Genomic DNA, 60,948 nt, shown 5'->3' with positions numbered 1-60,948 from the left:
CTGCCTCAACACACCCAGCCCTACTTCTCTATCTGCAATCTTCTGATTTTGTTAAAGCTTGCTGAGAGTTCCACCTTCTGTGCATCTCCTTTCAGTCCCTCTCCTCCATGGGCAACCTGGGCATGAGACGCATCACTCTGTTCAAACTCAGCAAGTTGCTGAGTATTACTGATGCTTTCTTCATATCACAGACCTGTTTTCTTTCAAGTTTGCCTGCTGCAGGAACTCATCTTTCCCTTCATTTTTTTTTTTTTTGAGGTATAGATTGAACAGGATGAAATTCATAAATCTTAAGTTTGAAGCTTAATACACTTTTAAGCATGTAAATCATCACATAGAACAAGCTATGCATAATATAACATTGCTCTGGAAAATTCCCGTGGACACCTTTCAATCAATAACCATCCAACTCTGCCAGAGGTGAGTACTTTGACTTCTATCACCATAGTGACTTATCACATAGTGACATATCACATAATATTTTGACTTCTATCACCATAGGTCAGTTTTCCCTGTTCTTCCAGAATTTTATTTCCTCTTAACACAATTATTTTTCAAGAAACCAAAACAAAAAATAACAAAAACTCCACAACAAAACAACACACAAACATAAATACCTCCAAACACAAGTAGGTTGGTCTTTCTAATCTGGAACATTCTGAATGATTGGGAATGGAAGGGGAGGTTTGAGAGATTCTCCCCCCTCATGTCCTTGGCCTAGGTGTAAACATGGGCATGAAGTCATATGCATGATATGAACAGAACACTCCTCCACATGAATAGTGTTATGGCTCTTTGAAGTCCAAGAACCAAATTTAAAATCATTTTCTTACTGAGTGGATAGTTGATGGCATTAAGCAATACTTTATGGTTTGGATTTAAATGTTCCCAAAGGCCATGTGCTTAATTAATGTTTGGTCACCAGACTGTGGCAATACTGGAAAGTGGTGGAACCTTTAGGAAGTGGGATCAAATGGAAGTTAGGAAGAAGGGAATGTACCCTTTGTTTGGGGCTGCTGTGAAGTGAGCAGTTTGTTTCCACCATGTTCTCCCTGCCATGATGATCTGCTTCACCATAGGCCCAAATACAATGGAGCCAAGAGACCATGGACTGCACCTCTGAAACCATGAGCAAAAATAAAAAATTCTCATTTTATTTTCCCAAGTTATTTTGTAACAGCAACAGAAAGCTAATACAAACAAGGAAATCAATAACAGTTTTTTGGCCTGATATTGGGATTGTGGTTGTGTTATTAAAAGACAGAGTTGGTCTCTTTTAGAGAATATATGCTGGGACTGAACTGTGGAGGGAGTAGATGGAAGTATAGATGAAACAAGATCGGTCACTGTGTTGATAAGTACTGATGGGTGTATCAAGCTCATTAAACTTATTATTCTTTGAATAGGCTGGAAAATCTCCACAATTAAGAAAACTCAAGTTTTCTGTCAATTAAATGTTCACATGAAATAGTACACGGCATAAGTGACTTTTCAAGATCACATTTGAAGGGTAACATTAGCATTCTTGGACTTCTAAGTGAATCGAATCCAAGCAATCATCACAGTGGGTTCCTGCTTTATTCAACTTTTTGTTGCTAAGACCAAAAGAATAACTTGAGGAAAAGTTTCATTTTGTCTTGGTTTCAATCCATGGTCAGTTAATGTGATAGCTCAGACCCCCAAGGTAGACCATCATGTGGAAGGGCAGGATAGAGGAAAGCAGCTAAATTCATGACAGCCAGGAAGTAGAGAACTGCCCACGAGGAATTAAATACAAACCTCAGAGGCACATCCCCAGTGACCTACTTCCTCCAGCTACACCCTACCTGCCTATAGTTAAAACCCATCAGCAAATTCATACACTGATTACACTTCTCATATTCTGATCATTTCTCCTCTGAAATTCTCATACTGTCTCACACATGAGCTTTTGGGGGGACACCTCATATTCAAACCATAACAGCCCCTTGGACTGATGGACTGGGTTAGGGTCCTGTTCTCAGTTGTTCCAGGGCTTCTCCCAACACTTAAGTGCAGTGATTCCCAGAGAGTCCTCTGGATTGTGGCTCCTGGACTCTTCTCACTTTCATGTTTTGGATTCCCTTTTGTCTTTTAAATTCTCAGTACTGTGTTAAACCTAATAGAAGTATTTTTATTAGAGTGAAAGAAAACAAAAACTGTAGCTAAAACTGAATCATGATCTCCCATGACTTGAGTCATGATGGGCTTTTTGCTGTTTCTTGAGCAATCATCCTATGCACTCTGGTGGGTGTGTGCACATTGGGGAGAGGGGAAAATCAAAATTTACCTTGCGAACTACCCACTACCTAGCCTTGGCAAGAGAGAGGGAGACCTTCAATACTTACCAAAACCAGTCATTATAAAAACTGAGCAATATCAGTGTGCCATGTAATAACTTTTCACTAAGTCTTAGTAGTAAAACTCGAGCCTGGGAATCCAGCCTAAGTGGATTCTAAATGTTGTGAGAAGATTCACACCAAACACAAAACAGGAGTTACCTATGAGGAGGGGTCTAGAATAGGGGACACAAGAGACTTGAGCTCCATATATCATGTCTAATTGTTTTAATGGAATGCTTTGTGAACTTCTGGTACAAAAAAAGACTAATTTAAAAATGCTGAAGACTGAAAGGAAATGCATCCAGATAGTATTTCTTCATAGTGGAACAACAGTGATTTTAAGTGTTCCTCTCTCAAGTTTTTATATAGTCCAAACTTTCTCTATTGAGGCTATGGTATAATTATGAAAGCAGAATGAACGAGCTATAAATACATTTAGAAAATAAAATAATTACCTCTTAATTTGTAAAAGTGTTATTAATGAAGACATGGCTAGAGATTATTAACTTGCACCTATCATTAGTAACAGGAGTAACTACCCATATCATCAGAGTAATGTCACTTGTAACTACCAGTACAAAGTATAAACTAAATGGATGAAAAATGCTTGCATGAACAACTGGTCTTTTAAAGGCAATGCACACACACACAATTTAATTTTTTGTACGTAAAAAAATGAAGGGAGATTATGGTTGAAAATTTTAATTTCTTTTAACCTTATGTTCCAAATGAGATTCTTAAATCCTATGTAAACACAGTACAATTTCATATCATGTTCTCGGATTCCTATCAGTCTCCCAATAAATCTCAGCTCTTACACATACCTAAGGAATCAGTTGCCTCATAAACCCATGTGCATTAAGTACTTTCATGCCTATTCCATTGACAGGGTTCTTATGATTTTCAAATCAACGAAGAGCCTTTTTTGCAATATTAATTCCATTTGAGTCCAGTGAAAACACTCAAATAAAGACTGTCAAGTGAGAATCCACTGACAGGCAGTCTTGACTTTTATTTCCCCAAGAGGCACAACTGAGAGGATGTTCTGCTGAGTGGAACCGGCAGTTTTGGTTGAATTCACATGGTAACCATATGCACACCATAGCCGTGGAACAAGCAAGGACCTGAGTGATACATCTTTATTATCTAGAGTGGACACTTCATGAGTAAAAATTTCTGGGGCCCTCTTTCCTGGTTTTATCATCTTGACTTTAAACTTGACATGGGAATGAAGAGCAAATGAAACATTTCTTCAAAAAAGTTGCTGTTCCCTTTCTGGATCATTACACAAGCTCTAACAGGGCAACAGCTGAGAATGAAGTCCACAGTTTATCCAAGAGCAAGCTTGCTGCAAAGTGAGCCACACAAATGGCTTGGGGCTTAAAACAGGCCATCTTTCTAAATGTTTGGCATCTCAGATATTTAATATGTCTTGTTATATGAGACTAGTCTTTTAATAAGTTCCTCCTAACTTTCTTGATAAGATTCCTGAGAAAGTCATTCCAAACCAACTACTTGTAGTTGTTTATTAAGGAATGGGCTATTGCATTGGTTTCCCAGGACTGCCTTAACAAAATGCCACACACTGAGTGGTTTACACATTTATTTACTTACTTAGTTACTTAAGAGTTCTAAGCTTGGAGCTCCAAGAATAAGGTGTCAGGTTGGTTTCTGGAGACCTCTCTCTCTGACCATCTTTTTTGTTTTCAAAGGGTCTTATGCATGTGTGTTCCTATCTCTTATTAAGGACATTGGTAATATTGGCTAATGGAGAACCTACCCAAACGGCCTCATTTTAATTACCTTCTTCACAACTATCTCCAGATACAATCACATTCTGAAATTCCGTGGTTAGTACTATGACATACTAATCTTAGAAACACGATTCAGTTTTAACTACAGTTTTTGTTTTCCTTCACTATGATAAATACTTCTATTAGATTTGACCCAAGTATGGAGAATTTAAAAGCCAAAAGACAGGGCTACAGCATGTGTATATAAAACATAACTGATGTGTAAAAAGAATCTCTTTTCCAACTAGGCATTATACTTGTTGCAGCTTAGGACTTACTGAAAAATATTCAGAGAACTTGGCCTAGAGCAGCAGCTTCAAAAAGAAAATAGTGATGGGCAAACATGGTACCAGGGAAGTCAAATTTAAAAACAAAAGTCAAAATTCATGTCATCACTCAAAGATCATTTTCTTGAACAGCCAACAGATATACCAAAGGATGGCCAAGTTATTATTATTTCTTTATTAAACACTTAGTGCAGGTGTAGTCCCCAGCATCTGAGTCAGCAGGGATTTCTGTTAGGAATGCAGCTATAGCCCTGGGAGCCAATGTTCTAACATGCACCCACCTGAGTCTATAGGTCCCTGCCTGAGAGATGTGTACTGTCTCCTAGGCACCCACTCTTTACCCAGGAGAAAAGTCATGCTTGTTCAAGTTGGAAAGCTAAATGTATTTTTATTTTACACTCAGTGCAATGTGGAACATGCAGAAAAATAGTCTGCACCACATCTAGTATCTATGTCCTCTGGTTTTCATTTGGTACATCACTGAAAACCTGGCAAAATCATTAAGCTTTAAAAAAACCAAAAAGACCCCTATAGGAAATGAACTAACAGTTTAGTCCAAATGACAGATTATTCCTCTTAACTAGTCAAACTGGCATCTGCTGACCGAGGAATGAATGAAATGTAAAACTGAGAGTGATGTTCATTAACAAGGAAGAGTAAGATTTTGCTTTCAAGTATAAAATTTAGCCCTGAATGGCAGAGCACTGAACATGAATATTAACAGCCACCAAGAGTTCAAGGCGAGGAAAAGCAAGGGCACTATGAAATTGCACTTCTTTCTGTAAAATTCAGTCCCAGGATCTGTATGAGCAAGGAAGGGTCCAACACACCATAGAGGTGGCGATATTGCTCCAAGGGCCCTGTTTTTGAAGTTGTTCCAGTGTGCCTCTCCCTGCAATGTCCTTCTGGGACCTCTGCTCTCTATTGCCTTCATTTTAACCTGGTCCTCTGGATGCACGGTAGTTACCTGGGATACTGGGTTGTAATCTTCACAGTTCCAAGAATATTGGCTGAACTCAAGGCGAACACCTCATATAAAATACAGATGTTCTTGTGGCATGAAGGCCATCCTGTAGGCTGCACATTATATATACTGGCTCCTATGGGAGACAAAGCTTCTGTCCTCTTTGGCAAGAGAACAACATCCACAATGCTGCTCTGGCTAGCTCTTTTTCATGTGTGCCCTCATATGTGCAGCAATTGAGCCAGCTATCTCTGCATTCTTCTTGTTTTGTCCAAAATAATCTAGAAACCCACCATCTGGTCCAATCAAGTACATTATTATAGTATGATCCACCTGCAAAGAAAAGGTGGAGGAGATGAGAGAAAAAGATTTCCAAAAATAAACCACTTATTTATCAAACAAATACTACATAACAAGAGAACTTTAATGCTTAAATACTCACTGTAATGCATCTATTATTTATGGGATGGCCTCTTACATATAGCAAATTCACAGCAATGGATGGTCTAAAATCTGTGTTCCAGAAATCTGCACCAGCTATTTCTTATAACATCAGCTAGAACCTGGAGTTTTTTTGTTCAATTCATAATACCTCCACAAATCTCTAAGAGAACTCACCTGGAAAGAAATGGTTGTTGCAGGCTTCAAAAGACCATCATGAAGTGCTTGTGGAATAGCAATGCTGCTTTGGAAATACCTGACATTTTTGAGTTAAGTACCTCAGTTGATCCCTTAACCAGAGTGTAATAGAGATGTCACATGAAATTAAGTGTTGGTAAAAAAATTACTTTCCTTGTAAATTCTTGGGTGTATTCCTTTGTTTTAGGTAGTACTAGTTCTTACTCATTACTGCTCAAATTCTGCTTATCATATTTTATGAGAATTCAGAAAACTATTCACTTAATTATATAATCTACATCCTAACACAATATTTGGTCCTGATATTAGTAATTCAAACAGAAACAGGAAGGCATGTTATTCTCTCCTACATTTTAAAATACTATACTGAACACCACCACCTGAAGCAAATCACCTGGAAGCTCCTTAGGAGCTATAAGTACTATACCAGAAGTCTGCTACAATTCGCCATCTATTTTTCTGACAAAGTTCTTAAAACGTACCTGGGTCTAACTTAAGTTCAGATTAGTCATCAATCTTTTTAGCTGGTTGCTTCCACAAAATCCAATTTTAAAAGAGCATATTTGACAGTATAAGTCCTTGGGATTTATTGCAGGCTTAATTGCTACTTGGCAAGACAGGAATGTGCTCACACATACCAAACTGGAGACACTCCTCCAAATATACCCCCAAACACATTATATGTCTGTGAGGTTATTAATTTTTTATACACACACATTCATAAGGAGATAGCAAATGGAAAGAGCCACTTGCCTATCCCAATAGAAAAGAATGCACGCAGGAGAGCTCAAACAGCTGGTGACTTCATGTGTTATGGAAGAATCTACTGCAGAACCAAGACACTAGGGGCTTGACATTTCTCTACACATTTGACAAAGAAATCAGAATTAAGCCTCTAGTTCTCCCCTCAAATCTATCTGTTGCTTATGCCCCATGTCTTCCTTTTTCTATTCTTTTTTTCTCTAGTTTCTCTTTCCCTTAAAAATCATAATTGCAGTTATGCTGGACTTATTCTGAGTGTTCCCAATATAAATTACTTTCCATTGCATTCTTCTATCCATATCTGTCACACTTGTTGTTGGTGGTCACTTCTCAAAATTTCATCTGAGTTGTGGGCAGGGCAAATTGACATTTGTTGTAAGTTCTAGTAGTTCCTCATACAGAAGAATGAAACTAGAAGTAACTGACACATTCTTTCCCATGTTGTCTCCACTCCTGAGATAGGCATTTTTTTTTTACAAATGATGAATATGCTGGGGAGGGTCAGTTACAGAATGCCAACCCTCATCTTAAATCAAGCATCCTCCTGCTTCCAAAATCCACAATATTTTGTTTTAAATCACGATGCTACTACCTCTAATTCTACTGGAGAACAGCACTCAGCTTTTCTAATGCCAAGTTTTTACTTACTTACTTACACACACACACACACATTTGTTTTTTCAAAAGGTAAATGCATGCACATAAAAAATTCAATAAATTTATACACTTTAAAGTCTTCTTCCTGCTCTAGATCCAGGTCCCTCAGTTCTTCTTGGAGGGAACCACTGCATTCTTTCAGAGAAATTTTTGCATTTATTACTCGTGTATACATCCACTACCATCTATTAACTTTTATACACCAGTAACATACCATTCTTGCTTTCTCGTTTAACAATATTCAGATCATTGTTTTGTATCAGTACATACATAATAGCTTTTAAAATAATGGTCATTTCGTTTTCAGTCCTTTCTCTTTACAAACAATGCTCAGGGCATATCTGTAGATAAATCCCCAAAAGTAGAATCTCTCAGCTAAAAAAAGCTTTAACTTTAGATACTGATATATACTGCCAATTGCCCTCTAAGGAGGGTATATCAGTTTTAATTCCTATCAATAATGCATGGAAGTGCCTGTTGTTCCAAATATATTCCAACAGTGTATTTCCAATTTTAATAACACATTTTCAAACTTTCTGACCATTGCTTAAGTAATAGGTAAAAAAATGGCATCACATTAAAAAAAATCATATTCCTTTCATTATGAAACTGAAAATATTTTCCTAGGTTTGAAAGCTATTTGTGTTCTTTTTTTCCACCCCAAAAGTATTTTCTAACTAATGCTCATAAAAATAAAGCAATATTTTGTTTTAATATATAATAATAGAGATTTAGCATTCTAAGGAATCTCAAATGTTTGGCATGCCCAGTTTATATACACTCTCAGTTTGAAGAGTCCATTCAAAAGCCAGAAGTTTACCTTTTGTTACTTTTCGTTACTGTTGTCTGACATTAGGAAAATCTCAAGGCACTCCCTCATTTCCCACTCCTTGCAGGTCCTATTTTTTTGGTGCTATTGGGAATCGAATATGAGGGAGGGGGGAGCACTCCACCACTGAGCTATATTCCTAGTCCTTGTTAGAATTTTTTTATTTTGAGAAAGAGTTTCACTAAGTTGTCCAGGCTGGTGATCCTTCCTCAGCCTACTGAGTAGCCAGGATTACAGGTGTGCTCCACCTTGCCTGGTCCAGGCCTCTAGATCTTTCTTATCTCCCATACTGTCTTGTGTGTGAAAATCTGTAACCTCAAGGCATAGAAGTTATACTGATGAAAAATCTAAGAAGTTGGAGAGTGTCTCCCTCTACTGGTTTTAGTGAAGGTGTAGCAAACTCATTGATCCTATCAAAAGATCAAATTCTATGGCAGTAGACCAAATATATCTCAAAATAGGATTGAAGAGATATTCTAAGGCTCAAAGAAGTCTTCATAAGACTTACATATTTACATTTTAATTTTTAATATTAAAAAATTAGTATACTTATTCTGGATTATCTGCATTATGAACACAAATTTCAGGGTCCAAACCTGTGTTTGCTTTGTTTATGATCTTGCTAGCACCTAGCTATACACTACTAGCTACAGGAAGATAACATGAAAATGATGTATCCTTGCTGCATTGAGACCAATCAGTCAAGGCAGACAACACGATCAAAGAAAACTGCAGAGGGACTGCTGAGGGTATAGTGGGACATCTGATAGCAGTCTGACCCAACCCCCACTTTTGTGGTAAGCAGCATTTTGGTTTTAGCAAGATACCTCTCGACACTAACTAGATGTTATAAATTTGAGTTTTATATGCTATTAGGTTTCATTTGTAAAATTTCTGTTGACATTATATTTAGAACTATAAGCACAAGACTAAATAATTACCTAGTTTAGGTTGTATGTACGTATAAAGTTCACGTAAAGCTAAAAGTCAGACTGATTAGCCCCTCTGTTCCCACTGTCACCATCAGTTAACTCAAAACCAGTTAAAATAACTCTATAGAAAAAGTACATAAGTTTGAAAAGTCTTTCTTTTCCCATGGCTTCCTCTCTGGGTCCCTGCACCCCTCTGCTCTTCTTCTTGTTATGCTGCCAGTGCAGCAAGAGGAAACCGCAGGAGGGTCTGTCTATTTTTCTTAAACTCAGGGCTTAAGAGAAAATGCTTGACTTTCTCTTGTCCCTCTTCTCCCATGAATCCAAGTTTCCCTAACACTATGAGGGTGCCAGACCTGGAAGGTACAATAACTCTGTGGGCTTAATTAAGTTAGAGGGGTCAAAAGCCTGCTTTTAATTTAGGCTGTAAGCTATAGGGTCACTCAGTGTGTTCCAGGTTCAGACATGATGCAGAAACTACAGTGGGCAGTAGAGACAAAATACTGCAGTAAGATATTCCTTCAGCACATCACTCTAGGGAAACACCACAGGGAGCTGGAGGATCAGTGATTCAGGATATTGCCCATCTTTTTTTCCACCTACCAGCTATGCAGCTGGAAAGGCTCTTATGAGTAATCGCTTTGTCCAACTAAGACACAAAAACTATAGTATGACAACTGAAAAAAATTCTGTAATAATACAATACATTGTCAACTCAAATGTGATAAAAAAAAATGTACTGAGAAGAAAACAGTGGGTAGGGGATGGGGTTATTGTTATGTCTGATGTTGCTGTACCATGTGTGCTGATGAACATGAAGATAGCTCTTTAATGCAACAGTTATAGATGAACAATTTAACAGAATTTCTGTTCCTCATTAAAAAACATGCATTAAACCAAACTGTGCAAAGCATATAGTTGATATACAAATAAACCTCACAAAAAATTCACCTTTTGTCAGCTTTCGTTTTTTTCTCCTGCTTTTCAGAACACTCATCTAATCCAAAAATGTAATTCCCCAAGACCTACAACTGCTTATTTCTTAACACCTCTTCATTAAGGAGAACCAATACAATGTTTTAAAACTAAAACTAAAATAAGCCTTGCCTCCACATAATGGTTCCTCTTTATTTCTAACTTGCTACCAAGTTATCTGATTTTATGCTGCCTCATAGATTATGTGCCACTAGAAAGGACAGATATGCAATTAAATTATAAAAACAGTGAATATAAATTAAACAGTCATCTTTTAAAAAATATGCTTCTTGCTGGGTGCAGTGTTGTATTCCTGTGATCTCAACTACTCAGGAGGCTGAAGCAGGAGGATTATAAGTTCAAGGCCAGCCTGGATAACTTTCAAAACAAAGAATAAAATGGACTGGGATGAAGTTCAATGGTAGAGTATTCCTGGGTTCAACTCTCAGTATCACACAAAAACACACAAATGATTCTATTTTTTTAAATATCTAAAATAACCAAGGAATTTGCAATAATCTGTTTTTTTCCCCCCATCTTGGAAGCTAGTCAGCCATTTAATGCTGTATCAATATTCAGGATCTAGGAGCTAGACTGTGAATAAAAGCACAACAATGACTTACTATGTAGTCCTCATCTTCATCTTTGGGGCCAGGGCTATAATATACTCTATATGCTCTGGCTACTTGATCAATCTCTTCTTTTGTGCCAGTCAAACCAACCAGTTTGGGAGAAAATTCTAAATAAAGCAAGAAAGAGAGTAAAAAAATGAGAAGCAAGCAAAATAACCACTGCTATCTCAAAAAAAAAAAAAAAAAAAAAAAATAAAAAATAAATAAAATAAATAAATAAAAATAACATCAGTTACAAAACAGTACCATTGTTACTTTTCCCTTGTGAGTCCCCAAACATTTCTTCATGATTCATATGCTGAAAGGTTTTTTTGTTTGTTTGTTTTTTGCTATGGTGCTGGGGATCGAACCCAGAGCCTGAAGCATGCTAGGCAAGTACTCTACCACTGAGCCACATCCCCAGTCCATTTTCATGATTCTAAGGAAAAGAAATTCATATAGAACAAGTGAAATTCTCCTTTGAACTACATATAGAAATTCTAATCTTCTTATGACCATTAAAGATCCAGAGGGAATATGTCTGATAATTTAAATGTCATTTTAAATTAATTTGCTTTTAAAAAATACAGAGTTAAGATACAATGAAGTTTAGAAGTATTCTCAGGAATTACATACTTGTGTTTCATTGCTCGTATGAGAAAAAACATTTGCTTCACAATTAAGATCATATCAAAATTTCTGCATTTTATTTTCCAGCAAATATCTTAATATAGGCATTAGGTTCTACTCTTAATTTCTGATAAAGAGCTGAATTCATCATTCTAAAGACCAATTATAGCAAAGTTCAGGGCTCAGGGTAAACCACAGCATATAGGTTTCAGACTATTGAAATGACGACCAAACATTTAACAGCAGTGTTTTCTTCCAATGGTACACAGGCCCATTTTTGTTCCTTGGACTAATTCATTCCAAACTGAGAATTGACTTGGGTACTGAAAAAGCAGGTTGGCTTATATTTCTTTTTCACTCTTTGAGTAAATAATACGAAAGGTAGACAAAGCTTAGTTAGCTGCATATTCAAATTTTTAAAAAGTTGAACCACTAAAATGGCAAATTTTCCTAACACTAAACTAAAAATTTTAACACCTCTCCCACCTCCAAATACAACTAGCAATAAATGTGTGTGCATGTTGTGGAAGAAAATTACCACATTTTTGGCATTTTATTTAAGTACGGTAACTCAGGTCTACTCATTTGAGACTATTATAGTATGTGACAAGGATAACTGCCAATAAACATATTTAAGTTGGAGATTGTGTGTTACCCCATGAGTTCATTTATAAATAGCCAGTTTTAATGGCTTTTGGAAAAAAAACATGCTATTGGCTAAATTTCTGAAAATCTTACAAATTATAGGCAAAAATTTGGGGCTAAATTTCTGAAAAACAAATTATAAGCATAAATTTGGCTTAATATATAAAATAAAAACTAAATTTTTAAAATCCTTTTCTCTCTTTTTTGGCAGGGGATACTGGGGATTGAGCCTGGGTGCATTTTATTACTGAGTCACATTCCCTGCCCTTTTTATTTTTTATTTTGAGACAGGGTCTCATTAAGTTTCCCAGGCTGTTTTTGAACTTGCAGCCTTCCTGACTCAGTTTCTCAAGCAACTGAGATTATAGGCATACACTACTATGTTCTACAAAAACTGAAGATTAAGAAGGAAACAAAAATCTGTCAACTTGGGTTAGGCAAAGATATATACCAACAAAAGGCACTACATGTAAAAGCATAATAAACTTAGACATTTGGATTAAATCAAAACTGAAAACTGCTTTTCAAAAGATACTGTTAAGAGACTAAAGTGACAAGCCATACACTGGGAAAAAATATTAGCAAATCCAATGTCTGATAAAAGACTTGCATCCAGAATATAACTAATATATACATATACACATACATTCATACATATCCACATGCAAAAACAATAGGTAAAAGGTGTGAACAGACAGTTCACCAAAGATACACAGATAGCAAACAAGATAATTAAAAAATGCTAATAGTCACTAAGGAAATGATATTAAAAGCAAAATGAGATACCACAAAAGACTATTAGAATGGCTGCAATTAAAAAGATTGTCATACAAAGCGTGATGTAGATGTGAACAAGCTGGAACTCTCATTTGCTGCTGGTGGGAATGTAAAAGTGTACAACCATTTTGGAAAAGTTTGTCAGTTTCTTAAAAAGTAAAATATACACCGTATGATCTGGCCATTCCACACCTAGTTGTTTACTGAAAAAAGATGAAAGCATGTGTCCATGCAAAGACTTATACATGAAAGTTATTACTTATCATAACCAAAAACTGGAAAAAAAGAAACATCCATCAGTGTCTACTCAATAGAGTGGATTATTACACTTTATAATACAGGTGAATCTCAAAATTACAATGCTGAAGGAAGGCATTCAAAAAAGGGTACATATTGGGTAATTACATTTACAAAAGCCACTAAAAAAGGCAAACTAGTCTGTAACTGTAATGACAGAAAGCAGTTTAGTGGTTGTATGGAGATGGAGGGATGAACAAGGGTAAAGGAAACTTTTGTGGGTCATGGAGATTTCATTGTCTTGATTATGGTAAAAGTGACATGCTCCTGGGCCACCTAGAGGCACAGCCAACCCACTAAATTCCATGAGAAGTAGAGATAGCCTGGGTAGGCTAGACAGCAGGTAGTGAGCATGGGCTGTGGTAAGCTAGGGAAAAGGTGAGCAGGTGTGCACCGACCTAGTTACATCTCAGCAGTCTGGTAGAGGCCTGGTGCAGACACCAGCTTCATATGGAACAGCAGCCCAGAACCCCAGAGTATGATCTATCAACTACAACAGTCCATTTCCTGCTGATCAGTGGGAAAATGGAGGTGGGATAGACCCAAATAGAGATTGGAGGGCCAATCAATAGCATTAATACTTCCCAAACCCCAATTAGCATTAATTTGGGCAAACAGTGTTGACCCAAGGGCTAAACAAACCCTTAAACTAGCATACTCAAGTGGCAACCCCTATAGGGTCCCCTCTTGCCTTGCCAGACCTCAGTTTCTTTTCTTCCCACTTGAGCAAATCCTACTCTTTTACACACACTTCCTCTTCTATGAATTTCATTCTTTGAATACATAAGACAAGAACCAGTAATGAAGAAACTGGTGAGGCCTGCAGCTTATGCAGACTCCACCCACCAGTAGAAGTGGAGAAACTATTGTTTCAAGAATTTCACAGTTGCATACCTAAGTCAAAAGGTAACACACTGTCCATTTTAAATATACACACAACTGTATGTCAATTACACCTCAATAAATCTGTTAAAATAACAAGATATACAGCAGGCATTTCACAAAATAAATTTTAAAATAACTTTGGAGTTTTAGAGGCTATGCATTTCACAACATCATATAAAAAGCATAAATACAAAACTATTTATTAGGTTGTTCTGATCAGGAATTAAATCAAATGTACAATTAAACTGTAGATTCCTGATTTTTAAGCACCTATACTGAAGAAATGTGAGCCCAAAGAAATTAAACAAACTTGCTCAAACTAACAGCTGAACATGTGTTACGAGTTCAAAACATAATAATTCACTTTTAATTTTCCAGTGTACCCATTCCAAGAACATACATTTCTCTTAATTTTATAAAAAAGAGAATGAGATTCACAACTAGAATAGGAAGAAATTTGTCATTGCTCTTGATTCAAGGCTCCTTTTAATTCAGTTGATATATGAACATCAAGTTCAAATCCTTCCTCTATAATAAAATACAAAGAGTGCTATACCAGGAATTGAGAAACTGCTTCTTTCTTATTTATTGACTAGCTAGGTCATCACTCTGAGCTTCACCTTTTATTTGCCTGTAAAATTGGTGTCCTATTTTAAGAGGCACTGTAAATTTTAAGTAAGTTGGTATTTCAAAAACTGTAAGAAATAAGATATAAATTATTATGAATAAACATACCTTTCACATAATTTGCAATGGCTTCTTTTGTGTCCCTCTCTGGGTCAATGGTGATAAAAAGTGGAGTTAAATTTGGCAGAGATGGAATACTATCTGGAAGAAAGTTCTAATTAGTATTCACAAACTACAGAAAAGCATTAAGAAAACAAAGGGAAATCTAACACTGGAGTGGAAAGGACAGGGATGGGAACAGAATGGTCCATATATTATCCATATATATTATCCATATATATGGATATACATATTATCCACATATTTATTGCCTATTGATAACTATCGTACCAAATACATATGCAGTTATGTAAATGCTATTACCCTGGATCACATAATGTGGCTGCCTTATTTCCCAATCCAATCCAGTGTTTATACTTTTTCCTCTACCATATCTCAAAAGCAAGATAAATATTAATAAGGATCAAATATACTAAAGCAACTCCATTTGAAAGAGGAAGCACCCTTCCTTCTAAATGGTACTAATAAAAATACCACTAACTACAAATCGTTTCAGATTTCTAATCTATCACTGGGGAAAAGGCAACAGGAAGACTAAAATAAAACAGGCACAAGAACAAAGTTCAGGGAGCCTCAGGCCACAATGACAATTTTAGGTAATCTAACATTTTACCATCAAAACAAGTTTCTTTTGGTGGAGAGGAAGGTTCAGAATCAGAATAAGAAATGAGCTAAATACTGAGATTTTATTCTTACAGACCAAATATTTATAACACCCCACTTAACATAATACAGGAATGAGAAAAACAGTAACATGAAGTAAACGTAAATGATGTAGGGTTAGTGATGGCTTTCTTACCTATTTCATCCACGACATGAATCATTTTTTCTAGTTCTTCTGGACAGATATCAGGGCAATGAGTGAAACCAAAATAAATCAATACCCACTGACCCAGGTAATCCTTGTCAGTTTTGGGTTCTCCTTCATGAGTTGTGAGGGAAAATGGTCCCCCAAGTAAAGGCTTTCCAATGCTTCGCTGCCGTTCCTTCTCCAGCTCTTAAAGAGACACATACACAACATAAAAAAGTTATTCTAACCATATACTTGATACATGGTTAGCATTATATTAATAAGCCATGGGGGAGGAACAAATTGTTTGCTTTCAATAAGTTAAAAATCTTTTTCAGGAAAAAAAAAAAAAAAACAATAAAACCAGGTTAAATGCTATGATATGTAATAAGCACTATAATAAAGTGGCAAAACTATTTCTTCCTCTTCTGGAACAATTGAGTCATAAGTTATTAGGTGTGGTGGTGCTGGGTGGGGGAGGGTCACACTGGCCTAGAGCAGACAGATGTCTGAACTGGTATTGGGGGATGGGGGCACAGCCTGGCAGAGAAAGTCTGAACTTGAGAGTTCTGAGGGGCAGGCTGCATGGGGAGAGGAATGCAGTGATGAGCTTGTCACATACAGGCAGGATGGATGAACGAATAAATTAATAAGTGAGTTCCAAATGGAAAGGAGGGAAAACTGTGGAAAGAAAGGGAGAGAACTAGAATAAACCCTGTAGCACTGGAAAAGAACCAGAAGTACGGGTCTGAGTTTCAATATACAGATCCCCCAACTAAAAGAAAATAAAAATTTTGATGCAAAGAAAGCACAAGATGAGCCAGGAACCCCTTGTGGCAGAAAGAAAAGAACTCAAAGAACACTGGAGACATATCAAAAAGATATAGCCATCTGCTTAAAGGGGCTCCGGCTCCCATTAACTAATCTGAGGCACTTTGAGTATCAAAATAAAAGAGAATAATGGATCAAGGAAACCATAAGTTTATATTGAACAAATAAACAGGAAAATTCATTGGTAGGGAGCATCACAAGCAAATACACACCACAAAATATACACTTATGTAAGAGCAAGTTTTCAGGAGAGAAATCTGATAGATAATATCTTAATCAAATGACAGAACTCATCATTAGTAATGAGACAAAATGGCACATGACTCCACGCAATGTAGACATAGCATCACTTTTGTGATATTCCTGTCAAAGATGTATGATCCGAATCTTATAATGAAGAAACATTAGACAAACCCAAACTAAAGTACATTCTACAGAATCACTGGCCTATAATCTCCAAGGCTTTCAAGGTCACAAAAGTCAAGTAAAGTCTGAAAAACTGTTACAAACTGAAGGATATTAACAAGACAACTAGATATAAGGCCTGGTTCTGAACTGGATCTTTTTGCTGTAAAGGACATCCAGTAGCAAAACTTGAAGACTGAATAGGAGATTGAAAAGCAGTAACATACGGATGTTACTTTTCTGAGTCTGACAGGTACACTGTGATTACAGAATGTCCTTGTTTGTAGGAAACAGTAAAAGTATTTGCAGATGATGAGGTATCATGTCTGCAAATACCCTCAAATAATTTGGAAACAATTAAGATTGCCTCAGAGCAAATTTTCTAAGTTCAACAAATATTGCAGGTGAAATTACAAATTAAAATCAAAAGCTTCCATGTTTTAGATTTGTCACTTATTTCCTAACTTTCCAGTTTTAATATGAAAACCAATAAAATACTACTCAGTAAAAGTCATCTTTATCAATATCAGGACAAAACTTATACTCTACACTAAAATTTCACAGAACCAAGATTCTATAAGTCTATGAATTCTCATTCCCAGACTTAAACATCACTCTTTATATAATGGCCATCAAAACAGACTCTAAAATTAAGAATTGAATCAGATTTCATCAGTATTTTAAAGATTTAATTAAAACTTCCAACCCAAATCTTAAAAGTCCTGGAATATTCACTAAAATCTAAAATTCTTTTTTTCTCCCTAAACATTTCAGGATGCTAATACACAACAATGCCTGGCTCTCCCTCAACCATAATCAGCCTCCGCTGCTACTCATTGGTTTGTAGGATCTACTCACACTACTTCCCATGTTTGCCTCTCAGGCAACATTCTCATATCTCAAAGTTGTGCCTTTCTTTGGACCCTAACAGCACCTTGAGTTCCCTCTGGTTTGCCAGAACCTCATCTAGTGAAAACCCTTTCTTTCTGTATCTGTTTCCCTGTCATGTGTACCTAACAGGTTGGACTGCTAATTTTAATTATCTTTGTACCCTGATATGGTCCACATTCAAATCTATTCACCATAGGTTTTTTAATACTGTTAGAAAGAAGGAATCTGAATTGAATTTGGAAAAGTAAAAGACACTGACTGAACATGTGAAATTCAAACTAACTCTGTAGTTTCAGTTAATTGCACCAACTTTAATTTCTTGGTTTTGATAAATGTGCCACGATTATACAAGAAGCTCAGTGAAAGTACACTGGGAACTTTCTATGCCATCTTTGCAACTCTTCCGTGAATCTGAAATTATTTCAAAATGAAAATTTAAAAACAACAAAAAAGATGCTAGTCCAGAATCAGGAAGGATTGTATTCAGACATGACCTGATGATATCTACTTACTCTCTGTCTTTTCTTTCTTGAAGTACTTCATTCCAGCCAATAAAGCTCCTCCAATAGCAAATGTGAATGCTAAAGACTTCCAGGAAACAGGCTACTGGGGCAAATATTTCAAAAATAAAAATACTAGTAAGACAAATATTTAACCATGCTTAAATTTATTACAGGAGTTTTTAATATACATATACACGAGTCATGATCTTGTTAAATAGGCAGAATGTTCCAGGTTACTATAGCATGAGAAAATAAAGTTTCTGTGAATGCAGTTATAGCTGGGTTCTGAATACATTTACACAGGTATTCATTCCAGGAGAAAGTTCCCCAAGTCATTTTCTGTTCATGTGGAAAATCAACCCAAAGAAGGTCAAGTACCATGACTACTATCATGTGTGAACTTTGCTCCAACTGTTGATTATAAAACAATTACAGCTTGTGCTGAAAACTGAAGATATAAATAAAATAAATGGGAAGTTAACTGTGGATTTTTGCAAATTGCACTCATTACTTCAGGGCTCTTTCAAGTTTCAAAATAAGAAAGATGTCTGCCACTTAGGGTTAGATCATTAACTCTTTCCACAGCTCTGAAAACCCAGTTCTCTTACCTATCACTAGAGAGTAGTAGCTCTACGTTCTTTTTGGGTCAGAACTAGAACTGGAAGAAAACCCAAGAAAAAGGCGTATCCACACGCAACTAAACTCAACTTTTCTGTTTCAATTTCAAGATTATGTGAAAACTCTGAAGGGAAATTCAAGAGACAGAAATTGCAGATGTTCTCTGACTCTTCAATTATATAAACTTAAGGTTAAGACACTTACGAAAAACTGGAACCTATGCGTTAACTTGAAGTTCAAGCCCAAGTATCTAACCCCGCAGAGAGGGTGCTGGCTTTCAAGTTCTGTGGAACACGGGGACTACTGGTAAACCAGGGGAAAAGTGGGATGAAATTCCACGAGGTAGATAAGACCGACAAATTGAGGACCCTTGAAACCAAATAGAATTGCTGCTGACAGCCACCACAGGTGCTGGAAGGGCTCTATGTGTATGTACACTCACCCCGGGTTTGGAGGGGCGCGTGGGATCTCTGCGGTCCTTCGGCTCCGGACCTGACGACCCAGGGGATGGCGGTACAGTGGTACTTAAGGGCCGGCTTCCCAAGCTGCAGCCAGGGAGCCTGGAGGCCAGCCGCACCGCCTCCCGCCGCGCGCAGCACTGCCTCCACAAGACTCTCGCAGTTCTCTCCTCCAGGACCCAACGCTCGATTCCACGAGGAAGGAGACGCCAAAGTTGACCACCCCGGGGCCACGTAACCGGGCCCAACCCTAATGCCAAAGCCGCCATGAGCTTTCGATACCGCACCTCCTTTGACCCGCCCCGCTACTTCCGGTATAGCTTCCGCTTCCTCCGGAAGTCGCAAAAAGCCGCTCTTTCCGTTCTGCTCGGTGGTGGCGCCGTGTCCTATCTGGTAGTCTGGGAGCCCTAGCCAAGGAGCCGGCGCGCGGTAGGTGGTTCCTTGTGAGTGGAAGCGGGCCCGGAGCAGGCTGAGGGGGCGGGGACAGTGGGACCGTGGGGAGGTGTCACTCTCCGGGGTCCCAGCTAGACCTGGGCCAGGCGGCACTGAGCGCTGGGAGCTTCCAGCTAAGCAGAGAGAAAACACCGGCCGGACACTGGCAGGACTGGTTAGCCCCTTTTCCTCCACCTCTTTGGTCAACCATCTTACCCTCGTCCAGCCCAGTGTGGAGGCCGGCCAAGTGAAACTACAGGGTAGTTGATCCTTTCACACCTGCAAAATATGAGTCGACCAGTTGCGCTTGAAATAATCCTTGATTTTAAAAATATTTTTCAAACAATTTTTAAAATTTGGGCGGTTGGGGTGGTAAAAGCGAGTTAAGTAACCAAAGTGCACTTCTAAGAATACATTACAGCGCAAAGTGATTAAAGCACTACTGTACAAAGTATATACTGCGTTATATGTCATCCTTAACTTGGTCGACTGGGGCTCCAGTCTGTCAGTCTGTTAAAATACTCTCATTGCCCCCTGCCCCCTTCTGTTTTTTCTTTAAAAAAGTTTGTTGGTTTCCTCATCTGAGACTGTTTCTGTTACTTGGATACAGCCACATATTAATGGCATTGATTTCATCTTGTTTTTTTTTTTTTTTTTTTTTTTTTTTTGCTTCTTGTGCTGGAAATTGAACCCAGGGCCTTGAATTGAGCTATATCCCCAGCCCCTTCATCTGCTTTTTTTTTTTTTTTTTATGTCTCAGTAGCTGCACTCGTCACTACCCCACCACTTCTGTGGGGGATTTCCAAAAATACAAGGGGGGAAAAACACAAAAAACCCAAGACCTCTTGCCTCCTTATTTACAAATTCCACTCTTGTGCGGTATTTTTTCAGGGTGCAATTGTGAGAGAAAGTCTTTAGCTGACTTTGAGTAAGATGGAGGAGGCCTTTCTATCCCAAATCTTCATCTTCAAGGACTCAGGGGTACAGAAATCTTTTATAAGAGAAAAGGAAGCATAGTGGGATAAAAGGCAGGAAATATACACTTTGTAATATACAATACATTTGCAATATAAATATATATTTAGCTAGCCTGAAAATACGTCAGTCTTAATTTCCTTGGCATTTGGGAGTTCTGGCTCAAGGGTACTTACTCAGAGCAAAAGCAGCTTTTGTTCCACTAATTATTGGATTGATGCAAAGGATTTTGTTTTCCCTGTGATTTGACGCACCTAGTCAAGGGGACTGTTCTCTAACCCAGTAAATTGTAGTTTAGTAGTAGTTGTGTTTCTTCATTCCATAGTTCAACTGGAAATTTTTGAAATTTACGCTCAAAATTAGAAGAGTTGCTAAATGTTTACCTAGCATTTCAGGTCATTGTTAGTCAAAACTATTTTTTCTATCTTGAAATTGCCTATGGTGAGATTTTCCCCCTCTTATTTCTATGTATTTGTTTGCCCAGGAAGAGCTTTTCTCATGTAATTAAAAAAGAACACAAAAGCAGCTTGCTTATTAAGGCAGAAGTATTGTTCATTTCTTTAAATGCTCAGTTATGGGTTAACGGAGCAAACACGTATAAGTAATTGACTTTGAAGTTGTTTTTAGCTGATACATTAAATTTTATTTTCCAAAGTGATTCTATTAAAAGCCTTACCGTTATTTTATCAGAGCATTTTTACAAAATTTTTCACATTAAGTTTATACTTCTTGATGAATTGCAGCATCTAAATCAGTTTAAAGAAGGCTTTTTAAACCTGCTTTAAAAATTGCTAATAACAATTAGCAATTTCTGATAACACCTTTGAGTCTGATGGACCCTTGCTAAAAGGTATACAAAGTGTTATATAGTTTGAATTTGTATCACTTGTATCACTACTATAAGCCACTGAGATCACCAAATGAGGTTGCTTTTTGTTTTGTTTTTTCCTATTTAGATACTTTCTTTGAAAGAGACAGGGCATGGATAAATACCATCTGATATGTGTTCTAGTAATAGTGTCAAGGCTTATTAAATTTTGTGCTTCATAAATTTTAAGGCTAGTTTGCTTAGAGTAGCTAAGGCAAACATTTTGTGAAGTTCCTGATACTGTAACATGTTTGCTTCATCTTAGAGGTGCAGACCACTGCCCCATTTGCCTAACCAGGAACTTTTCTGCCTCAACTTTCCTGTTATGATAGTATATAACAGGTTTCAAGATCCTCTCCTTCTCTGTTCTTTTTGAGTTCTCTGCATATAAAAGCTTTGCAAACTGGCCCCCTTCCTGAGACACATCTGACTCTTTTAACAAAATCTTAATGATGTCCAGACCTCCCACCCTTTTCTCTTGCAATGGTATAAAACATACTTTTCAGTGAAGGGCTGTCTTCTTTCACCAAGTTCCTCTTAAAAGCTTCAGGGCTTATTACACAGGACTTCAGCCTTCTGACTCTTAGGTGTTATAGAAGTTTTATTGGTATTGTAGCAAGTTTTCAACAGTTAAGCATCCCTGGGCATATCTTACTTATTTTTAAAAATCCCTTAGGTCTGGGGTGGTTTTCACAGAATGCTGACTGCTTATCTTGCACCAAAACTTGTAGCCATTTTTTTTCTAGAAAATACTGTTATTCTGTTCTATTCCAGTTTTAGTTAACTTGTGACTCAATAAACATATACTCTTAGATATAAAATTTAAATGTTATTTTCTCATATTTGGTGCTTTATGATTCAGAGCTCTGTAGAGTAATTGGTATGCATACAATTTAGCTCAATCTCACAACAACCTTATGAGGGTCTTAAGTTTCAAAACTTGCAGCAGCTCATGATTATACCATTTTTAAAAACTAAAACATGTATCTTAGCACATAGTAAATGGTGTAGGCAAAACTTCAAGAACAAAGTTCACTAAAAACTTGCCATTCTCCTTTTTCTTCAAAAGCAAAATACATCCTAATTCTTACAGATTCTATTGTTTCTCTACTTCAGAAGCTTTTGAAAAACTTTGTCTCCTTATACTGAGTAGAGACTGAAGAGCTATACCCCATGTCCTGACCAGAGCAAGGAAACTCTGAGAGTGAAAAGTTTCTGATTAATACAGACTAACTAAATCTACATGTATGTAAAGTTTCTGCCTTTTGTTCTAATCTGCTTTTCTTATAAAAGGTTTCTGTATCCCTGCCTCTTCTCCCCATCTCCAGTTCTAAAGATGGAGATTTGATTTGTTTTTTTGCAGTACTTGGGGGGGGGGGTTGTCAAACACAGGGGAACTCTACTGCTGGGCTACATCCTCAACCCTTTTTGTATTTTTTGAGACAGAGTCTCACTAAGTTGCTGAGGCTGGCCTTGAAATTGCAATCCTGCCTCAGTCTCCTGATCACAGGCATGCATCATTGTACCTGCCTGGAAGATGGAGATTTGAGACAGAAAGCGCTCCTCTTTCTCGAAGTTGTCTAAATTTTTGATTGGATTATTAACAGAAAAATTATTCCCTCTGGTAAGATGTTTACTGGACCTGTCTTCCTGAGTTCCCTGGGGCATCTCCCTGAACCATAAAAAAAATTTTGAATGAGCCAGGGGAGTCTTCTTTTACCCTCTGGTTCTTTTTGCCAGCTTTACTTCTGAGCTTGTCTCTCTGTCCCTGGATGTGGCCTTGTCCCCTCTCTTGCACTTAGTAGACCATGTTATAAATTTAAGCTTTTGTTTTTCAAAATAACTTCTTTAATAAAAGTATATGTTGCCTCCCTATAATTGACCTTATTTTTAAAAGCTACATTCAATATTTTGGTTTCTTCTACCCCAGAACTGATTTCTGTTAGGCAGTATGTGCCCCTTGTTAAGTTTTGCCACCTTCTTTTAATTTTCTTTAAAAGGTTGCCAAATCTTGGGGTGTCCTTCAGTTTCTTTAAATTGAAACTGTGAGCCAATGAAGGATGTATTAACAGGATTTTTGGTATTAAATGACAGAAAAACAATTTGATTTAGCTTTTACCTGGGGGGAATTTATTGATTCATATAACTAAATGGCCAAGGGTAATTGTAGCAGACAGGTAGATGCAGGTATTTAAGTAGTGTTTCCAGGAATATACTTTCCATCATTCAGATTTGCTTCCTTCATGTTGAATTACTTCTCAGTTAACTTTTCTCCTTAAGCTCAAGTTGTAGTTTGAGCTTATGTTATGTGCTTACACCCTAACTGGTCAGGAGGAAACGGTTTTCATATGCCAGACCTGATTATCTATCAGTATAACACTCCCTTTCCCAGCCAGGGAGTAAAGGTCAAATGACCAGTGCTCAGGGAATTGAGTAGATACCTATCTACCCCAGGAAAATTGGGGTGCTCTTACTCAAAGAAAAGGAAATGATTGCTGGTCAGGCAAAAATAACAACTGTTTACTGGAAAGATGATCAAATTAATCAGAACAATCCTGTAATTGATCCACAGAACATATTATCACCTTAAAGGCTTTGAGTTTAAATATAAAAACAAATAAGCCCATCTGGCAGGGGATAAAAGCATTCCCAGAAACAGTTTTCTGTTAACCTTTGCTAATTATGTTCATGTGACATACTTGCTAAATTATCTTTCTGTTAATCTGTACTTGGAATCACAAATACTTGCAACTAATAAAGACTAGGGATTTTCAGCTGACTTAAATGAGTTTTATATTTCTGTAATTGTATCTGAGTTCTCCACTTGAAAAGTCATAGACTTTCTTTCATTTATAGAAAGATCAATGAAGATAACCACCCCAGCATACATACTTACTGACAAGTCAGCATATTTATTGACTTGCTATCTAGTGGGGTTTTCAGATGGGGACTGCTGTAAGAAATGAGCAAATTAAAAAACCACATAAGAACACCAAACCATTTTTTTAGGATATCTTTCTCTTTCTCTCTCTCTCTATCTCTTTTTTTTCTGGTACAGTTTTATCTGTTTTAGGGCTACTTACAACCAGTGAGATTGAGGAAGAAAGGAAAATAGCTGAAGCTCCTAACTGTATGGATTAGGTAAATAGTGTAGCATTAGTGACAGCAGTTTTAATTTGAAAAATGCCCCTTTGTTCTTATAAATAAGTCTGGTTGAAGTCTGACTCCTATTCCAATTATGGAGTTGTAGCCTCCATCTGTTAGGAATGCTTTTACAACTGGGATTCACATGTCTGTAGACAATTAAATAGGAACTCTGTAGATATATTGGGCAGATGACTGGAGACTGGGAGTCTGCAAGTAATTTTAGCCAAATGAAATTTTAGAAACAACTAGGTTTTAATAAATTCAGACACTACCACAAGTTAATTATGACAGACTTTGTAACAAAAGTAGTTGATAATTGAGGATCTTGGCCTTTGATTTTTGTCTTTTTTAATTGATGAATTATAGTTTGACATAACAATGAGATTCATTCTTTTCTAGATGATAAGTTGAGGTTGTGAGCAATCTAATAGTTTGTTTTCCAGTTACAATCTCTGGCTCTTTGACTACTGAGGCAGGGCGGGGGTCATGTGTATATGAAAAGATTCATATTTTCTCTTTTGGTTGTAGAGTTAAAAAAACAAAACAAAACAAAAAACCTGGTTCAAGTTAGAATCCAGTTATTGAAGAACCAGGAATACTGTTATGGAAATGACAATGCTCACATCAGTGTCATAGTTTTTATGCTGAATTTTTTTTTTGATCACTGTTTAAAATTATTCCTCTCCTTCATGTCTTTACTGCCTCTCCCAGTTACTTTAGATATAAACTATGAGAAACTTATTTCAAATGACCGACAAAAAGAAAGACAGACTAATACAAAATAACCCATAATGGGAATCTGATGTTTAGGTTACAGTGAGTTAGTGTAATATACACCTTTTAAAACAACCTTTACAGATGAAATTATTTGATGTATGTGGGGAAGGATTTTTTAGGTGATGTGTATTTATTGTAAATTAGGTATTATTCTAGATTTGAATTTGGCTTTATTAGAATTAGAATGCCTGTTCATTATGGAATAGTACCTGTTTGTAAATTATTCCTCTTCTGGAGAATAAAAGTTATCTGTATTACAAATGAGAACCTGAACTGTTTCAGAGGCTTAGTATTTTAGACCTGAGACTCTCACTTCTAAAGTAGATGCACTTTTTTCATTGTCAAGCTGTCTTATGAATTAACTATTAAGTATAATGTCTTTTTCACTTATAGTTATCTTTTTTTACTTTCTTTACTTTATCTAGAAACCTGTTCGGAGGTTATGGCTGATAATTCCAATCCTGGAACCCTCAATGATAATTCAGAACGACTCTTCTCCTTTGGAGTAATAGCAGATATTCAATATGCTGACTTAGAAGATGGATACAATTTCCAAGGAAGCAGGCGGAGGTACTACAGACATAGTCTCCTTCACTTACAGGGCGCCATTGAAGACTGGAATAAAGAAAGCAGCACACCCTGTTGTGTCCTCCAGCTTGGAGATATTATTGATGGCTATAATGCACAGCATAAAACATCAGAAAAGTCTCTAGAACTTGTTATGAACACATTCAAAATGCTTAAAGTGCCAGTTCATCATACATGGGGAAATCACGAATTCTACAACTTCAGTAGAGACTATTTAACACGCTCTAAACTTAACACAAGGTTTCTAGAAGATCGGATTGTACATCATCCTGAGACCATACCCTCAGAGAATTATTATGCATATCACTTTGTACCATTCCCTAAATTTCGGTTCATTTTACTTGATGCTTATGACTTGAGTGTCTTAGGCGTGGATCAGTCTTCTCCAAAATACCAGCAGTGTATGAAGATACTGAGGGAGCACAATCCAAATACGGAATTGAATAGTCCTCAAGGTGAATTATTCCTTTGAGCTGAGAATCTAATACATTGTCTTTAAATTCTTCAGCTACCTTTTATTCAGCAGGAAGATGGACGATTAAGGTAAAAGTATATTGTCGCTGTTGTTCAGGGTCAGGATTTCTCCCAAGCCTTGATGTCACATGGATTGGTTACAACATGATTGAAGCTTCATTTATTTAACAGATATTTGAATGCTCATTCTGGGCAGAGCACTTTGCAATATCTTTTTTTTTTTAAAGGGACAACATGAAGGGAACCAGGACAGTAGGTGGGCAGGACAAACAATAAATGTATTCATTTTCCTTCACTGTGATGAAATACCTGAAATAATCAACTTATAAGGGGAAAGGTTTATTTTGGTCCATGGCTTCAGAGATTTCAGCCCATGGTCACTTGGCCTTGTTGCTTTTGGCCCTGTGGCAAGGCAGTACTTTATGGCAGGGAGCATGTGGTGGAACAAGCTGCTCACCTCATGGCAGCTGGGAAGAAAGAGAAAGAAGAGGGACTGGTATCCCAGAATTACCTTTCAGGGCACACCCCCAGTGACCTGACTCCCTCCCACTAGGCCCCCTTTTTAAAGGTTTCATTACCTCCCAATAGTGCTGCGAGTTGGTGGCCAAGCATTTAACACATGGATCTTGAGGGAGAGGACATTTCAGATTTAAACTGTAGCAACCAATGAAACAAACAAGATTATTTCCACAAAGTACTACCAAGAAAATAAGAGTATGGTGTTAAAAAAAAGGACTAGAAGTACTGTTTTATATTAGATGATCAGAGAAAGCCTCTCCAAGGAAAGAAACATATATGCTAATATCTATATGATAGGAAGGAGCTATACTTAGGAAGAATGGGTAGGGAGCTAGTAGAGGGAAAACAAATGTGAAGGCATTAAGTGGAATAAGAGAGGCATTATTGAATAACACAGGAAGAGGCCAGTGAGGTATAAGATGATTTGGAAAGTAAGCAGGTGCAAGAGAATGTAGCAGGGTCAGTGGACAGAGGAAGGAGGTTCTATTTTCTTTCTAGTGTACTGGAAAGCCAGTGAAGTAAGCAGAGGAATGTCAAGACTAGGAATAAGATACCGTAACTTATTAATATATCACTCTAAATTCTTGTTATTTCCTATTTTAAGTCAAGTACTGCTGATACATATTCCTACAGAAAAAAGCAAATGTCTTTGCATTAGGTAAATTTAAATGCCCAAATGAGATGGAAATGACATTTTGTGGGTCTAACTTATTGAATTTATTCAGGACTTTCTGAGCCCCAGTTTGTCCAGTTTAATGGAGGATTCAGCCAAGAACAACTGAACTGGTTGAACGAAGTTCTTACATTCTCTGACACAAACCAAGAAAAGGTGGTGATTGTGAGTAAGTATTTAAATTGTTTATCTGGTTGCAGTAGCATTTCAGAGATTGGGAAAAGTTAACTTTTAAAGAAAACTAATGATTTTTATGTTTGATATCCTCAGTCTATAAAGTGGATGCTTGATTTTTAAAATTAAAATAGAACCTGAACCTGAGTTAATAATTATGAATGAGTCAGGAAAGAATTGTAAAATAACAAAAGCAAACTGCCATATATTAGAGTACATGAGTTGCCATTTTATATTTCTAAGCAGATTTTCCCCAAGTGGGATCAATTAATTTTGAAGTGAGAAATTCATTTCAGGCCCCATTTCATATTTTAGCCTTAGGAGCCCTGGTTATCAGTGAAGTAGCCACTGAATAGGTCATTGCTGCCCAGATGAAACAGAGTTGATAGAATATGGTAATGTGGTAGACTCAGGTGGCAGCAAACACTTTTGACTGTCAACCACATGGTCCCAAGGAAATTAGTTACGTTATTTCATTTAGAATCACTTGACAGATACACTGCCATCAGACATTATAGGAATTTGGAAGTACTTAAAACACACTCACATGTATGTACATGCCCACCCACAAAGAACCCAATTTGGGTTTATGTGTGGTTGGTGGACTTGGTTTGGGAGCTGACATTATAGCCGTTGGCATTCTGGCTCTCATTGTGTCAACTGTGGCTCTGAACAAAAATAGAACCTACAAACTGCAGTTTTCTCAATATTGCATCAAGTATAATTGTAAGTATGAAAATTCTTTGAAAATGATAGACTATTCAGATGGTTGATGATATAAAATTACATTCCTATAAAATGTAAAATAGAAATGTAATTGATCTTTTAAGTATGGTTAAAAACATGAAGATGGCACAGGACTGTTTGTGCTGCTATTTGGTTGTCAAGCATCAAAGTTTGGAAAAGATAAGGTGCTCTCAGAGGTTGTGGATGTAACCATTTGGCTCAGTAATAATTATTCTCAGAAACTACAGTACTTGACTGTCCACTTTTTTGCTCTTCTACTGCTAGGCTAAAAAGTATTGAAACTGGAAGAGCCCTACATATCATATAGCCAAACCCTTGAATTTTAAATTTGAACTGAAGCCCCAAGAGATTAAACTACATAGCTAAAGTCACATAACTGCTGAAAGAATTGAGACCTTTTTTTTTTTTTTTAAATCCTGGTCCCCTTTCCCCTCTGTCTCATATTCTTTTCTTTTTACTAATGGCAGTGTACCTATTTCAGTAGTCTCTTATTTACTTATATTTAAGTAAACATTTAACAACTGAGCACTTCAGATTCTCTTTAGTAAAGTTTAATAGAAATTTCCTTTTTATTTTTATGTGCTTTTTAATTTACTGTAGCTACTCAGAAGTTATTGAGTTTTTGAGTTTTGGCCATTCATTTGGAAGGATAGAATTGTCATTAGCTGAGGTGGGACCCTGAAGGACAAGGAGGTTTGGGTGGAGAGGGCCAGAGTGTCAGTTTGGAACTACTGTTTCAGATGTCTAATAGATATCTAATACCTAATAGATGCCTGTTGTACATTAGTAGACATACTGAGTGGGTAATTTAGAAATTCAGTATAGAGGTTTAAGCTTTCACATAAATATGGGAGTTGAAAGAATGTAGACAATTTTTAAAGTTACATAAATCATGAAAAGATCACCATCATATTAGGTATAGATAGAGAAGCTCAAGGACCAAACATTCAGACACTCCTGACAAGATGCTGGGGAACTAAATAGAAACCAGCAAAGGAGATTGAAAATTAATGATCATTGAGGTTGAAGGAAAACTGGCAGTGTCCTGGAAGCTAAGTACTTCTAGGGGAAAGGGGCAACTAATTGTGTAATTTGATAGGTAAGTCATTATGGCTTCTACACAGGTATAAGGCCTCTTATACCTTATCACAACTAGCCTGTGTGGGTGGGCATGTGTTCACACATGTGTGTTCCTTTCCTGCTTTAGGGTTCTGTTACCTCACCCCACCTTTACTTGTATTATAAGTAGATAATAAACAAAAACGTGTTTAAATTTCAGAAAAAAAATGAACAGTAGCAGGACAAAGAAAAGATTTATTGGAAAGAAGCAGAGATCAATGAGCCATGATATCTGAATTTCAGAGTGAAACTGTGGCCTTTTATATGTGTGGTCTGGACTTATAGATGTGTTGACATTAGGGATTCAAAATTCTCCTGGCTCTACTTTCACATATGTCCTGTGGGGCCCAGTATAAACCTCCCTGCTTTAATCAGCTTTCTTATCTGTAAATTAGATATGACCACCTGATCTCATGGGGGTGTTCAAAGTCTCATGAATCAGTTTTATGGCATTGTTTATTTAAATGACACATAATCCATAGTCAGTCTCTAAACTGTTCTTTTATTTAGTACTATATCTTTCTGTGTGTATAACATTCATATTTAAGGAAATCAATAAAATTGAATTCCAGCACAGCATCTACCTGATTTCTGGCCTCCTTTGTAGACTGCCTTGCATAAGATACCCTTGATCATCCTTGGTGTTTATACAACTTGAGTCTGTGTGTAGGCCTCGGAGATCTCAAGATTTTTGCCTGTACAGTAGCTTTTCCCACCTCATTTGCAAACTGTCTCACCCTCCTTTCTGTGCTCCAGAGACATGGGTGTTGATGGCCTACTCCTTCACATATGTGGATTTTCTCTGGTCTCAGTCCATTTGGATGAGGTAGCAATACACATTTTTTTTTTCCTGAGTACTATTATTTTTTAATGGAAAATGTATTTCTTAATTAGCTAACTATTTTTCTTTTTTAACTAACAGGCCATCTTCCCATTTACCCAGAGGCCTCTGACAGCGTGTGCCTGGCCTGGAACTACAGAGATGCTTTGGCAGTCATTTGGTCTCACAAGTGTGTGGTGTGTTTCTTTGCTGGTCATACTCATGATGGTGGCTACTCTGAGGATCCTTTTGGTGTGCACCATGTCAATCTAGAAGGAGTTATTGAAACAGCTCCAGACAGCCAAGCCTTCGGCACAGTTCACGTCTATCCTGACAAAATGATGTTGAAAGGGAGAGGAAGAGTTCCAGATCGAATTATGAATTATAAGAAGGAAAAAGCTCTCGATTTTTAGTCTGATTTGTTCTGTTTGCCTTTGTAGGAAGAGAATGACTCTTGTATTTGTCCCTACCATATAAAAAGAAAAACAATAAAAATTCTCAATCCCATCATTCAGTATTCTGCTTTCATACCAAAATGTATTTATGGCTTCAGCATGTTAGTTGATAAAATATTCAGAAGTGTCATTTTTGGATATCATTTCCAGTGCTGAAAGTCAGAAACAGAATAAACCAGAGAGGAGATGATGCTGGGGACATCTACTACTGATAAGGAACTTAATTTGACCTTACCTGATTTCTTGTTTTTGTTTTACAAGGAGAGTATATTCATGTGTTAACTATATAATTTAAAATTCATGATATAAATAAAATTCAGGGAACCTTTTCCTGTTCACCTTGCAGTGTGAATGAACTTTGGATAGTTATAGCTCAGAATGCCTATATTTGAACTTAATAGGCTTGTATTCCCATTTTGTGAACAACACCCTTCAGTTGTTATTTCACAGTTAGATGTATGGCTTCCCCATCTCTTAGAAGTGTGTTCAGAGAAGTCATGCCGTCCTCTTGTGATCCTAACCAAAGCAAGATCAAGTGCTAGTGCTACTGTGTGCTTGCTAGCTTGGTGTGTTCTACCAACTAGTGCTGAGACTACAGTTAGGTAAATGAATTCATTCTTGACTCCTTTCTAAACAAATGGAACATGTTTCAATCAGTTGTAATACATACCAAGGCATATCTGCAGAAACCCTTACTAGATGGAAAATGGGAACTATTCAAGTATAGAAACAGCTTGAGGGCCAAAAAAACAAAAGAAATACTAGTCAACTATTATTGTGTGCTTATTGAATACCTAGATACTATAGGACTATATAGATGCATTTGCTTTCTATGGCTTCTATTACAAATTTCTACATACTTGGTGACTTAACACATGTATTCTCTGATAGTTCTGGAGGTCAGAAGTCTAAAATTAAGTTTCAGCAAGCTGAAGTCAAGGTACTGGCATAGCTACATTCCCTCAGGAGGCTCTAGGCAGAATTCTTTTCCAGTCTCCAGCAGCACTTTTGCATTCCTCGGCTCATGGTCCCTTACTCTACCTTCAAAGAAAATTTCTGGTTGTCACATCACCTTCTGTGTAGCCAGATCTTTCTGCCATATGATCATTTATGATTACACTTAAGGCCCATCTGGATAATCCAGGTAATCTCCCCATCCCAATATCTTCACCTCTGCAATGACTACTTTGTTATATAAGGTAACAGGTTCCAGGATTTTGAACGTAGATGTGAGGCCTGTTATTCAGCTGGCCACAAAGGCAACTTAATGTGCTCCTGTATTCACAGACCTTTACTGGGAGTGAAAGACAGGCATCCATAAATATGAATATGTGAAATTGGCTGTCATAAAGACTGGGAATGTGGAGGAGAAATACTAATTTTGTTTGAAGGGATCAGAAATATCATGAAAAATGAAGAAAAATGGTTTGAATAAGTGTCAAAGAATACAGCAGAGATAGCAAAAGATTTAGAAGGGGCAAGTAATGCCATGGGGATTCACCCATAGGTGCTCAAAGTATGGTAAGAAATGAAGCAGGGATAGGCTAGGCTATGTTGTGAAGATCCTTGAATGATGAATCAAGAGTGAGAATTTAACTCTACTTTTGTTGGACTCAGTGAAAGTCTATTGGGTTTCTGAGTTGAGGAATACATGATTAGATCTGTTTGTCAGTAGACAATGAGAAGCTGTTAAGAGGGGCGATGGGAAGAAGAAAGGTGGGGGTTTGAGAAGACATTTTAAGCATTCAAATTTTAAATTTACTAACAGAGAAACGTATCCCATTTGTTTACAATAAAAAATTTAAATTTACTAATTCTTAAAATTCAGTAGGAAAACAGCTTAAAAATGAGTTCATTAATAAAGGCTCTCTTTTCAAAAGAGCACTCCACAAAAGTTAGTTTGGTTTTTGTTTGTTTGTTTGCAGTACTGGGGATTGAACCCAGGACTCCTGCAGGGTAGGCAAATGCTGTACTTCTGAGCTATATCCCAGCCCTTTCTCCTTCTTGTTTTATTTTGAGACAGGTTCTCCCTAAATTGCCCAGACTGACCTTGAACTTGCGATATTCCTGCCTCAGCCTTTGGAATAGCTGGGATTATTGGTGTTCAGCTAGCTAAATTAGTATCTTTTATATGCTTAATTAGAGATGCAAAAGTTATTATGAATACTTGCAGAATTCATAGTCTAATAAGGGAGATGCAAATGCTATGAAACTATATCTTGAACATTGCTATCATTTAAGCATAGGAATTAAGCATAACTTGGAGGGTGGTTAGGGCCTACAGAGAGTTTACAAATAAGTCCATTCCTTTCTGTGTGGTTTTAATAGCTTATTAGACAGAAAGTTAAAAAAAGACATAAATAATGTGAACTAAATACACACTGTAAAACTCAATGTATTATATGTATTTTATTGACCTTTAAAATAAATTACCCGTTAGCTGCTTTAATACCAACTAGATTAATTTTTCCTTGATGGGGAATTTGTTTAGTGGTCAGTGGGTCAAAAACAAACAAAAAAATTGCCTACCTCCTTTAACAAATATTTATAGAATACTTAGTATTTTATTTAAGACAATAGACTATCAGACTCAATTTTGTTTTCCTGACTCATATGTACTAATTCTTCCCACTAATTCTTTTTGAGTTAAGTATTTCCTAAATCTCACGAAACTATCTGACTACTCAGATGAAATCCGAATTTGATGCTAGCATAAGCTAAAAAGTTGCCATCCTGATATTCATAGCACTGTCCAACTGAAATACAAGGTGAATCACATAATTTAAATCATAGTATGGATACATTTTAAAAAGTAAAATTAATATATTTTATTTAACCCAGTACGTCATAAAATACTATCTTTTTTTGACACCAATCAATATAAAAAATATTTTACATTCTCTTGTACAATGTCTTTAAAATCTAGTGTGTACCTTACACTTACAGCCTATCCATTTGGACACTAAATATTGGTTGGGAATGCTTGATCTCATTTAGATATCAAATTGATAGTTGAAAAAGATTCACATGCCCAAGTTGTCTAAAAACTTTTCACAGTTTTCTAATAATTGAATATCAATTTTTAAATTAAAATGGCAGTGGAAAAAAATTAGAAATTTACTTTCTTGGTCACCCTAGCTGCATCTGAAATGCTCAGTAGCAACATGTGGCTAGTGGCTGCCATATTGGAGAGTATAGCTCTAAAACCTTCTCCTTAGGGTTACTTTGAATATTCTTTTTCAAAAGTAGTATAAATTTTTCATTTAGAACACTGAGTAATTATGAATAATTAATATCCTGTTTTCATCTTGATAGGTCCCAAATTCCATTTTTATCCTCAACTTCCTTTTCTTTTCAAGGTATTTCTGTTCACTTGTTTCCTATAGAGTCCTCATTTATTTCATGCCACTGTACCAGTTCACTATATTGTGATTAGTTCAGGGCTACCTGAACCTACCTCTACTTCAATATATTACCCAAACTCTGCTCCCCTCTATTTTACCCATGTGTAGCCCTTTGTAATCCATAAATACTTCAGATTTTCAGAGTGCTCTCATATTATCCAGCTTGATGTATAAGTAGGGCTCTATCATGTATTAATTCTATTTTATAGATAAGAAAATATCCATCAGGAGATTTACATATTTGCCCAGGTTACATAGATACTGAATTTATTTTTATTAGTTTTTTGGAGGTATAGGATCTTGCTGTGTTGCCCAGGCTGGCCTCAAACTCCTGGCTCAAGTAATCCTCCTGCCTCAGCCTCCTGAGTAGCTGGGACCACAAGCATGTATCATGGTGCCTGAAGAACTCATGGTTCATAACTTTTGCTCTAGTGCCTTTTCACTATATTATGGCAGAACACCCTTCACAAAAGGCATCTGGAGAATGTCAGACCCCATTCTTACTATCTCATCCAATCTCGTACTGTGAGCAATCTTAGAAAGTTCTTAAGACTTTTAAATATCATCTTCAATATTAGCACAAATTACCTGAAGTGACTTGGAAATTATCCTGTTACCCCAATGTTTATAAAATAAAGTTGAAAATTCTCATTTAAAAAACAATTCCTGAATTCATTTAAATTACTGTCTTGCAGTGAGTTGGCCAGGAAGACCGTATTTCCTTGTTTATATATATGTAGACCCATGAGATAAGTGGGAAAAGAGCAATTGCAATGGCAACAACCAATTGAATTCTTCCACCAACTGGATTCCTACAAAGATACAAAAAATTATTAAAAAAATCAATAAGAATTATGAATTGTTTGGGAAACAAGTATAAAGATTGAATTGATTAAAGTTACATTTTAATTGGTCTTCTCAATATTTATAATTCATTTGTATAAATTCTTTATATATACTTAATCCAAATCTTTGTTTATATATGTTCAAAATATCGTGTTCGTCCACTCAATGATTTCTTTTGAAGAACATTAATTAATTAGACAATGTTGAAATTGATCTTTTTATAATGATTTTTTTGTCCTGCTTAAGAAGTGTTTCTCTTGAAGATACTGTTATCTTCTCTAGAAAGATCTTGAAGATATTGTTATCTTCTCTAGAAGTTTTGTTTTGTTTCTTTACATTATATCTATAACCCACTTGTAATTGATTTTTATGAAAGCTGTGAGGTAAGAGTTGTTTCATTTTTTCCCATACTGGAATTTCATACATGGTCCAAGCATTATTTATTTCTGCATTTCTGGCTACCCTGCAATACCACCTTTGCCATAAGTCAAGGGTCTACATAGGTATGGATCTGTTTCTAGATTCTACTCTGTTGCATTAGTTTATTTATTTATCCTTTTGCTGGTAGTAGTTTATCCCTCTAGTTATTCAGGTTTTCTTTATAATTTTATATGCAATGTTTTTGTATATCTCTCCTAAATTTATTACTAGGAAGTTTATTATTTTGATCTTCTTATAAGTAGTAACTATTCATTTTTACCACCTTCTGCTACTTTGCTGATGGAAATATAGTTTATTTTTGTATACTGACTTAGCAACCTGGCATTATGCTAAACTCACTTATTAATTTTAATAATCTTTTAGATCTTTTTTATTTTCTTTATATGCAGTAATGTCACCAACAAATAATCAAAAGCTTGTTTCCAGTCCTTTAGTCTTTTATTTCCTTTTCTTGTCTCATTGTATTGGCTACAATAGCTAGAGCAGTGTTGAGAAGTTGCAGAAATAACTAACTTATCTCATTCTTGACTTCAGAGGAAAAGTTCTCAACTGTTCATTAACTATCATACTTTGGTGTAGATACCCTTTATCAGATTAACTTCCCTTCTCAGCCTGTATTCTGAGAGCTTTTATCATGAATGAACATTGGATTTTATCAAATGCTCTTTCTGTTATCGTTCAAGATATTTCACTTTCTTACTCTGATAATGTAGAAAACATTGGTAGATTTTGTAGTGTTAATTATAATTCCTAGAATAAAGCCAACTTGGTGGTTGGGTTCTATATTGTAGGATTTGGTTTATTAATTTTTTTCAGGATTTTTCCATGGGTGGTCATGAGTAGGATTACTATTATGGTTTGGATTTTTGCATCCCCCCAAAGCTCATGTGTGAGACAATGCAAGAAGGTTCAGAGGAGAAATGATTGGGTTTTTGACAGTCTTAACCTAATCAGTGGATTAATATCTGATGGGATTCACTGAGTGGTAATTGGAGGCAGGAAGGATGTGACTGGAGGAGGTAGGAATTAGGGTGTGACTTTGGGAGGTATATATATATATATATATATATATATATATTTTTTTTTTTTATCTGACATGTGGAGTCTTTCTCTGCTTCCTGATCACCATGATGTAAGCTGCCTCCTTCACCACCCTCTCCTGCCATGATGTTCAGCCTCACCTCAAACCCTGAGGAATGGAGCCAGCCTCCTATGGACTAAGGCCTCTGAAACTGTGAGTCCTCAAATAAACTTTTCCTCCTCTATAATTGTGCTGGTTAGATCATTTAGTCACAGCAGTGAAATAGCTGACTAAAATGATTACTATAAAATTTTCTTTGTCTTTTAATGTTCTTGGCAAGTTTTGGTACCAAGGTTACTAGTTTCTCATAAAATGAGATGGAAAGTATTTCTTCTTTTGCTTTTTCTGGAAGTCTTTGTTGATTGTGGGCATTATTTCTCCTTAAAATGTTAGATTTCTCCAGCTATGCCATCTAGGTTTAGAGTTTTCTTTCAGAAAAAATATAAATTATGTATTCAATTTATTTAATAGTTATAGGACTTGTATTTCTTCTGTAAAAGTTTTGGTCAATTGTATTTTAAAGGAATGTGTCTACTTAATCTTTATTTTCAAATTTATTGGCATAAAGTTGTTCATTATATCCTCTTATAAGTTTAAAAATATGTTAGATACATCATACTGTTCTCTCTTTCATCCCTGATATTTGTTATTTGTGCCTCCTCTTACTTTTTAATTTTATTTTCCTTTTTAGTCTTGCCAGGACTGATCAATGTTATGAATCATTTTAGAGAATCCATGAATTTGGCCTTGTTAATTCTCTTTTTTAGGTCAAATTTTCATTTAATTGTTTTCTCCTTTTATGTTTACCTTCTTTTTTATTTGGGTTTAACTTACTTACTTACTTTGCAGGTGTGGGGGGTGAATTGGAGATTTAATTCAGGACCATTTTACCACTGAGCTACAATGGCAGTACTCTGTATTTTGTATTTTGAGACAGGGTCTTGTTAAGTTGCTTAAGGTCTTGCCAAATTGCTGAGGCTGGCCTCAAACTTGTGATCTTCCTGTCTCAGTCTCCTGAGCTGCTAGGATTACAGGTGTGCATGATTGTATACCCTATTTACTTGCTTTATTTTCCTAACTGGAAAGAACTGGAGAATTCCTAATTTTTTTGAAACTTAGCTTAGTGACTTTCAGTCATCCTTGAATGTTTTTTCTACTTATCTTTTTGGTACCAGGGATTGGACCCAGGGGTGCTTAACCACTGAGCCATATCCCCAGCCCTTTTTATTTTATTTTATTTTTTTATTTTTGAGACAGGGTTTTGCTAAGTTACTCAGGCTAGCTTTGAACTTGGAATCTCCTGCCTCAGCCTCTTGAGTCACTGGGATTACAGGTGTGCACCATCATGCCCAGCTGTTTTTTCCTTTTTTAAAACGTGTATTTGAATCTACTAATTTCCTTGTAAGCATGATTTTTAGCTGTATCCCACAAATTTTGGAATGAAGTGTTCTCACTTACTTTATGGCTGAAAATGTAACCTTTTTCAAAAAAAATATTCAATGTGTGCACATGAAAAGAAAATAAATTCTGCCATTCTTGTTTTTGTTGGTTTTTTTTTTTTTTTTTTTTTTTTCGGTACTGGGGATCAAACTCAGGGCCTTGTGCTTGTGAGGCAAGCACTCTACCAGCTGAGCTATCTCCCCAGCCCAAATTCTGCCATTCTTAGGTGTTCTGTTTATATCAATTAGGTTGAGTTTCTTATTGTGTCATTAAAATGTGTATCTTCACTGATTTTTGTCTACTTGTTCTCTTAGTGACTAAGAGAAATGTGTTGATATTTCTCAAGATAAAGGTAGAATTTTCATTTTTTCTCTTTTAAAGAGAAAAGTTCTGTCAACTTTCCTTGTCTCTATTCTGAGCCTATATTATTAGGTGTATACAAAGTTACAATTGTTATAGTTTCTTGATGAATGGAAGTTTTTGTTATTAAAAAGTGCTTTGGCATCTTAAAACCCAGGTGTGCTCTACCACTGAGCTACATCCCCATCCCTTTTTTATTTTTTATTTTGTGATGGGGTCTCACTAGTTTGCCAAAGCTGAGTTCAAATTTGAGTCTCCTGCTTCAGTTTCCCAAGTTGCTGGGATTGCACTTGGCATTTCTTCTATCTTTTGACTTTTAATATTCTTTTTTTGCATATTTAATGGTCGTCTTTTGTAAGTAGTATAGAGTTGGGTTTTTAATCCTTTTACACACCTTGAGAATTTTTGACTTTTAATTGAAATATTTGGTACATTTACATTTAACGTGATTTCTGATATTTTTTATTTTATTCTGTCTCTGTCTTAACATATACTTCCTATTTGTCCCATTAGCTTTTTCTCTCCTGTCTTTTTCTTCCTTGTATATTCATTTTCTGTTCTTTTATTGGTTACCTTAAAGAGTATAACATGAATAATTGACTAATCAGAGTCCCATGTAAATTTGTTTTTACTCTTCCCAGACAGTCCAAGGTCCTTAGAACACTTAGCTCCATTTATCCCTTTCCAACATAGATACTGCTGGTGCCACATATTTTTATTCTATATATTTAAACTCCATAAAACATCATTATTATTGTTTTATGTTAATATTCACTTATATATTCCAACACATTTACACTTTCTTTGCTCTTAATTCTTTCCTGAATCTCCAAGTTTCTTTCAGAGGTCATTTTCCTTCTTAAAGAATGCTTTTTAGGCTGGCAACTGGGTTACATAGGAAACTATGGTTTTCATGAACATATGAATGATCATGAACATTTGAATCAACTATTATTAGCCTCCCTGAGGAAAAGGAGCGATCTCTTTCAGAAGATTCCTGTTTTCATGAGCTGTGAAGTTTCACTCACTACCTGGTTTTATCAATCGTGGGGATATCTGACTTTAATGACTTGAAAACTTACTTTGATGAACTGTGGCAGAGGCTCATCCATGCTGTGATTATCACCAGACCAGACAGCTCCCTATAAAATAGCATATATTTCAAATTTTTGAAGTGGTTGCAAGTGAGAAGCATATTATCACATTCTCTTCATGACCACTTGATAGTGTGTTCTGATTGGGCAACTTTCCCTCAAGATATATAGCATCTATAGGGTATTTTCAAGTATGGTCATGAATCATAAATAACTTTTCTTCAGAATTTAAAGCCTATATGAAGATATGGTTCATCTAAAGAGGCAGGTATGAGATCCAAGACTGTCCCCTAACTTTTAAGTGTATCCTCATAATTAAGTATCTGAAAACCCACTCAGCCAGGTATAATGGCTTATGCGTATATTCCCAGAGATTCAGGAGGCTGAGGCAGGAGGATCACAAGTTCAAACCAGCTTCAACAACTTAGCAAGGCCCTAAGCAACTTAGAGAGAACCTGTCTCATAATAAAAAGAAAAAAAGACTAGGGGTGTAACTCAGTGGTAAGTGCCCCTGGGTTCAATCCCCAGTACCAAACAAACAACAACAAAACACTCAGATTCTTATTGTAGGTTACTGGAAGGACAGTACAATCCAGAAAACAATCCGAGATTTGATCAATCATTATTTTTACATGTTTTAGAGCTTTCAGTGTTAGGCAGGATGAGCTCAAGACAATGCATGATTTAAATACATAATGCAGGAGATTGGGTTACTTCTTAGGGAAAAGGAATGAGTTGTAGAATGAATCAGACTAATAATTTTGGGGTGGATATATGCTTCTTGTATATATATGTACATATATATATATATATAAGCATATACTTTTTACAAAGAATAAAAAAACAATCATTCAGCCATAGTACATTGAAAGCCCCACCTTGAGTTTACCATAACTCCTGGGCTTCAAGTTGGAAGCAATTTAACCCATTTGGTTTACAGACCCAGCTGGATTGGCTCTCCAGTTTTCTAGTATGAGATCCTAAATAAAGTTACCATGGCAAAGCAACACCTTGTCAGTGATGTCTTACAGGTCTTTAAAGGTTGGTGTTGGCAGATGCCAACAGAGTGTAGAGAAGAAAATAAAGGGGCTCTTAATATGACTGGGAGTCAAGGGTTGAAGGAAGTGAAGGAGAGGAGTTGATAAAATAGGAACAAATGGTCATGACAAAGAGAAGACATGACACAAGACATACCAGGGCAAGACTAGTAGAGGCTGACTTAAAATACTGTCCTCTGAGGTGGCCAATGACAACTGTGACATGATTTTGACTTAACCAGATCCAAGTCAGAATACTAAGAGTTTTCACCTTATTAGTTAGACTGAGTGTTATTATATAGTGCCCTTGCTCTTTACAAGGAGGTCAAGGTCAACTGCCTGACAGTAATATAATGGAACAGGTAATGACTGTGGGTAATGGTGACCATGGAGTCTGATAGGCTGGGTTTGAATCCTGGCTCCACCACTTCCTCAGTTCCACTAGCTTGTAGAAGATATGACACCTTCTCTGCTCCTTATGGTATAGTTGGCGGAATTAAGACACCATTGTGCATACATAAGGTAGTATTGTAAAGGAATAAAAGATTTCTCAGTTCTACTCCACCCCTCCAAAGAGCAAAGTCCCTGCTCACCTGCCTTCCTCTTCATGTAAGATGTTGTGTTGTGTGTGAAGTAAGAAGTAGTACGCCAAGCCGACAGCCCACACCAGGCAAAACAACATGTGGATTGCAGAGACACTCTTCCAAATAAAGTTACCTAAAAATACATATCTTGATTATGTGTTGGTGCTTGTACTGTCATAATCTGCTTTCAAGATAGGCATTCAGAAAAAAAAAAAGAAACCACACACCTCACTTTTTGAGGGACAACATGAGTTAGAGCATTAATTATAAACATCAATGGACTTTTCTGGTTTGGTTGCCTAGCATCTCTCCTTCCTATGATGCCTACCTTTACTTTCTTTGGGGATCCATCCTTCTTACACCCCTAGTCCATGTGTGCCAGCAAACTGGACCTTAACTAGGTCAATCAAACCATTTATTCCCTTAGCCACAGTGATTTGGCTCAGGACAAACAGATGACAAATCAGGGCCAATAACATGATTCTGAGACATTAGTAGGGTGAAAAAACAGAGCATCTTGTCTGTTTGGATGTAGCATCATGATGATGTGAACTGGGAACTGCAGAACTACCAAGTGGAGCCCAGGAGTGAAGTCAGAGTTGCAGATGGTAGAATGAGAGATGGAGCGAAGTTCTGAGTCCACCAGTGCTTGAAGCCAGCACCACCTGCAGCCTTTCCAATAAACTACCAGTATGTTTCTTCCTAGTTCACAGCACCTGGGAGTTATAAGCACCTTCTGGCTTGTAACTAAAGGAGCCCCCACCAATTCATTTTTAAAGACATAGACATAGATCTAAGGGCCTTTAGGAGTAGTCTGGAGCATACAGGGAGTTAGAATTTTCAACATGGTAATCATTAGTCTTTATTCTATGGTCTCTGAGAACTTCCAAGTCCTACTAGTTAGATGCTGTTTTAAAAAAAGAATTAAAAAAAAATTTCTTTTTTTTTTGCATTATGATACTATTTTATAGTATAAAACTGCAACTTAAGGTCTGTTGAGAGTTTTTTAGAATCATGAAAGGTGAAATGGCTATATTTTGACCAGCACTGAGTTAGGTAGTCTACAGGCAAAACAAACCAGTTATTTTAAGTGAAGTTTTTACACATATAATCCCCTGGGATATATGTATAAGGAATCTAAGAAACCAGTTACAGAATAAATATATGACAAAGCTCTTCTTTACAGTCATTCTTTCATTCAGCAACCATTAAGTACCTTCCATTTGCCTGGCCATATTATTATGGACTGAATACTCACGTCTCACTCAAATTCATATGTTGGAACCCTAACCCTTAAGGTGATAGTATTAGGAGATGGGACCTTTGGGAGGTAATAAGTTCATAAAGGTAGAGCTTTCATGAATGGGATTTGTGCCCTTATAAAAACAGATCTTAGAAGTTTTCTTTGTCCCTTCTACCATTTCACCATATATCAAATTTGCTGGTGCCTTAATCTTGGACTTCCTAGCCTCCACAGCTGGGAAAATAAACTTCTGTTGCTTATTAACTGCCTAGTCTATGATATTTTTGGTATAGCAACCTCAATGGTTAAGACTTGTATGTATTTAGGCTTAAGCAAAGGTGCATAAAAAATGAACCTACTTTTAAGGGGTGTGGTAGGAGGAAACAAAAGTGTGCAATACATTGCTACAGTATATAAGGAGGTTAGAAATGAAATATGTAGAGATTTGTGATGCACATTATAAACAATTTATCATAAGTGACACTTTATATATATAGATTTTAAATAAATTCAAATTAAGAAAATGATTAATGGGTGTGGTGTTACCCTACAAAGAACTTGTAAATAAAATGAGTTCACAAAGGATTGTAAATAATAAATACATAATAGACATTGATTGCCACTGTATATGAGAACACAAAAGAAGCACTTAGATTAGTGCTGGTTTTACATTAGTTTGGTGGCTTAAGAAATCAATGCAGTGACTGCAATCCTTCTCTCTTATGGGCTAACCTACATAACCACTATTCCATATTAGCCTAAGAAGTGTTCAGTCCAACTTGATAAAGAATAGCTTAAAATGTCAAGTCCTTGTGAAGTTTTCCTAAGACTGGTAAGGATGATCTAGATCAGCATTAGCCCCTCTTTGTTATCAGAAATGAGAAGAAATCCCTAGATAGTCCTGTTTTTTTCCTGGGAGTTTAGCAGTTAGACTCTCACTGTTATAAGAAAATCTGATTTGCTGAATTTCTATTCAGAATCCAGTAGCTGTACCTGTGACAAGAGGGTTGACTCCAACAAGTAGGGTCAGTATTGCAGGTATAGCATATACCACCTGTTAGCAAAAAGAGGAAATATATGAGCTAAGAAGTATGCCCAATATATGAGATATTCAGAGGTATCTAGGAATTAAAAAAAAAGATGAAATCATCAGTTATTACCTCTAGGTTTCAATATGCATTACATGTATAAACTGATTACCATGTTAGGTTGTAATTTTACCTCTAGGTTTCAATATGCATTACCTCTAGGTTTCAATATGCATTACATGTATAAACTGATTACCATGTTAGGTTGTAATTTTACCTCTAGGTTTCAATATGCATTACATGTATAAACTGATTACCATGTTAGGTTGTAATTTTACCTACTTTCTTCCTAGACCATCAGTTATTCCAGGAAAGGCTCAGTCATCTTCTAGCTCTATCACTGAGCATAAAATTTGGGTCTTAAGATATGCTGACTTCCCAGTGTCTTTCAACAAATTTTGATGCCCAAATGACCTTCTCCACTTGCATGAAAGACAATGTTCTTTGACAAGTAGGGCAGGAGCAGCTGGATTGGCTACATGGTCATACTGGGTTTGACAAATACGCCATCTCTGTGAGACCACTTCAAATATTCTGACAACGTATGGATCAGATGTATCCAACACTAAGATCAAGTTCTTTTGGAAACAGCTAAGTTTGGAAATTAGAAGACTGGCCCTGAAGAAGCCCTGTTCCCAAGCCTAATTTGTAGCAAGCAGACTCTGGTCAAACTTACTACTGTGTATTTATGTCACAGGCAGAGAGAAAGTAGGGAAGGTAGGCTTATAAGAAGCATGGGAACTTCCCCAGAAATGTAGTTGCTTACCCACATCAATTGCAATGCTTATGTCAAACCTTTAGTTTATTTGGAAGTTGTGAGAACTGTACATTTTAAGTGATCTGCTTTCATTATAAAAGTGTCTGTCTTATCCTTGGGCAGAGAGAACATTTGGATTACAGACCCTGTGTCCATCTTTCCTACCTATCTGTAATAATTGTTTACTGAAATACCAGCTAATAGTGACATTTGCAAGTCAGGTAATTTCTTACAAGTGGAGGATCATGCTACTTAGGGTTAGACCAGCACTTTCCAAACTTAAATGTGCATAGGAATCACTTGGAGATCTTCTTACAGATTCTAGTTCTGGAGGTTTGGAAGAGGGTCCAAGATCCTGCTATTCTAACAAGTTCACATGGGTGCTACTGCTGTTGTGCCAAGGACCACACTTAGAGAAGTACAGGGTTTACGGGGTTAGTTTTCCCCTAGCAGAAAACCGCATGATAGCTACAGGTACAGAAACAGAAGAGAGAGACAGAGGGAGAGAAAGATAAATATGAACATTATGTTTGGCAGAGATTTTTAAAATGTGCATTCAATGCATCGGAGATCTGTCATAAATAGATAAAACAGTCTAAAACCTTATTTCTGTGTATGTAAAAATATGAACAAAACAGTCCTTTAAATAACAGTTTCTCATGGAAATTGTGACACATTGTTATTTAGATGCTTTTCTCTGTCTTGAATTAGATGAAAGATATAAAGGGCAGAAAGACTGAAAATAATTGTTTCTAGCATACAAGTTAAAACTGCATCATAAAAGTAATCATGAGCTCAGTAGAACCCACTTGAAATGGTCTTTTATGTTCTTGATGGATTTTTTTTTAAATGAAGGGTATAACATTATTCATTTGTTTAATTCATTAGTTTAATTCAACACATAGTCATTGAGTACCATGGCAGTCATTCCTAATACCACTCTCCCTTGTTCACCTGTCCCTACAAAAAAATATTTTCCCAGTTTCTTTTACAGCTAGTAGTGTTCATGTTCCAGTAATGAATGCAAGGAGACATCTTCTAGGGGCAAGGCTGATAATATACGAAAAGCATTTAGCAACCAATATGTATGGATGCTGCATAATCAGAATGGAACCCTGAAAATATACCATACTGGTATGTACAAACTGCCAGAGGGACTTGGGAAACATTTTTCTCTCATAAAAGTGACAAAAGCACAGGAGAAAAGCTTATTTTGCTCTTCTTTGCTTCTTCTTACTTGGGATACAATTTTCTGGGGATGAGATGTTTGGAGTTACAGCAGCCATTCTATAAACATGAGAATGGCAGAGAAGAAAGAGAAAGTCCAGGCCCTTGATGAAACGTTTGATCATTAAACAGCTACCTCTGGACTTCTTAAGTGAGATATTCTAGTCAGATTTTCCATCCTATGGAACATGGAAATGAATTGGATGCAGTACCAGCCCCCAAGGTACAGTGGCCTACTATTTGTTCATTTGTGCATCTATTTATTTTCTCATCCATTCAAGGGTCAATGCAGGAGGAATTTCTATGAGGGAGGTTCTATGTTAGGTTGCCTACAGGCTCTCAAGGACAAGAAAGAACTGTCCTTGTCCTCCTGGGAGCTGGCATGCATGGAACCAACTGTAAAGCAAAACTGAATGTGTCGGTGTTGCAATAGGGTGCAAAGGAAGGATGGTCAGAACCTACGGGAAGGCGACAGATCTTGTCAGATGAAACAGCATTTGGAGGTAGTCCTTGAAGCTTGGGTAGAATATGACATACAGGAATTCTAGGGTCAAGACACAGTAACTATCATTGGTGGACCATGCTTGGAGGGTGGGTTGAGCCATACTATGATGAACCTCAAATCCAAATGGGGGAGTTTTAACTTAGACTGGGAAATGAAAAAAGTTCTTGAAGCAGACAGTGATATACAGGAGGTATTCTAGGAATAGAAAAGATTAGAAGCAAACAGAAGAGTTGGGAAGTCATTCCAGGGGTAATGGGGCTAGGGATGTAACTCAGTGGTAGAGCACTTGCCCAGCATGTGCAAGGCCTCAAGTTCAATCCCTGGTACTGCCAAAAATTAAAATAAATAAAATATCCATAAAGGAAGTAATGGAGGGCTGAACTGGGAATGACAGAGGAGTTCTGTGGAGACATGGAATTTGTTTTTCATATTATGTATCCTAAACTTCAAGTGAAAGATAAAATGTACAGGCATTATACAGGTAAGCAATTGGACCTGGATTATTTTTTTTGTTGAATTGCTTTTTATTTTAGTTTGTTCAGGGGATCTTAAAGGCAGTGGGTAAGAAACATAGAGATGTTAAGGATGACTCAATGAATGGTTCTGCTAGTAGAAATGACTGAGTCAGGAAGAGGAATGAGTTTGGGAGGAAAAGATTTTGGGTGGGACCTTGGGCATATTTGAGGAGTAGTATGATATACAGGCAGATGTATCTTGCCATCTTTCAGAAATTCAACATTACATTGGAAATCTGACACTTGTTTGCAGGGAAATGATATTTAGAACTCAGGATATGGGCCAAAGTGCTGAGGAAGAGATGATTTGATTCAGGGGCGTGTGAAACTGGATTATAGGCAATATCAGAAGGTGGTTCTCTACTGCACTAAAAGAGAACTGACTAGAATTTTACATACAGTTCCCATGGTCAACATTATTTTGAAATCTAAGAACCATTTCCTTGGTGATACTCTACAGCTTTGTGTTTCTGTACTGAAAGACACCAGGCAAAATTCAGATGTTTCAGGAAATGTAATAGATGATCTCCCTGTCTTCCCAACAGTCCAATTCAGGAGCACTGGTTAAATGAATACTGGTTTTGTGGGTTTTAATTAATTTCTATAAAAGTAATTCACTCAATTAGCAGAACCACAGAACTAAAGCCTGCCATTTCCCAGTCCAATGCTTGCTAGAGTTTCTGGATGGTAACTCACAAGGAACAGTTAGTTTAATTGATACTGTGAGGTCTAATCTAGGCATTCAAGAATAGGGTCCTCAGGCCATCTATTCAAAGGGAATACAGTTGTCCCTGGGTATCCATGGAAAATTGGTTTTAGGATAATCCCTACCCCCAGCCCCAGGATACTAAACATCAGTGGATTCTCAAGTATTTTCATGTAATCTACACACACCTTCTAGATGGTTGTCATAAAGGTCATTAAGGTTAGCAATAATGCATGGAAAGTGACTGGCACACTGTAGGCACTTAGTAAATGACACATAGTTGTACTGTTATTAGGCCCAGTGTAATGAAGGTGATGTGGAAGAGACCTTTGTCCCCAGAGTTTGGAATTCTTTACCCCCCCCCCACCTCCCTCTCTCTCTCTCTCTCTCTCTCTCTTTCTCTCTCTCTCTCTCTCTCACACACACACACACACACACACACACACACACACACGATACATTATCACACTGATTTTCCTGAATCTAATTTGAAAAATTAGCCCAGACTTACCCCATTTTGTTCAGACACCTCACCCTGTGTGAAATTGCTCCCCTCTTCCACATGAGCCCACTCTCATGGACGCTAACACCTCTACCCTCGCCTACTTGCACCCTGACCACAACACCCTTGCTCTACCAGACTAATGCAAGATTGTTTTTCTGAGAATGTAATTTCTCAGACAATGACTATATGACTCTTTTTCTGTAACTTTCCATTTCTATGAAATGTACCTTATGATTATGATTGCTTCTCTTGCCCTCCTCTCTTTGTGCCTTGTAAGTGTGTTCCTGCCTCCAATCAGGGTCAAGGGTTGCAGAGAGCTGCTTGGTTCTCTGTGCTTTTGGCATGGCTGGAAAATAAAGATTTCGTCTTCACTTTCAAAGGACATGGAGAATTATTTAGAAATTTGGAAAGAGTACCTTCACACTCCTCCCTCTAAAAAATAATTGGGAAAAAGAGCTTTACAAAGGTTTTGATTTCTAAGTTTTAAAGTAAGTGAAACAGAGACAAAGAGATAAGACTGTGTGTTTTGTGCAGCCTACACTATCCTGTTGAATGGAGGAAAATTTTGAAAGCAGCTCATACTCACCACCCACAGTTCTGCGTCTGGATCATTGACCTAGAATGTGAAACACGGATCATGTTAGTAGTCATACTGTCCTGTTCTATTCCTGTTTGGTCAGCTCCTTTATTCAACTGCTAAGAGACTGATGCTGGGATAAGGTGCCAACGGTACAAAATATGATCTAGCAGATCAGGATGGCTGAAGGGGTTTCTGGCTGAACAAAGCAGGTGTTAACACACAGCCACGCATTTTGTGAAAGAAACTGCACAGGTACTCTGAAGAGGACATACCAAACCTAGAATGGGTGCTTTAAAGGATCCTCCAGTCTCAAGAAATGAGGCAAACTATCCCCTTCAGAAAGGGGATCCGAAAGCAGATTTCAAGACGCTGTAAAGGGTTTTGTTCTGCTTCCTCTTCCCAGCCCTTGGATCCTGTTCAGACTCCCCCACGCTGAATGTTTAGAAAGGTGCTAGGGCATCTTCTCTGAGGTCCCTTTCAAAGTGACATGCACTGACCCAGCACCTTCCAGCATTTGAACAAGTCAGGCTCTCAGGTGTGTGGCTTGCACATGTAAACACATTCGCGTCATTGGTGGGAAGACCCTGGGGCTCCCCAAGCCTCGATCTCAATTCCTGTCCTCCCTCCAAACTGATCAGCCCTGCGACTCTGCGGGCTGGTGGGTCAGCACAGCGGTCGGGCCTGGGGGCGGAGCGCGGAGCCCAGCAGGTCCTGTTCCCCGCCACCCAGCGCCCGCCTGACCTGCACGAGAGCAGCCAGCGCGAAGAAGGCTGCCATGAGCCAGTTGCAGGCTCTCCACAGGGTGTGCGCCCCGCGCCCCTGCGCAGGCGCCATCGCTCGGGAGGTGGGCGGCCCTGTCCTCCCTTCCGCGGCGGCAGTTGCCCAGCCCCTCCCTTCCCCTCCCGGTCCGGGTCTCAGTGCCCCGCCCCTTCCCGCCCCGCCCCGCCCCGCCCCGGTCCCGGTGCCCCGCCCCGGACTTGGTTTTGGCGCCCGGCGGGGCGGCTGATTGATTGGAGTGCGCCGGCTAGAGAAAGTGCGCGATCCTAGCCTTTATCTGCTGCCCCATCCTGTCCTTCCCAGACGTGTCGAGGTGTCCTGCCTCCATTTCACAGATGGGGGAAGCGAGTCCCAGAAGGCCTGGGTGACTTGCCAAGGTCGCGCCGCTCGTGGAGGAAAGAGATCATACTTGAATCCATATAGAACTAACTCCCCAACTGTGCTTTCACCGACGTTAAGGCTACCTTTCTCCCATTAAAAAATGTTTTAAGTTAAAAAAGGAGGAAAAAAAAAAAAAAGTAAAAGCAAAAAAGAGAGGCCTGTGTATGTGTTTTCTGGTATTTGTGCATTTTTTCAAAGTTCTGTAAGCATTATGGTAATTTCTAGAATGACGACAGTTATATTAACATCTTATACGGCTCACATCTTTACCGCAGACAGCCTCATTTATCTTCATGAGCTTTTATTATAAGAGGTATTTACATATTATACATATTTACAATTCTCTCCCACCATCAAAACCAACAAAATTTCCGACACCGTTGTTCGTGAATTCCTTATGAACGAAAGACACTGAAATATTCACTGTTCTCCCCTCACTTGTTTTAGTCTTTTTCTGTTTTGTAATTTGCCCTTCTGATTAGTTCTTCCTGAGCTCATTTACACATCCATAGGCCTCATCATTTTTGTGTTCTAAAGAATCTTTCTCTCTTCGAATCATGAGTTTGTGTGCCTGTCCTCCTTCCCTTTTAAATCTCTTAAAACTGTTCAGGAGAATTTTTTTTTTTTTTCTTTTCTGTTTCATCCCTTTCAAAAAATATCAAGAGCATCATCTGCTGGATGTCTGGCCTTGTGCTAGCTGCTGGGACAAAGGTGGATTTGCAGTGTGCTGTTCAGGAAGGGGAGCTTGGCGACTGGCATAGTCAGTGGAGACTCACATTAGCAGAGTGTGGTGGGGACAGCAGGTCCTACCTCTGCTTGGCGTTCCATGGCACTCCACTACTAATTCCACCACCAATCAACCCTGGGACTGAGGACAAGCCACACGCATCCTCACTGGCCTGTTTCTTACATGAAAAGAACAAAGGAGAGAGGGAGTGTTATGGGCTGAATTGAATCACCTTTCCAAATTCATATGCTGAACTCCAACCACCCTCCTGAAGAGATTAAAAGAAAATCACCAGAGTAGACCCTACTCTTTATGAACTGGTGTCCCTATAAGAAGAGGAGAGTGGGACCCAGACACCCACAGAGGAAGGACCTTAGGAAGACCCAAAAGGCTCAAAAGATCACCAAGGAGACAGGTCTCAGGGGAAACCAGCCCTGCCACCCCTGATCTTGGACTTTTAACTTTCCTAGTAGTGAGAAAAAACAATTCTGTTGTGTAAGCCCCAAATGTGTGGTACTTTGTTATGATAGCCCTAGCAAATTAGTACATTCTTTCTCTGTATAGACCTACAGAGAAAGAATGGGATGAAGATGGCTTTAGGCTTTTGTGTGCCACGTGACCATCTTAGAGTTGTAATTTTCACTATTATCCGGGACTTTCCAGTCACCACAGGGGGCACTGGTTGTTTTTTTATTACGCAGGGTTCATTCCCCTTCTAGGATCAGCCATCAGCATCTTGGTTATTAGGGAGAACCCCACTTCCCTCTATTAATAATTGTGAAATATAGGACTGACCCCGCTTCCCCCATTCCTAGATTCAGCAAGTGGCCCTAATTTACCAGTTGGCCTATCCCATTTTCCTGACTACTGTGAGTGGATTTCAAAATGTAATCCAAATTGACCTTTAATGGACTTAGGATTGCCAGATAAAATACAGGCTGCCCAGTATTATCTATCCTTTGAATCTGGAATGTTCCCCAAAGTCTCATGTGTTGAGGGCTTGGTTCCCAATGTAGCACTATTCAGAGGTCAGTGTTTGAGAGGTGATTGGATCATGAGGGCTCTGCTCTTATCAATGCATCAATCCATTGATTGATTCACAATTAAATGGACTATTGGAATGGGGCCTAGTTAAAGAAGCAAGTCAAACCCTGACTCTCTGCTGTGTCTCTGCTTCCCAGCTACGGAGAGGTGAGCAGCCCGCTCTGCCCGGCCCTTTCCACCATGATGCTCCACCTCACCAGAGGCCCACAGTGGAACTAGTTGACTGTGGTCTGAAAACTCAGAAATTGTGAGCCAAAACTAATCTTTCCTCCTTTAAGTTGTTTTTCTCAGGTATGTTGTTATAGGTGACAAAAATGCTGGCACAATTAGTTAAATTTGAATTTCAAATCAATAATGAATAATTTTTTTTAGTACAAACGTGTCCTAAATATTCAACAAATCTGGCAACTCCACCTGGATTATTAAGGAGAAACCTCGTTTTTTGTTGAATGTGTTGAGCTGGTACAAAGTGGTCTTCGCTGGAGGTTCTGGATCCAACTATGCTCAAGGCAGAAACTACCTTTCAACTCTTCACTTTTGTGGGCTGACAAAGTCCCTTCTTTACACAAGTCCCTGTAAAATGGGTTGTTGTCATTTGCAACAAAAAATGATGAATTATCAAGTCAATATTCAATGCTTGAAATCCTCTAAAACTTCCTACTGTAGGTTTGTCCAGACTTTGCACAGATAGGGAAGAGAAAAGAAGGCTCAGCGTGAGAAGTAATGAGAAGTTTAATTGACCCTGTCTCAATAGCTCTTCTCAAGTAGGACTTTCGTTTTCCTTATTAAAGACAGTGTTTGTTACTCTATTGCAGAAATGATGAAGTTTTGAAAGGAAAAAAGGGTCTATCAAAGCCAGCTGGGTACACACCTCTAATCCCAATGACTCTGGAGGCTGAGGAAGGAGGATTGCAGGTTCAAGGTCAGCCTCAGCAGTTTAGCAAGACCCTGTACCAAAATTAAAAATTAGAAGGCCTGGGGTGTAGCTCAGTTGTGGGCATCCCTGCCTTTAATCTGCAGCAGCAAGCATGGGGTGGGGTGGTAGTTTCCCTCTGCAGAAAGGGTAGAACGAAGCACCCTTTGTCCTGCTGAGCACTCTCTGGTTGCCAGGTCAGTGGCAGTATCATGAAAGCCATCAGAGCCACCAGTGCAAGGTAGCCTTGCTTGTGTGTCAGAATCCAAGAGTAGTTGGGCAGCAACTGGACTTCTGCCCTCCAAGAAGTTGGAAAAAAGGGGTACTTGCTTGTTGTCTGTGAATGGTGTTATCAATCCAATACTGAGAGATGGAGCAGAGGAGGAAGTTCACATAAAGATAGAGATGGCCTCCCAAGGCCATGGTGGGACTGGAGAAGAGCTGACCACTGTCTAAACATGTGTATAAAAGAATGTCAGCAGAGAGGATTGTTGTGCTGCGGAAGTCCAAAGGCATGTCTCTGGGGAAGGCAAGTGCAGGCCAAGTCCATCCCCACACAGGTCAGAGGATGCTTTGCTCTATGGGACCTGCACGCGGGTTTCCATGGTCAGGCCAACCTCATAGGACTGATATAAGCTGAGGGACACTTCACAAGTTCTCCCCCTCTGTGGCTGTGATTCTAGAATGCCAGTTCCAAAAAATGTGGCTTCCCTACCAGCTGTTCTGAAGAGTGTGGAGAAAGCACTGACGTGCTGGTCAGCAAGCTGTGTGTATTTCTCAGTGTGCACGGATGGAATGTTACTGTCTGCACAACACTGAGCCAGCAGTATCTCTAAGTGTGTGTTAACAGAATGCCTTTCTCTTCTACAGCCTCATTTACCTCATAGCAAGTGTCCATTATCTGCCCCGGCCAGATGTGGTCAGTCACTCTGGAATGTGGGACTAGGCAGACACAGTCTGAAGCAGGGTCATCATTGGTGAGTGGACCTTCTCCCTGAAGGGTATCAGAGTGTGGGTACTGCTGACACTCAAAAGGTGACATGTTTGGGGAGCAGGGATGACAGGGATCAGAAATCCTTGCCTATGTCCAATACTGTCCTCTGTCCAACACACCAGGTCATGTTCTCTCCAATTCGCTGACCCCATATGAGGGAAACATTGGGGGAGAGAAGGATTTGGAATAGGACCGCGAAGGGGGCTCTTCTGGGCTTAAATCAGACACACCTCACCACAGCAAGGACTGATTTGCTTCTTCAAAACTCATCTGGTCTCTGGACCTACTTTGAGCAGAATTTAGCTCATATTCTGAAAAGCATTAAAACTAACTCATATTGATTGACAATGAAGGACACCTGTCTTAAAGAATGTTCTTTAAATGTCCTCTTGTACCAATGGAAGGAGAGTCCAATGCAGTGCACACTCCGCAGTGTGTATATCCGTCCTTACGCTCTTCATTGGTGTGAAGCACTCACTGGGTGATGTTTTCCATCCAATCACTAAATAGTCAGGACTGCCCACGCATCAGGTGCTATGCTGATAACTGAAGATGGGACCGTGAGGGCAAGAGACACAGTTTTGCCCTTGTGGCACTTACAGACTAAGCACCAGTCACACAAGTAAGCAGGCAATCACAGCAGGCAATGGTGGTGAGTAAGGAAAAGGATGGACTGCAATCCAGGTATCTGACCTCCTCTGAGGGGTTCCAGAAACCCCCTGAGAAGGTGAATTTCAGGTGTGCCCTGAAAGGGGCATTGATCAAAGTAGGTGAAGACCACACGGACCAGTGTTCAAGGCAGAGAGAAGCATGTGTTAGAAAGCCCCAGATTCCGAAGATCACCACGCCTGGGCAGTGAGCGAGGAGTGCACGTGGAGAAAGACAAGGCTAGAAAGGTGCAGGCGAGGAGTTCAATATTATCCTGAGTGCACCAAAGAGCCATGGGTGATGGGAGGCGTGCCTGGGTGGCAGTGTGGAGGACACACAGGAGAGAGCCTAAAGGAGAAGTAGGGATTGGCCACCAGGCAGTTGGCCAGGAAGGATACGATGCTGGCTGAGAAGCAGTGATCCTGGGGAGAAGGAAGTTTGTATGAGCAACATGGAGGAGATAAATCCAGTGCGGGGGGATAAATAAAAACAGGTCCATTCTTTGATGATAAAATTAAGTTTTTGAACCAGGCCTGGTGGTGTACACCTGTTATCCCAGAGACTCAGGAGGCTGAGGCAGGAGGACTGCAAGTTCAAGACCAGCCTCGGCAACTTGGTGAGGACCTGTTTTCGAAATAAAACATTTAAAGACTGGGAAAGTGACTCAGTGGTACAGTGCCCTTGTTTTCAATACCTAGTAACTTTTGGCTTTTTGAGATGCACATACAAAATCACTATATTCACTCTAGTTTGCAATGACACATTAGAACTTCTTACTTCTGTTTAAATACAACTGATCAGCCTTTAAGTGCATTGATCAGCCTTTCCGCATCCCTCCCTAATTCCCTTCTTTCTTAAACTGGCTTTTAAATACATTAGTGGAGAAATTAGTGAGCCTGAAGTTAGACTTCTCTAAGTCCACGAAGAGGACTTTTATGGGTTTATGAAAGTGGCAAGTAGAGCAGACCCTGTCTCCCATGAGAGTGAACAGCTGCTTTCCTTCCATGAACTGGAAAGACTTAAGGGGTCCTCTGTAGACCAGGGTCTCAATTCTGCAAATGCTGAGGGGTGATCCCTCAGAGTCTGCTTCAATATCATTTTTCTTGCCTCTAAGCTATGTTAAATACCAGTATTATTCTTCACCCATGCCCTTGTTTTTAGAATCAGTTAAATGAAACTGTATTTGGAGGTAGGAAGACAAGGTAAGTAACCTAAGTCACTTCCTCTCCAGTCTTGACTTTCTGGTTCAGGGCTGAGCTGTTGGAATCATATATGTCCACAAGATGGCGCACTTCTGTTGCAGTTGGAGTTCTGTGGGTGGGGAAGCAAGTAGGGAATGGCCAGTTTTGCTTTCCCTTGGCCTCCCAGTTTTTGTGATGTAGACTTTCCGGGTGGATATAAAGTTGTTATCAGCCCGAAGTGAAGAAGTACAAATAGAACTTTGTACCGGGATTTTTTTTTTTTTTTTAAAGTTCAAACAGAGGTATTGCAAAGAACAAACTAAGCTTTGCTGTGATGTTGGCAGAACTTAAAACTTGTTTGCTGTCCCAAGATTCCAGGGAAATTAGATAGGCTTGTGAGGAATAATAACGTCCTCTAGTATAGAAGTATTCCAAAAGTCTACATAATAGCTATCAATTGTCGAATATATATTGTATGTCGGCTACTGCCCTTTATCTCTTTGACATCCTAAAGCTACCATAATTTCTACATTTCTAAATCTTAATTCCTGTTTTTCCTTCTATCTGACAAAACCTGGGTTCCTCTGGTCTCCCTCTCTCCATGAATGGCACCATTATCTATAAAAGTGCTTTTTTTCATTAGTTACTTTGGGTTGCCTTAGCAAATTGCCACAAATTAGGTGGCTTAAAACTAGAGAAATCGATCTTCTCACAGTTCTGGAGGTCGGAGAATTCCAAGGTAAAGACGTCAGCAGGTCTGCCCTCCTTCCAAAGGCTCTAGGTTGGAATCCTGCCTTGTGTCTTTCAGATTCTAGTGGCTCCTTGGGGTCACACCACTCCAGCCATTCTGTCTCTCTTTGCCTTCTCTCTGTCATGGTGTCTGGTCTTCCTCTGTCTCTTAGAAGGAGACTTATCACTGAATTCAGACCCACCCAGATAATCCAGGATGATCCCATTTCTAGATCCTCAATTTAATTACATTTTCAAAGACCCTTTTTATAAATAAGGTCATGTTCACAGGTTGCAGGGATTAGGAAACAGACATATCTTTTGGGGGACCATTATTGGATCTGCTACACTCATTGTAGAAGGCTAGAAGCTGTCCTTGACACTTCCCCCAACACCTGGCCCCAGACAACCCACCTTTGATTTTGATATACTTGTGGCTCAGTGCCCCTGCGTCTTTACTGCCAGCAGTTAGTCCAAGTCACCATCATGACTCCTAGACTGTAGAATCTCCCTGTGTTCCCTGCATCCTCCCTGTTACGGACTGAATTGAGCAGTTGAGGTGGGGATGTCATATGTTGAATATTTGGAGATGGGTTTTTAAGAAGATAACTATGATTAAATGAGGTCACTAAGTGTGGGACCTAATCTGATGTCGTGGGTGTTCTTATAAGAAAAGGAAGAGATATCAAAAATGTCCTTCTCTCTCCTCCCGAGTATAAAGGAAGGGCCATATGAGTAGACTCTGAGGAGGAGGCAACCAGGAAGGGAACCCTCACCAGACATGGACCCTGAAGGCCCTTTAATCTTGAACTTCTAGCTCCCAGAACTGTAAAAAAATAAGTGTCTGCTCTTTAAACTGCCAGGTCTGTGGCCTTTGTTACGGCAGCCTGAGCAGACAATCCTACCCTGGCCTTCCTCCCACCTCGTCTCCATCCACATTGAAGCCAGTGGTGCGATTAAGACATAAATCTCAAACTTCTGCTTAAAACCACCCCTCCCTCCTTGTCTGCCTCCCTGTATCTTCTTGTCTTCCCTTTTTCCCCTTCCACAAATTGATCCAGGGCACAGCTGTAAGCACTAGGGATTTGGCAGCAACAGCGCAGACAACTCCCATCTGGCATTCCCATGCGGAACTTCAGTCCAGCCTTTGGGCTGCCTGTAGCTCTGAGGTTAAAGACCAACATTTTGAACACAGTCCCCAAAGTCCTGACTCTAATCCTGGCAAGCACCTCTCATCCTTTTATATATATATGTGTGTGTGTGTGTGTGTGTGTGTGTGTGTGTGTGTGAGATTCAAAATGAATCAACGGTCCCATAAATTCTTATTTTGACATTCACCAAAATAGACACCTGGAAAACTCACCTGTTGTGACAAAGTTCAGAAGGCTGGGTCACATTTAAATCACCCAGAACTAGAGAGAACTACTCTTATAAAACTGTGATAGACATTACATTCACAATAGTTTCCCAGTCCTTATGGTCATATTGCACAGTGCCATTGCTGTGTGGAAATCTCCAGATATTTTTATTCCCAGTTGATAGACATTGAAAGGGCATTAATTAGGTACCTAGCCCCAGGTCACCCAGTGAGTAACAGGTGAAACTGGAATAGAAATCCAGAGCTTTCTGATTTCAAAGACCAGGCTCCTAAGAGCCATGACTCAGACCCCAGTTTGCTTTAGCTGATAAGAGAATTCTTAATAGAAGGTCAGGAGCATCTCTTAACTAGAAATTCATTAAAAAATAATAATTTTCTTAATAATCAAGAGAGTGGGTAAACAATGGTATAGTCATATAATGGAATATGCTAGCACCAAAAGAAAATGGACTACTAACATCACACTATTATATTCGTGAATTGCAATAACATTATGCTGAGCTAGAGAAGGCAAACTTGAACTAGTACACACATGATTCTGTTTACATGAAATTGTAGAACAGGCAGAGCTCTCTAGGGGGAAACCCATCAGATCAGTGGTTGCCACTGGAGTGGAGTAGGACTGGCTGGGACGGGACATGAGGGAGTGTTCTGGGCTCCAGTATTGTTCTGTGTCTTGAAGGAGGTGTCAGTTATCCACATGTGTGTGTATTTGTTCAGACTCATCATCTGTACACATGAGATTTGTTAATTTCTCTGTTTGCATAGTTTATCAAATATACCCTTAAAAAACCCCTGCAATCTAGTTAATGATCCTCAGGCTGACATGTTTGGGGTGAAGTGTCCTGAGCAGCTTGGATTATAGGTGTGCACAACCACACCTGGGCAAAAGCTGACATTTTTTTTTTTTCTTAACAGCTACACCGATGATGCTCAGAGGGAGGACTGGATGGGCAGGTGTGTGACAGATTAAGTAGGGTAAGAGGTTCCTGTAAACTCCAGTGGCAGGGTCAGGGGCAAGGGTGTCTACTGCACAATACTTTCCAGCTTTGCTCTGTCTGAAAATTCCTATAATCAAATGTGGAAAAAATGAAACATGGCAAGATGAAAAATATATTTAAAAAAGTAGCCAACATTCACTGTAATCAAAAAGACAATCCAAAGGTACCTGGATATGAATTTACTCACTGTTGTTTTACATTGTAATAGTCCCCCTTATCTATGGGGGATATTTCCCAAGACCTTCTGTGGAAGCCTGAAACCATGGATAGGACCAAACCTTATAAATACCATGTCTTCCTTATCTATACATCCCTATGATGAAGTTGAATTTATAACATAGGTTCAGTAAGAGAGTAATAACCACGAATAATAAAATAGAGCATGAAAGAAATACTGTAATAAAAGTTATGCAAATGTGGTCAAAATATATATTAATATTTTAAAGCTGTGGTTAACCATGGTTGCTTGAAACTGCGGGGAACAAAACACAGGTAAGGAGGTACTCTAACTGTAAAGAGGATGATTATTAAGGAGGACACAGAGAATCCACAGAGTGTGGAAACCAGGGAGGACTGAGTCTTGGCAGGATCTGAAAGAAGAGGCAGCTGGTGAGATTCCCCTAGGTCACAGAGAGGTTACAGAACATGGGACTGAGCCGTCGAGGGCAGCTACTTGCTTCCTCTGGCTTCACTGGTAGCACAGTTGACTCTCAAAACTTGTTTCTCCTATGATCCAGTTAGATAAGCTGACTTTTTTGGGGGGTGGGTAATTGGGGATTAACCCGGAGATACTTTACCACTGATCTATGCCTCAGCCCTTTTATTATTTTGAGAAAGGGACTCCCTAAGTTGCCCGGATGAAACCCTAACTTGTGATCTGCTCAGCCTCCTGAGTGGCTGGGATTATAGGTGTGCACAGCCACACATGGCACAAAGATGACATTTTTTTTCTTAAGAGCTATACTGATGGCTAACTCAGTCTAGCAAGTTTTAGGAGTGTAATGGTGTGAACAAGATGCCAGGCTTATGTTCTGAACTGGGTTAAGCTACTGTCTAGGTCTGCTGGTTGACACTTCCTGGTGGGCAGGAGTGTCAGACCCACACCCACGGGGCCCATGTGAGCAAGCCACCACAAGGCCAGGGCCTGGTTGCTGTGACGGTAGCTGGTGCAAGAGACGTGTGCGTTCTCATCTGGTCCCTAATGTTCATTGGTTATATGGCTCTGGGTGTGTTCCTGAACCTCTCCCAGCCTCAGGTTCCTTATCTGTAAAACAGAGACAATAATATTTAGCTGGCGGCATTGATATCAGTATTACAAATTATGACTGTATCAAAATCAGCTGTGCTTTATCAGATCCAAGGCCATACCTCAGTCTACTGTTGATGTACTTGCCAATGGGTTTGGACACAACAGATCAGGCCCTCCACCTTGAAATGCAGACTGCCTTCTGCACCCAAGAGTTCTGCATCTGCGGATTCAACCAACCATAAATCAGAAATACTTGAAAGAAGAAATCATGTCTGTACCAGATGAACATGTATGGACTTTTTCTTTTCTAAACAATACAGTACAACAACTATTGTTCTTTTTAGTTATACACGATAGTAGAGTATATTTTGACATATTATACTGACATGAAGTATGACTTATTCCAATTAGGATCCCATTCTTGCGTTTGAACATGATGTGCAGTTTCAGTGGTCGTGTATTCATATATGGACATAGGAAAGTTATGTCCAATGCATTCTACTGTCTTTCCCATTCCCGTCTCCTCTCCCTTCCCTTCATACCCCATTTGTCTAATCTCTTCCTCCCTCCCTACCCTCCCTTGTTGTGGGTTAGCGTCCAGAAATCAGAGAGAACATTTACACCGCATTTACATTGTGTTGTTAGGATTTATAAGTAACCTAGAGGTGATTTAAAGTATGTGGGTGTGTGTGTAGGCCATATGCTAACACTATGTCATTTTAAATAAAGAATTTGAGCATCCACAGAGTTCGGAATCCACAGTGGTTCTTAGAACAAATCCCACATGAAAACTGAGGGACAGCTGTGCTTGCTGCTCTTGGTCATTGGGTCCCTACTCTCCCTTAAGCCTCTCCTATCTTCCTGGCTATTCGGCTTCTTTTCTGAATTTTTACTTTTCAGTCACTCATTGAGCTACCCGAGGGCCATTCTTCCGCCCTCTTGGTTCTCTGTACCTCCTACCCCATGTGATTACATTTTAACCTGTCCAAAGCCAAATTCTAATTCCCTCCCCAACCACATTCACTTCTTGAGTTAATAAATGGCACCACACACACCCAACTTACCCTGAAGGGGGAGACTTTTGTGACCCTTTTCATAGATCAGATCTTGAAAATCAGGGAGATTTGGATAATTCCTCCTAACAATAAAATCTGTAAGATTTTAGGGTTAGGCTGGGCACAGTGGTGTATGTCTGTAATTCCAGCTGCTTGGGAGGCTGAGGCAAGAGGATTACAAGTTCAAAGCCAGACTCAGCAAAGTGAGGCACTAAGCAACTTAGTGAGACCCTGTCTCAAAATAAAAAATTAAAAAAAAAAAAAAAAAGAATGTTTGGTTAAGAATCCTATTAGAACTGGTCAGTGTGGGCCAAAATGACCTAGAGTACTCATGGCAGCCCGGACTTGAAAATTTGATGTCATCCTGCTGTCAGTCAAACTTTTGACTTCTAATTGGATCCTATTTG

The 60,948-nt window shown here is 38.4% G+C and overlaps 3 protein-coding genes across 6 annotated transcripts; 1 reads left to right on the top strand and 2 right to left on the bottom strand.

Annotated features, from left to right (window-relative positions):
• Positions 1–1,132: 1,132 nt before the first annotated feature.
• On the bottom strand, positions 1,133–20,072 carry LOC124979805 (protein SCO1 homolog, mitochondrial). The gene is made up of 6 exons (XM_047544561.1): positions 19,268–20,072; positions 18,217–18,307; positions 15,587–15,784; positions 14,776–14,868; positions 10,819–10,934; positions 1,133–5,737 (listed from the first exon to the last, which is right to left on the bottom strand). Exons 1-6 carry the CDS (start codon positions 19,550–19,552, stop codon positions 5,603–5,605), a joined length of 918 nt encoding a protein of 305 aa, XP_047400517.1. The 5' UTR covers positions 19,553–20,072; the 3' UTR covers positions 1,133–5,602.
• On the top strand, positions 19,630–31,377 carry Adprm (ADP-ribose/CDP-alcohol diphosphatase, manganese dependent). Of its 2 annotated transcripts, none has more exons than XM_047544558.1 (4): positions 19,630–19,712; positions 25,908–26,525; positions 27,789–27,905; positions 30,699–31,377. In XM_047544558.1, the coding sequence occupies exons 2-4, from the start codon at positions 25,925–25,927 to the stop codon at positions 31,007–31,009; spliced, it is 1,029 nt and encodes a 342-aa protein (XP_047400514.1). In that variant the 5' UTR covers positions 19,630–19,712; positions 25,908–25,924; the 3' UTR covers positions 31,010–31,377. The 2 variants fall into 2 exon arrangements, with proteins under 2 accessions (XP_047400514.1, XP_047400515.1); XM_047544559.1 differs by lacking the exon at positions 19,630–19,712 and adding an exon at positions 22,682–22,803.
• Positions 31,378–33,441: 2,064 nt separating this feature from the next.
• On the bottom strand, positions 33,442–49,348 carry Tmem220 (transmembrane protein 220). Of its 3 annotated transcripts, XM_047547380.1 has the most exons (7): positions 49,206–49,317; positions 48,471–48,500; positions 48,112–48,230; positions 43,575–43,635; positions 41,348–41,471; positions 39,706–39,765; positions 33,442–35,267 (listed from the first exon to the last, which is right to left on the bottom strand). In XM_047547380.1, the coding sequence occupies exons 3-7, from the start codon at positions 48,226–48,228 to the stop codon at positions 35,132–35,134; spliced, it is 498 nt and encodes a 165-aa protein (XP_047403336.1). In that variant the 5' UTR covers positions 48,229–48,230; positions 48,471–48,500; positions 49,206–49,317; the 3' UTR covers positions 33,442–35,131. The 3 variants fall into 3 exon arrangements, with proteins under 3 accessions (XP_047403336.1, XP_047403335.1, XP_047403337.1); XM_047547379.1 differs by lacking the exon at positions 48,112–48,230 and having other exon boundaries at positions 49,206–49,348; XM_047547381.1 differs by lacking the exons at positions 41,348–41,471; positions 43,575–43,635 and having other exon boundaries at positions 49,206–49,348.
• Between the last annotated feature and the right edge of the window lie 11,600 nt (positions 49,349–60,948).

Source organism: Sciurus carolinensis, chromosome 3 (genome assembly GCF_902686445.1).
Source record: "Sciurus carolinensis chromosome 3, mSciCar1.2, whole genome shotgun sequence".
Lineage (NCBI taxonomy): Eukaryota > Metazoa > Chordata > Mammalia > Rodentia > Sciuridae > Sciurus > Sciurus carolinensis.
Note: the sequence above shows the minus strand (reverse complement) of the source record. Positions and strands in the feature narration are given on the sequence as shown.

What these genes read in the sequence shown, in the direction of transcription:
- LOC124979805 (XM_047544561.1), bottom strand. Translation starts at nt 19,552, where the DNA reads ATGGCGGCTTTGGCATTAGGGTTGGGCCCGGTTACGTGGCCCCGGGGT. An exon ending in CAAGAAAGAAAAGACAGAGA is followed by an intron (nt 15,785 to 18,216) that starts GTAAGTAGATAT and finishes TGTCTCTTTAAG; the next exon opens with AGCTGGAGAAGGAACGGCAG. An exon ending in CATTGCAAATTATGTGAAAG is followed by an intron (nt 10,935 to 14,775) that starts GTATGTTTATTC and finishes TGCTTTATTTAG; the next exon opens with AATTTTCTCCCAAACTGGTT.
- Adprm (XM_047544558.1), top strand. Translation starts at nt 25,925, where the DNA reads ATGGCTGATAATTCCAATCCTGGAACCCTCAATGATAATTCAGAACGA. An exon ending in GGAATTGAATAGTCCTCAAG is followed by an intron (nt 26,526 to 27,788) that starts GTGAATTATTCC and finishes GAATTTATTCAG; the next exon opens with GACTTTCTGAGCCCCAGTTT. An exon ending in AGAAAAGGTGGTGATTGTGA is followed by an intron (nt 27,906 to 30,698) that starts GTAAGTATTTAA and finishes TTTAACTAACAG; the next exon opens with GCCATCTTCCCATTTACCCA.
- Tmem220 (XM_047547379.1), bottom strand. Translation starts at nt 49,298, where the DNA reads ATGGCGCCTGCGCAGGGGCGCGGGGCGCACACCCTGTGGAGAGCCTGC. An exon ending in AGTCAACCCTCTTGTCACAG is followed by an intron (nt 41,472 to 43,574) that starts GTACAGCTACTG and finishes ATGTATTTTTAG; the next exon opens with GTAACTTTATTTGGAAGAGT. An exon ending in TTACATGAAGAGGAAGGCAG is followed by an intron (nt 39,766 to 41,347) that starts GTGAGCAGGGAC and finishes GCTATTTTATAG; the next exon opens with GGAGCTGTCTGGTCTGGTGA.